Genomic DNA, 67,801 nt, shown 5'->3' on the forward strand with positions numbered 1-67,801 from the left:
GTATGTAGGCAGCAAGGTTCTAAAAACCGGATCAGATACGAAACCATTTTGGGGATCGGTTTCTGGGTTGAGCGATCTAACTGTCTAATTTGAATCGATAACCTGTTCTGATTTAAAAAAGTAAAAAAAGGCCAAAAAGCATTTTTCGAGTTGACAGGTCAACAGTTCGACCACTCATGCCAATAAATTGCTGGCCAAATCAATAGTTTTTGGCCCAAGAGAGGTTTTAGGGCGAAATGGAACCAGTTGCCTGACCCATTCCTAAATCAATCGGTTCAACCATCCGATCAGGTCCAGTTTTCAAAACCATCCTAGGCAGAATGAGTCACCATAGGAGTTACATGCATAAACTTGTTATTTACAAGTTCTCATCCTTTACGCTCCATTTCGTTGAACACAACGTGATATATATTGGTATTTTGGTATTGATTTCAGGGTCATAGATACATTGAATTGAATTAATTCTTTGAAATGGTTAAAGTGTAAATTGAACTTAAACCATGATTTATACTAACTTTTTGAGTATTGAATGTGTCAATACATTAAACCTTTGATGCTCATAAAATGAAATAAAACAGATGATTCCTTGAAAAACCTGTTTTATGGTATTTGGTTGCATGTAAATGGTTGTGAAAGGATAGTACAAATTGTAGGGAATTGGCATTCTTTTTGATCTTCAAGATTGTTTTCTAAGTCAAGCCAAAAACAAGAAAAATTAAGAATGTAATTCATTCTTCTATTGAATATCATTTTCATCAGTAGAAATCATTTCTTTCATGTTGACCTGTAAATTAAATGAACAGTGGACATTATAAAGAAAAAGGGGGCTTAATCGATTAACTCCATTAACCCGGTAACATAGATAAAAATATGGTACATTTTACAACTAGAATAAAACAATAAAAAAAAGTGCTTCAACCATTTCCTTCTTTAGGTTGATGGAAGTGGTCCCAACTATTGAAAAAGATATGATGGTGATGATGATGATATTAATAATATTTTTTTTAGCCTCACATCAAAATGACTACCATCCCAAAATTTTAGTCCATTTGTTCTCTCATGCAAATGTAAATTTTACATCCAAAGTTAATCCAAAATCAGATATGCCATATTTGGCTTGGATTCACATTTAATCTGCATCCATCTTATTGCTTAAAAAACAAAAATATAAAAATATATATATTTTTAACATATATATAATGAATGTATGTAAATTATAAAATATTAATTTTATTAGTTATAAACTCTATATAATTGTATATGATATCTATATATAAATAATTATACTAAATATATATATAAATTAATAATTTTTAGTTCAGTTCAAATATTGAATTGGATATGAGACTTTTGGAGGCCATTAACAACCCTAAATATAAGATGCCATGTAATTAACTTGCCAAATTTAGAAAATGGGGCCACCATCAAATGGGTTGGGGCAAACACTTACAAGAGAAAATGACCATGTGACCTTGCATTTTAATTAGATACTGCAAGAATGGTTCTTATAAAGAGAAAAGATGCTCCACAAAAAATTCACAAAGAATATGATTATGATGACTTTTGTATGGCCATTGTTTAGCTAGAACCCATCTGATAAAAAGATCATTGTTGAGACAAGTACGTGGTAAATTGTAGGGGTTCCACACCTATCTCTAGCTTTTTGTTTCAAATTAGTTCAAAATTTACAAGACCAATTCAACAAGAAAGTTGGGGAAAATGAGAAAGAAACACATTTACCAAGACTCTATTTGTTTATGATGCAAATCTTTACTAGATACAAATTCTATACCCTGTTCACTTTTGCATCCATTTGTTTAACTATGGTTAGCACTCTTATATGACAAAATCTGTACTTTTTGTCTCATTTGCACTTATAGCCAGTGAAAATTTGGCATGCCATGCACCACCTTGCTCCTACCTCAATTCTTTCTCATATAAAGTAGGAACCATGGCATCTTGTTTCCTACCTCACTCCCAAGCAAATAACTCTCTTCTTACGTATACCCCCAATATTCTCTTTGAGATAAGGTGAGGACCATATCTCAGTTTGTTTGTAGTGTGAATTTCATTAGAATTAGGGTAGATGGAAGGGAGTGTAAATAGGGTGAGTATAAATTTTAGTTTATTTTTTCTTCAAATTTGACTTTGTTTTATTTGTTTGTGAGAAATAAAATAGGAAGCCATGTCTAGAATTGACTCTAATCACCCCTCTATGTCTTTCTTTTCTACCATGTTTATTATATATATGGAGGATTCAAATTGAAGTACACAAATTCCCAACCAATATCGTAATGAGCATGGAATTAATTAAGATACTTGGGGTTTTGATATTATATGCATACATACATATATACATACACAAATATAAGCATGCATCATTTAATGAGTGGCCAAAGTGTAACTACCTTATTATTACGTCCCTAGTAGGGCATGATGCCAATAAAACTATTTAAAAGTTAATTAGGCTAATTCCAATTCTACCAAGTTTAATGATACTAATAAAATATCTATTATTTGGTTTTTCATCCAAAATGTTTACCCAATATTGCATTAATGGAGGATGTTTAATCTGAGTTTTTGTTCATAATGTAATCAACATGCTTTGAAAAACGATAATCCAAACTAACACACTCAACAAAGCCTATACATATAAGTATCTTGCACCAACAAGACATGCCCAAAACCCAATTAAGGACAAGTCAACCCTAACATGATAAGGTCAAGTTACTGTGGATTTACCACTAACATCGATTCCTATATCACAATACTAATATACTTTATATAGTATATTATACTAAGTATTATTCATTTTGCATTTTATTTCTTATCATAAGTTTATGTCATACATAGTGTTTTGTAGTATATGTATGGGCATCATGAAAGATTCTATATTGATTTCATATATATACATACATAAATACATACATACATATATATATATATATAAGTCATGTGTGGTCCTACATGTACGTGTCGATTGAAAATCTTATGAAAATGGTATTTTATGCATTTTAACTTAAAAAATCTAGGATAAAAATGTTAAGTGCTAAATATGTAATTTCTTCAATCATAGTGTATATGCAAGTGTTCGTATTTTAAACGGTTTCATTTCAATAATTTGGAAAGAAAATTGCTACATATATATATATACCATACTTTTGGGTCCAGTGGAACCCCTTGTGATGTGATTGAAACCCCATTTATAATGCATTCAATAGCATGGTATGGAAGGATGTAAATGTATTGTTAACAAAGTTTTCAATAAAACTCTATAAGAATGAATGAGGTTGTGTTTGGTTTCATTTTCATATCGCGGATGACCATTTCAGTCTCTTCCACAAGATGAAAGTAGTGTTCAACTGCAAGTGATGTGCACCAGTCTACATTATAATAATGAATTAAGTTATGTTTGGTTCCATTTTCATATCATCGATGATCATTTCAGTGCCTTCCACAAGATGAAAGAGTCAGTTGTAAGTGATGTGCATCAATCCACAATATAACTTGGACCAATCTTGTCTAAACCCCAAAATCTCAATCAAGGGTTTATCTCATGGATGAGACCTATTCGCATAGTGGATATCCCCAAACAATGATATGTTTCATTTCCTTGTATTAAATTTGTATGATTTTTTTTTTTTTCAAATGTTTTAGTAACTTTCATTATTTTTATTAACTTTTTATTAAATTTTAATAATTTTAATTATTCTAAGATAATATTAGATTTTTAAAATACTATATTATATTTGTTTATCCTTTACTCAAAATTTAATGAATTCTATTATTAGATAAATTCATTTTTAATATATTTTATCATCCAATATTTGTCATAAATGACTTATTTTTTATATTTAGGCCCCGTTCGCTTTTCAGTAAGTTACTTACCAGGGTAAGTGCAATTACCTAGGTAAGCTTTTCATAGCAAACACTTACCCGGATAAGTGCATTTACCCATGTTCTTTTCTTTCTTAGGTAAATAAGGTAATGACCATTTTAGTCATAAAAATTCATTATTAAAAGGGGCATTTTTGTCTCATTCAAGTCTTAGCAACTTTCTTCCTAGGTGGGAAAGTTGTTTACCCACTTAGGAGATGGGAACTTTCCCTAGTCCTCACATTAATCTGAAAAATGAACATGGGATTCTTGGTCAATGGGAACCAAAACCCCACTAACCAAACTAAGCCTAATAAGGGTATGGCATAGACCGAACAAAGCCTTTTACAATTTCATCCATTGTATCAAACTCCCTTTAAGGGGAGCATTCTATTTGTGGATTCATCCGCTAAATAGTGGTGTGGTATTGGTTAATCAACAAACTTCAACCGTGGATAATAAATTATGAGATAGTGTAGTTTAATCCACTACATAATGTGGATTGGTTCAAACTATGGTGTCAAACAAATCCTAATAAGAGATATGGCATAGACTGAACTAAGTATTTTACGGTTTCGTCCATTGTATCAAACTCCCTTTAAGGAGGGTGTTCTGTAATGTGGATCAAAAATTAGTCTGTGCAGATTAGTCCACACCACACCACTATCTACAACTATTCTAAATGGTAGATAAAATGTATGGATAAAAATAATCCATACTTAAAGGGACATTCTTTGAGGATGGATCCATACCATACTTTTTGATTCAATGCATCTCACATACAACTTGTGAGATGTTAAATATGAAAAATATATTTATTATGTATGTTAAATATTAGATGATACATTTATAAAATATGAATTTATCTAATTGTAAAAAGTGTTTTTATTAACATAAATGGTAATAAAAATAATTTTGTCTTGAAAAATTATCAAAATATCTAAAACTCTTTCCACTACTGACGTTCTTTTTGAGTACATCATTGATGGATTTGCAATTACCCATTTGTGGAATTATTTACTTCACGACTTCTACAACCATGACCTTAATGATTTCCGCATATATATTTACGAGCTTGGTGAAGATTGTGGCTACTTGGATCCAATTTCTATTGGTGTCATTGCACCCATTTGCATACTCGTTGTCCTTAGTGCAGTACTAAGGTTGTGTCCAAACTCAACTACATTCTCTTAATTATTTGTGTTATCATCATTTTTTCAGCAAAGTGCAACTTTCATTAAGGCCAATACCAAGAATTATATCCCATTTACCCCCTTTGGTACCCGTGGCATTTTTAAAGCATCAACTATTCTTTTTTGTACATATATTGGGTTCAATGTCTCATATTTTTTGTGGTTTTAATACTTTTGAAAAAGGTTTTAGCAACTTGATATATGATTTTGAAGATGAAGGTAAATTTATCATGGCATGGGAAAAAATGCTTTGTAAATATGATCTGAAAGAAAATACATGGTTGAAATGATTGTTTGATGTGAAAGAGAAATGGACATTAGTTTATTGGAGGAACCACTTTACTGCTAATATGAAAAATACTCAAAGGATTGAGAGCATGAATAGTGTCCTCAGAGGTTATTTGAGACCATCATTGAATTTATTGCAATTTTTCGATCATTTTGAAAGAGTCGTTAAATATAGACGTCAAAAAGAATTAAAGTGGATTTCAAGATGATTCAAAATAATCCCCATTTAAGCTTACTAGTGGAAATTCTACAACATACTGTTGAGGTTTATATTCCTACGATATTTAGGGAATTTGAAAGAGAGTATTTAACTTCTTTAAATTGTGTCATAAATGGTAGATTTGAAACGGAGATAAGGGTAAGGTATAGTATAAGAATACAAGGTAATAATCATATGCATGACGTGACATTTTCAACATTAAATCCATTAATTTCATATAGTTGTAGACTTTTTGAGTTTGTAGGGTTACTTTGTACACATTGGTTAAAGGTGTTATTTGATAATGGAATATTGAAACTTTCATCCCAATATATATTAAAAAGATAGACAAGACTTGCAAAGAATGAAAGTGCAATTAAACTTGATCTCAATTGTGGATATACTATGACGACTACAGAATTAAGGAGAACTTTACAATATATATCAAATCGGGCTACAGAAGATGAAGGAACTTATTTGTATGTACTAAATATCTTTCAAAAGAATCATATTGGAATGGAATTAATAATAAAAGACAAAGTTTCTAACAATGCACAATCTGTTGTTTCTAACAACATTAAAGATGTATCTCAACAAACTAATCAACTTGGGTCATGTCATATGGTTGATAATTTAAAAATTAAGACAATGTGGAAGAACAAAATATAGTAACATCTAATGATGTAATGAATATGGTAAAAAATGTTGCAAGGAACAAAGAAAAGTAAAAAAAAAAAAAACGAAAAACTCTCAAGTTCATCCACAAATACCAACTATTATAGCCATGGAAAGTCAATCCTTATCTCAGTCTCATCCACAAATCACATCTACAACAATCATTGAAGCTCAACAATCATCTTAGCATGTTTTGGTATTATATCATGCTATATTTATGCTATTTTTTCTAAGTTTATCTCATATTTTAGTTATTTATTTATTTTTCTTACAATATTGTTTAATAGGGATTACACGGTATTGATGCAAACGTGAGTCATTTTCTTGATCTTAATCATCTCTTAACCATATATCCATCACAAACTATGAATACCAACACATCTCATATGGGAATTTCAACTATAACAGGGTTGTTACATGTATGTTTTTCACCATTTTTATGAATTTCTTTATATTTCAACCAAACATTTATGATTCAGGTATCATATTTTATTGCAGGCCTCAATAGTTTCAAATATAGAAACAATCGATGGTGATATTCAGATGAATCAGAGATGAATCAGGGATCTAACATGAATGTGTCACGCCAGTTTTTTGGGCCAAATCACAATCAGTAGTGATCCTAATAGGTTATATAGGATGACTAAGCATCACTTTGGTTATTTTGAAGTTTGTCAAATCCAGTTTAAATTTTAATTATTTCCAATATAATTATGTGATTCCTACTCTAATACTTATTTTTCTCTTTCACCGTGAAAAAATCATATTTTTATCATGATATGCTTTTAATACTATTATATTGTGATGTCCAAATGTATCGATTTAGCAAGTATGTTTATTGTGAAATTATTGGCCACAAGTATCATTATCAATTACAATCGGGTCTTATTGACTCATATTTGATGTCCTGATAATCTTATGTGGTCTAGTATAGAACTAGTAAACTGGTTCTGCACATCTACACATTTATTTACCAGGTCAACACTAGGTCTACCCTAATTGGACAAACATTATCCATTGACAGCACTATATCTAAATCCATCAGACAAGAATCTGAGATAGATTCAAATTCAATTGATTTATACATCCAAATATCTGTCTTAATCTGATGATTCAATGTAAAGCTCAATACATCTACACTAAAAATATCATGAACCAAAAATTAAATATGAAACAAGAATATACATGTTGTGACTAGACAAAAACTCTTTAAGTTAAAATCCTAAAAAGATACTATGTATATTTGATTGGAACAACTCAAATTTCAACAGAAAAACTAATAGAACTAAAGGTAATTACTTAAAATTCTAGAATGAACTAATTTTAATTTACCATAATATTCATGAAATGAATCCACTGTAGATGATTCATCATGGCCTCATAGATTATAACACTAAAACAAGGATGCAAACGTATCCATCTATCTGAATTCAAATTTGAATCCAATCCAATCAAGGTCATTTGAATCTAATTAGTTTGAAAATAATATATTTACTATAAGTCATAGATTGAAGTCTCATTGAAGCTATTATGTCAAAGTCATTTAGGCCCCATTCGTTTTTTGGTAAATTACTTACCTGGGTAAAAGATTCGTTTTAATTACTTTGTTAGAGGTAACTTTAATTGGGGAGGTTTTAGTCCAATTTAAAAAGAGAGGGAAGGTTTTAGTATTTAAGAAAAACCTCAGGGAGGCTTAAGTATTTTACCTTTATTTTTATTTTAAAATTTACCTTATTTAGTTTGATTGCAATACAAATGAAATAAATCAAGACATGAACCATGTCCAATACGCCTCTACTGATACTTTGAACCATGTCCAAAAACAAAATCTTCTATAAATTGCTGAAATGCTAATAACTTAGGAGAGTGTTTTGTATTTTGCTTGGTTTGAATCAAAATGATTTCATGTCAACGCCATATAGGCATTTAATTAGATTTTCAATAGTCACTTTTCTAATTGACTGGAGATTGTATTTGGAAAAGACATTGTACATTTTTTATGAAAATTCATGTCAATGGGTGTTTAAAAGCCAAATTAATAGTTCTTACTTGTGAGGTTTGGTGCTAATGTGGTTTGATATGGATGAAAAAACACATATTTCCTACAAACATCATCTAACTATATCTATATTGTTAGAATCATGTTTTCCAATTTATAGGTCAAAGTATCAAAAAAAATTCAAAATCTGTTGTTTCCCTTGAATTCAACTACCTCTAAAAAGAAGAAATTGGTAGATTATGTATTTCATTTGACAAGTAATAATAATATGTTGGACAATTTTGTATGCCCTTAGCTTCAATCAGAATGATGTACTTTATTAATTTATTGTAAATGAATAAAAATGCATATTTGATTCATGTTCCCTTGGTATGTTTCTATGTAATACCCTTAAACTAGACATTTAATGAGACTCGTGTTAGTTTAGAATGTTCACAGTCAGTGGGTCGATCTGGGGAGACCTATCCTGATAAGGCTGACACTGTTGTGCCACCAAGTCGGTTGGGGTTGCCTGTCTCAGCTACCAGGGTGAGACCCTAGGCACATACAGTGTAGGATTAATTGAATCTTTGAACTGGACCAGATTTCCAATATTGCCCTGGACCTTGAAGATTAATGGGCAAAACTGGAAAGTTACACCCGACCCCTAGACTCGATTATGATGCTGCACTGGGTGTCGGATTGGGTTGTCTTTGATGTACCAATCAGTGAGATCCTTAGCGGGGGTCAAAACCTGGGTATGTTGGGACAATCTGAGAATTCATCTGAATGAGTGATCATAGTGACAGGATCAGCCCCTTTATCGGACAAAGGTAATGATCGGGAATGCACTCTCACTGATGGAAACCAAGACTGCCGACAGCCGATTTCAAACGTTGAGATTTGTTTTGCAAAATATATTTTATATGAGATATGAAAGTATATATATTATGGTTTCTAAAATGTTTGCAAAAGGTTTTAATTCCTGTGATCCATATAAGTAGAGAGTGCAACACTGTTCCTTGCAGCCGAGGGAGAGGTCCTCTCTTGTCGGGCAGTGTATGATCATTTTGGGCTGAGAGGTTAAGTGTAAGACCATTGAGGATAATACCTGATGGGCTAATCTTGCATCTGCCCACAGTCCCTAGGTGTTACAAGGGACCACTTAGGGTAAGTGTTAGGCCCATAGAGCCCATTTGATGGGTTTCAAGGGGTGCACTCTCCATAACAGTGTATTCGGCCAGGCCTTATAACAAAGATTTGTTCGAACCCATGTGGCTAATGTGTAGATCAATGCTTGGGTCCCACGCCATACAAAGAAGCCCAACTGGGTAGCAGTTAGGAAGGTTAAGTGAGCACATAAGCTTAATGGGCCTAAAGCCCATTTCGAACTAGACTTATTTAATAAGTTAAATATGGGCAAATTCTGAGATGGATCAGCAGATAGGATAGGGTCTTAACCCTATCCACTTAGAGAGTCCAGATCTAAATATGATTCAGATCTAGAAACCTCCTAATGAGATTAGGAGAGGGTTGATCTAATCTGCAGATAAGATAAGGGTTTATCCTTATCACCTAAAGAGAGGTATGATCCAAATATGATTTGGATCAGTATCTCCTAATTGGATTAGGAGCAGATCTTTTAGGGTTACAAAAGGAGGGGCGGCAGCCATTAGAAGAATCACATAATCAGATCCTCTTCAGAGCTGAAATTACAGAAGAAAGATTTATACAATCCCTGCAAAGATCTTTCTTGACGCCTCCTTCCTACAGCCGCCAGACCTCCAGTTTGATCTCCAGTTGTGGGAGAAATCAAGATTCGATCTTGAGATCAGTTCTTTGAGAAAGAATTGATAGGAAACTGTGCTTACGTGCCATCCTGCTGTTTCTTGTGAAGGACAGAATTCTTGGAGAAGAATATTATTGATTCTGCTCCATCCTACACTGCGCCATCTTCAGTGGGAGCAGTCTTTGGATCCTTCTTTGGGCGTGAATACCTTCATTGGGAGATACTTTTTCTCCATATCAGGTATAATCTTCTCCTACTCCTTTTGGTTCAAATCTGGTTCAGTTTATGGTTCAAGATTGATCCTTAAAAATATGATTTTTTAAATAGGGAATGGGATTCCCAGTTGAAAGGGAGAGAAAAATTTTTGAAATCCGCCCCTTTATTCCGCAAGATTTAGGCGTCCATACGATAGATCTCTCATCCCTTCATAATACTACATTGAATTTGTATCAATATCATAAATAGTCTCATTAAACAAGAAACCCAAATTTAAGTATTTTTGCAACCAGTAATAATAATATTACCTCAATTATACACTAATTCTTATATATATATAAAAGAAACCCAACCATGAATACTATGATTATAGTCTGCATGGTTTTCAATTCCTCGACAGGTGAATGTTGAGAGGACCTCAAAGCTTGCAATGATAATAGGCATCTCTAAAACCTCCAATTTGTCCATATAAATTTGTACAATTTGACTACGATTCACTGAAGAAGTATCTTCATCAGACAAATTTACAGAGACCGACCATTGGTTCCCCTACAGTGACACAAAATTATTATAGTACATCTATAACACATCTAGGATTCTTCTTAATCAATGTACACTTATAACACAAAACTATTATAATACATACAATATTGTTGGAACATAAGTAAAACATTCTATTTGGGTTGAAAAATGTCTTTGAAACCCGAATCACACATATAGTGGTTAAATCTCGAGAAACAATACTGTTAGAAAATCATTTGCATTGGCCATGGTTTGGGTCTATATTAGCCAATGTTTGGACTGTGGAAAGAATAATTACACTCCACTCGCCAGTAATAAGAAAACATATATTTGGCCCACAACCATCTCCACTCGCGAGGATAATTTTTGAGCAAAAGTTGTTTGATAATATCATTTACATATCCTTTAAAAAATAAAATATTATAATATTAGTGCTTTTAGAAGAATTAAAAGAAAATAACTTGTTGTTTTTATCCTTTATGATCGCAAACTAGAAACAATCGTATGACATTCTCAATTGGTTTTTAAGTTTGTGCATTTGAAGTCTAGTTAGGTTCAAGTCCAATCCGCATAATATGATTAGGTGATTTACTGGTCTATGAAATTTAAATTTTTATTAATATACTTATTTCTAGATTTAATGGATTTTAAAATAATGTAATTAAGATTTTTAACATTGCAAAAAGCAAATGGGATGAATTCAAATTGAGACTTAATTGATTTAGACAAATTCAAATCCAATTCAAAATGTGAATGAAACCATGACTAGTAATCGTTGGGTGGGATGGGACAGGACAAATTCGGAGATCTCTGCTCGCCATGGGATGGGGTTAGGATTTCCAGCTCCACCGGAGTATGGGGCAGGGTAGATGTGTTCAGAGTCGGAGAAGGTGTAAAACCTGATCCCACCTCATTGCCATTCTAAGGCATAATCTATGACTAGGTCAATGGTGATGATAAGGAAGAATGACGGTAGCTCAGGGTCAGAATTTTTACGCTCAAAGTATAATTGGGGTGGGTGTCAGTTTGAAATTGATGTCAATTCACGGACGGACATTTATAGATCTGTAATGGAATTCAGAAATCTGCATTGAATCTGTCAGTACTTTACCGTAATACCTTAATGCATTGCCAAATAAAATATTTAACTCTAGGATGGAAAATGCTTAAATTGTCAAAATTGTCTCCAGGTCACATTACCAAATGCCAAATCACAATTTGAAGAACTTGGTTTTTCCTATGCTATGAGTTTATAGGCCAAGTTAGTAATGAAATATCTGATGAAGGAAGATTTGGCCCGACCTCGCAATCACACCACGTGGCAAAAGACAAGTAGCTCAGCACTTAAAGCAGCATACCCAGGGTGAAAACACCAAAGGGAAGAGACCAGTAGACCGAACTCCCCTCAAGGAGACCAACTCCCTAAAGGGAGCCCGAACTCCCTAAAAGGAGCCCGAACTCCCTATAAGGGGCCCGAACTCCCTAAAAGGAGCCCGACCTCCCTACTAAGAGCTCGAACTCCCTACTAAGAGCCCGAACTCCCTACGAGGAGCCCGAACTCTCCCTTTGACCCCGAGCCACACAAAGCCGTGACCCGAACTGGCCCGTCTCATGGCAGTTCGGGACACCCCCCCTATCCGAACTCAAGACTTCGCCTCGCACACCGCTCTAAGCACTTCGCCTCCAGAGCATTGAACTGGACAAATCACACCGTACCTGACACCGAAGGAGTCCGTATCCAGGGCGGCGCACCTAACTGACTTGGGATTTGACGCTTGACGGTCGCACTTCAACGGCCACCTGCCACCGTCACCTGCCACCGCCATCTCCAGTTACAGAGACGGCTCCGACAAAAAGAGCAGTGATGATTCTGCCCCAGCAGAGGCAATGACGCCCGAACTAGCAAAAACACGGAAGTAATCATTCCTGACCTGACAGAAGTCTAGGAGTGAGGGCGCGAGGTGGTTATAAAAGGCTCTCCACACCCCCAAAGTGGAGGTAAGCAAACTTTGCGCTATCTGGTTTTATCTTGCCTTTGAAGGATTCTAACTTGAGCTTCGGAGCCTTTACACCGAGTTCCCCCCGGAGCTTCCTCATCTCCTCCGTTTCAGGTTCCCTGCTACTCAGTTCAGAGGCAAGGTCATTGACAGCTAAGACCGGCCGGATTGCGCATCATCAATTGGCGCCATCTATGGGAAAACGCTTCAAAAAGCCTCCCTCCAAACTCTCATAACCTCTTTTCTTCAAAAAATCCAACACCCATGGCTTCTTCCAGCAACGCCGGACGTGGCACGGAGACAAACACCACCGGGGACAACTTCAAGTCCCAGCAGTGTGCGTTGGACAGTTCACCATCCCCCTTTCGGTGGATGGGATTCCTAGCTTGAATGCGCCACAAGCAGTGGTGCCCGTAAACCTTCCTACCACGAGCATCCCCTTCCCCCCCCCTATTGAGACCACCTTTATTAAACCAACTGTCGTCCCCCTGGCAGCCAGCCAAAACTAGTTGGACGACCTGATGCAGTGCATTGGGGCAATGCAAGCCCAAATGCAACAGCTCCAGCAACACCAGCTTCATCAGCACCAAGTACTACACAACATCTCCTAGTATCACTATCAACAGCAGTTCCCCCAACTGCCGCTGAACCAACCACTACTTCCACCTCGGCACCCTGCTCCGAGGCCAGTTAAGGCCTCCCCGCAGGATGGACGCCCCCACCAAGGCCGAAGAGAGAGAAAAACCATCCCCGCCTCGCAGCTCATAGGCGGGTCGGGAACCTAGCCCGCAAGATCGGCACCTCGGCGCTCTAAGCCCGAGTTCCCGCTCACGAAAAACTGATTCGGCGCCCTGGCAGCAAACTATCAGCATTCTGGGCCCATCGAGCTCGGCAACACGGAGGCCAGCAGCGCCAATACCAGGCCCACTCAAAGGAGGCACCGGCAAAGTCGCCGAATTGCCACCCGTGTCTTGTCAGAGCTCAGAGGCAAAGAAGAGACGAACTCGGACGAGGTAGGAGCTGCCCCGATTCTCTCAGTTCCTTCCCCCCTCGCATCAGAACTCCTGGCGGTCCCCTTGCCCAGAGATTTCAAGCTCCCACCTTTGGACAAGTATGATGGGTCCTTCGACCCCAACGACCACGTTGACGCTTTCCAGTCCCAAATGTGCCTCGCCAAGGCCAGCGAATCGTGCGTGTGCGTGGCCTTCACCACCACCTTCAGGGGGTAGCTCGCACTTGGTACAGGAACCTGTCCCCCGGGTCGATAAAGTGTTGGGCCCAGTTCGTGCAGGTCTTCACCACACACTTTGTCACTAGCAAACGGTGCCCCAGAACAGAGGAAAGCATCTTCGGAGTAGTCCAGAGGGAAGGAGAATCCATCCGGGGCTACATCAAGCGATTCAATGAAGCGTGCTTGCAGATACCGCAGTTAGACCCCGCGGTGCAGCTCGCGGCAACCAAAAGGGGAGTAACGCACAAAGAGTTCAAATGGCACATGGTAGCTAACCAGCCCGCAACCGTGGCCGAATTCCTCAAGCTCGCGGACAAATTCATGAGGACAGAGGAAGAAATCAACCAACGAACCGAAGGCGGGAACGAGAAAACAAAGAGGGAAGGCGAGCCCTCCAACCCAGTCGATAGAAAAAACCCGGCCCGGGAGCCGAAGCTGAACCAGTCATTCCGAGCTCCCCTAGCAGTTCGGACGGATTACACGCCGTTAAACACGAGGCAGACCGAGATCTTAATGACGATCAAGGACGCCTCATACATGAAGTGGCCACCTCGCCTAAAGGGAAATCCGAACGAGAGAAATAAGAATTTGTATTGTAGTTTCCATAGAGACCACGGTCATAGTACTGAGCAGTGTAATAATCTCTGGGACAAGATAGAGGGACTCATCCGTCGCGGATACTTAAGAAATTTTGTACAGCATAACAATAATAACAATAAGGCAGGTCGGCAAGGGGAGCACGAAAAGGATGCCCCCGAATCTAGCAGCAGACCTGCCAAACCGTTGCAGCGACAGCCTCCGGAAGAGAGGCCAATTCGGGGAACCATCCATGTAATTGTGGGAGGTTCGGTGGTAGCAAGGTGTACCTCGGCAGCAGCCCGGACTTCAGTTCGCGAAGCGGCCCTCGAAGAACGAAACCCCCCAAAAAGACCAAAGACCGAAGAACCAATCTTCTTCACGGAAGATGACGCGCGAGGGGTCTACTACCCCCACGATGACGCGCTTGTCATTAAAATAAGGATCAGCGACTTCAAGGTTAGACGCGTACTCGTAGATTCGGGCAGCTCAGCGAACATCCTCTTCAAATCAGCATTTGACCAGCTACAGTTACAGAGGAGCGAGCTGAAGCCCGCGAACACTCCTCTGGTGGGTTTCAGCGGAGAGGAAGTCAGGCCCCTCGGAAAAATAACAGTACCTGTGGAAGTCGGCACATGGCCTTGTGCGGTCAGACTCAACCATGATTTCCTGGTGGTCGCGACCCCCTCCCCATACAATGCCATAATAGGGCGGCCAATCACGCATATCCTGCGGGCGGTGGTCTCCACCTACTATTTGGCCATGAAGTTCCCTACAGACTTCGGTGTGGGGGTAGCGCAGGGCGACCAACTCGAGTCCCGCAAGTGTTATGTTGCCGCCCTGAAGGGAAAAACCAAGGTGGCCGACGACCTTGAACTGGAGCGGCCTGTGGAGCAAGGCGAGGAACGAGCTTCGCCCACAGAGGAAATGGTCACAGTCCCAACTTCGGCTACGGACCCAGCTCGCACACTACAGATTGGTGCTTCCGTCGAGGAACCCCTACGAACCGAACTGGTGAGTTTTTTCCGCGGCCGACATGCCCGGTATTAGCCCCGGCCTGATAACTCACAAACTTAATACTGACCCTATAGTCAGACCCGTTAGACAGAAGAAACGCAACTTAGCCCCAGAGCGCTGGAGGGCGGTCGACGAGGAGGTCGAGAAGCTCCTCGCAGCAGACTTCATAAGGGAAGTCCATTACCCGAGCTGGGTGGCCAACCTAGTGCTGGTAAAAAAGGCGAACGGCAAGTGGCGCATGTGCGTCAACTACACCGACCTGAACCGAGCTTGCCCGAAAGATTGCTTCCCCCTCCCCAAAATTGACCGCCTAGTGGACGCGACCTCAGGACATGAGTTGCTAAGCTTCCTGGACACCTACTTGAGCTACAACCAAATCAGGATGGACCAGCCCGATGAAGAAAAAACCAGCTTCATAACCGAGTTCGGCCTGTACTACTACAAGGTCATGCCCTTCGGATTAAAAAATGCCGGGGCAACCTTCCAAAGACTTGTAAATAGGCTGTTTCGGCCCTTGATCGGCACGAAGATAGAATGTTATGTAGACGACATGGTCGTCAAGACAATTTTCACAGGAATTACTACAAGACTTAGATTCTGTCTTCCAAATCCTGCGTCAATTTAACATGAAGTTGAACCCTAACAAATGCGTCTTCGGTGTCACCTCAGGCAAATTCCTAGGGTACATTGTCAACCGGCGCAGTATTGAGGCCAACCCGGACAAAATAAAAGCCATCCTAGATATGAGACCACCCCGGAAAGTAAAAGAAGTTCAGAGGCTAAACGGCCGCATAGCCGCTCTAAGCCGCTTCATGTCCAAATCAATAGACCGCTGCCTACCCTTCTTCAAAGCAATCAAAGGCAAAGGGTTCGAATGGACCCAAGACTGCCAGCTCGCGTTTGACGAGCTAAAAAGTTACCTTGCTAGTGTGCCAACCTTAGCCCGACCCAAGGAGGGCAAAGTCTTAGAACTGTACCTCTCGGCAAGCGACGAAGTGGTCAATTCGGTACTAATAAAAGAAACAGACCGGGTCCAGCGACCCATCTATTATGTTAGTAAAATTTTGTAGGGAGCAGAGACAAGGTACCCGCAGATAGAAAAGCTAGCATACGCACTGGTGATAACAGCTCGCAAACTCTGCCCGTACTTCCAGGCTCACACCGTCATCGTCCTGACTGACAAACCTCTGAGGCAAGTTTTACTCAAACCCGAGGTTTCCGGTCGACTAACGAAATGGGCCATCGAACTCAGCGAGTACGACCTCCAGTACAAGCCAAGAACTGCTATTAAGGCCCAAGCCTTGGCAGATTTTATCGCCGAGTGCACGTTTAGCCTCGAAGCCCCCGAGCCGGTCGAGCCCGATACCCCTAGTTCGGGCAAGCTCGGAGCTCCCAAGCCAATAGAGTTTGAACCCCGTGAAGTAGCAGCCAGTGTAGCATCTCTCCTGGTTAGGCCAAACGCGAACTGGGATGAGGAGCCCTGGATCCTTCACGTAGATGTCTCATCGAACCAACAGGGCAGCGGGGCTGGAATAGTGCTACGCGGCCCGAGTGGAACAAAATTGGAATACACACTACGCTTTGAGTTTGCAGCATCCAACAACGAGGCGGAGTACGAGGCACTGATAGCCGGGCTGAACCTAGCACAGAAGGTCGGAGCAAAGCATGTAGTTATCTGTAGTGATTCCCAGCTCATGGTCAACCAAGTTACAGGCGAGTACGAAGCACGTGAGCTCACTATGATTGCATACTTGGCAAAAGTAAAGGAGGCTCTGCTCAACTTCCAGTCACACTTCATCAGGCAAATCCCGAGGTCAGAGAACACTGAGGCCGACGCCCTGTCCCGGCTAGCCAGCACGAGTCACAACGCCATGAGAACCGTGTACATAGAGGACTTACCTCGGCCCAGCATTCTCGATGGGACAGAAGAGGTCGCTCCCGTCTTTGAAGCAGAGCCGAGTTGGATCGACCCACTCGCAAGCTTCCTACAAGATGGAACCCTCCCTGCGGACCGCAATGCAGCCAAAAGGGTGCAGCGCCAGGCAGCCAAATACGTCATAATAGACGAACGGTTGTACCGACAATCCTACACGCTCCCCTACCTACGTTGCTTGCGACCTGCCAAAGCCGAGCTCGTACTCCGCGACACTCATGAAGGCTTGTGCGGCGGACACCTGGGGGGCAGAGCCCTCGCTCAAAAGGCACTTCGACAAGGATACTACTGGCCAACGATGAAGGCAGAGGCCGTCGAGCTCGTCAGAAAATGCGACAAGTGTCAGAAACATGCCAACATCCACCATCAGCCTGCTGCCGACCTCAAATACCTCACCAGTCCATGGCCCTTTGCACAATGGGGCATCGACCTTCTGGGGCCATTCCCGCCAGCAACATGTGGGAGAAAGTTCCTAGTGGTGGCAGTAGATTACTTCACAAAGTGGATAGAAGTTGAACCTCTGGCAATAGTTACAGCCCGAAACATATAGAACTTCTTTTGGAAGAACATAGTATGTCGCTTCGGGCTACCTCGGGTACTGATCTCCGACAACGGCAAACAGTTCGAGGATATCAAGTTCCAAGAATGGTGCCAAAGTATGGGAATTCGTCAGAACTTCACGTCGGTTGCACACCCGCAGGCAAATGGTCAAACAGAAGTAATGAACAGAGCCATCCTCCGCGGACTGAAAGCACGACTAGACCGAGCTAAAGGGTTGTGGGCGGACGAGCTACCAAGTGTTCTATGGGCTCACCGAACCACGAAAAAACCGCCACAGGAAAGACCCCCTTTAACCTCACCTACGGCACCGAAGCGATAATCCCGGCGGAAATCGAAGTACCTACGTTGCGACTAGAAGCATACGACGAGCAGACAAACGGAGACGAGTTACGCACCAACCTCGACCTATTGGACGAGGTAAGAGACCTCGCGCACATCCGAACTGCGGCCTACCAGCAAAAGGTAGCTCGGTACTATAACGCCAGAGTAAAGAAGAGGAGTTTCCGCGTCGACGACCTGGTTCTCCGTAAGATCATGGTACTCGAACCCGGCGTGGGAAAACTCGGACCAAATTGGAAAGGACCCTACAAAGTAAAGAATGCACTCGGGGGGGCATACGAGCTCGAAACCTTAAAGGGAAAGCAAATACCCCGAGCATGGAACATCGTCAACCTAAGGCGATACTACCTATAGACCGCCAAGCAAAGTGGATAAAATTACCACCAAAACAGGCCGCACGAGTGCGGTAGCCCGAACAGGAAACAGATCGGACGTATGATTAGTTCGGCAAATATGCTCAGTTCAGGAGAAAGAACAACCAACACTTAAGCAAAAGTCATTCCATTTCAAAAGTAAGGTAGTACATAAAAATAAAAATTTACAAGCCCGGAGCTATTTCTTCATTATCAGAAGGCACTTCAACAATACCCAAAGGCCCCGCCTCGCCCTCAGAGTCCGGCTCACCGTCAACAGCATTGGCCATCTCCTGAGTTATGCGCGAAGTGGATATGGCGCTAATATCGAGCTCGGGGTACGTATTCCGGATCATCCATCGGCTTAGTTAAAACCCCTCCTGTATGAATCCACCATCAGATCATCAAAGCCCGGCGAAGCAATGTACTCATCGACAACCTTCTTCTTGGCATCTTCGATACCTTGAGAAAAGATCTGTGTCCTCTCCCTGATGTCCTCCTAAAGGTACTCGACCTGATGCTGCAGATCTAGCCTCAAGTCCGCCACGTGCTTCACCACCACTCCCATGGCCTCGGCATCCCTCTGAGATCTCGCCTGCCTGATCCGTGAAAAACGAGCAGTCTCTTCGGCAGCACGAGCAGCCTCCTCGGCAGTGCGACGAGCCTCTTCGGCAGCTCGCGCCTGCCTCAAGCTCCTCTCCACCTGAGCCGCCAAGGCGCGAATAGAAGAATTCACCTGTCAAAAGGAACCGAGTGATCAAAAGAACCAACAAAACAAAAGCCAAAGAGCTCTAAAAAATGGAGAACACTTAGCACCATGGCATGGGTAACGGCACGACAGGCCACTTGATGCAGAGGGAGATCAGTCCACGCCGCGACCTCCTCGGGGAACATAGCCTCCTTACTCTTTTGAAGAGCATGGGTCGGCGACAACACACTCCTGAAATCCCCCGGGGCCCCCGAGCCCGAGGGCCCAGCTCGCGTATGAGCAGACCCAGAGTAAGCAGGAGCGCCGGAGTATGTAGAAGCCCCTGTGTAGGTAGTCTCAGCATAAGGGCCCCCTGTCGGCTCCTGCATTGGAGGAACCATCTCGGGCTCCCTGGGCAGGTCTTCTGGCTGATAGTCCGGCACCTCGGGCTCCGCATCCCGGGGCTTCTCGGTGTGAGTTCGTTTGGCAACCCGCTTTCTCCTCTTCATACCTTGGAACAAGTGCCCACCCCGGGTCCCTCGAGAAACCATCACACCTGCGAAAAGAAGTTCGCCATCAGTGAAAAGCAAGAAAGACAGCAAGACAGAATCGCTAAGTAAAGAACCTACCCGAACTCAGGCCGGTCGCAATGAGCTTGGCCTCCGTCAGATATTGTTGACACTTCAGCCCAAGCCGCGCCCATTGCCGGAGGCCCTTCGCCGTCTCTTTTTCTTTATAATTTCTCTCTCACTCTCTCTCTATTCAGTCGTTTCAGCAATAGTAAAAATATGGGATAAATTTCGGGCTCGGGCCCAAGTTGTAAGCCCGATGGTCAGGCCGGGCTTGAGCTCAAGCTCGGGCCTTAAAAAAATCTGTTAATACAAAGTGAAAGTCCGGCCCGACCCGGCCCATGAAAGGTCTACTACTACTTCTAGACACTATTCCCAATACCATCCCATGTCCAAAAAAACTTCCACTTCCTACCAATATCTTTGTGTAAAAGAAATAATCAAGTGATGATTAAAGTAAAAAAAAAATGTGATGATTAAAGTCAAACACGATCTACTCAAAGAAGCTAGTTTTTTTCTTTTTTTTCACAAGAATTAAATTTTGTTTAAAAAACCAGAGAAAAAGGGGAAACCACGATGAGGGATTTCTAACTTCTACAAACTTCAAATACATAGACTAACCTAAGATTGAATATCTTTTGTGATCATATATTCTGCCATTCAAAGCTTATGGCCTGGAGAACGTCCAAGCCCGATCCTGTCTTTCTGAAAAAAAAAAAAAAACATCTACAATGTTAAATATAGCAAGAGAGAAAGATATGAATATTCAAATTTTGAATACACAAATTTTATCTTAATGTCTTCACCCTATTTGACTTGTTCGACCACAACGCCCTTATCTTACTCGACCTATCATTCAGAGAATAAAAATTCTAATGGTGACAAATTGAGACATTTACAACCTAAATCTATAGAATCGGAAACGAACTCTGAGAATGAGAGAGTTCTAACCTATGCTGACTTTTACTGAATAACTTCAGTCGAAGACGGTGTTCCTCCGCAAAGTCGAACTCGGTGATGGTGTTCTAATTCTGAGTCGAAGATGAAGAGTGGAAAAGAGATGGAGGGAGAATTGGGAATTTGGGATTAGCGCATGAGTTTCATTGGAGGGAAAAGTATAAAATGTGGTGGCCTAGTGGCGGGAAAAGGGGAGTTCTGTTTTTTAAGAAAAATATCAAGATTTAATTTAGGGTAAATCTCTTAAACACCCCTTACTGTTTGGTCTAATGACATGCGGTACCCTTACTGTTTAGCTATTGTCTTGTGATACCCTTAAGTTTTTTGACAAATGTCCAACTCCTTCCCTTCCATTACTCAACCGTCAGGTCCCGTTTGCATGTGACACCATGTGATTGATACTTTTTCCATAATTCCCAAACTACCCTTTTATGGTCGAAAATACCCTTTTAGTTTTAGTTCGGGCTTGCTAGCTATGTCAACAATGAATCGATTGAACCTATCACCAACATTGGAACTAAGGCTCACCGGCGTCCAATTGCTAGTCACCGGCATTGATTGTCAGCATCGGCATCGTCAGTGCGGTGGACTTTTCGTAGAGTAGGTTATCAGTCACTGACGTCCTCTTACAGAACGGCGACCCCATGAAGGGTTTTGAAACCCATTTTAACTTGTAGCGTCGGAACCATTGTTGGTGACCCCAAAAGGGTTTTGAAACCCGCAATGTGGGGGAGGATAACGGCATTGACCCCAATGCACTGCGCCACTGCCAATGCGATGTGGGGGAGGAGAGAGGAGAACGACAGTAGGATTTTGATTTCAAATAGATGCAGTCATTGACTGTCACCCCATGACACGCCCAGCCCCTCCCCCCTCCCCCCTCCCCCGGCAATCCCAACTCCCACCCCCTTCCACCCCGTATGCCTAGTCACCCATATGTGACCTCTAATCTGTTCTAATGATTGCAGGTACAACAACTGTAAGTGGGCACCATGAACGTTGGCCAACAGTTCTACGGGTGCCACTACTATGTATGTAGGTATCAGTTAGGTAATTTTGTTGTAGTTTGCCCAACATGGTATATGTTTAATAACATGTATTTGTTATAGTTTACCCCCGATAAACGATGCAACTTTTTTCTTATGGAAAGATGAAGTAATGATGTGTCCCTATGGCATTGGACTATGCTGAGTGTTCACATCGAAAAATCCTAACAGCCAAGGAAAACGGTTCTGGGTATGCACAAAGCCTCAGGTAAGAAAAAAATTTGTTATTCCATAATTATTTTGTTCAATGACTTATGAAAATTCAATTTTTTTTGTATGATGCAGGTGGCTATAAATTTTTTTCATGGGTAACATCGGTGGATAATGTAACCATGAAAACATATGTTGGTCCAGGACCTTCTAGAATAAATGAAAGGTCATCTATGGACACATTGGATGAAGTAGTAGTTGTACAATCTGAGAAGGATAATTTGGATAGGATGTCCGAATTTTGTAATAAGTTATTAAAGCGTATCAAGAATTTGCGCATAAAAAATTCATGATGTGGCTTTCTAATTTTGTCATTAGTGTTTGAAGGTGTCTGTTTAATCAAACAATTGTGAAAGGTTCATGAACTAGTAATAGTTGTACTCTCTCTCTCTCTCTCATATATTTTATCAAACATTGAAGGTGTTTATTTAATCAAAAAATTGTGAAAGATTCATGAACTAGTAGCACCTTTTTTCATATATAGACTAATTTCATAACTGGTTCTATAACATGCAGAAAACCAGTTCAACACTATCAAACATGGCAACTTGGTGGGTTAGACATGTACAAAATGTTTGCTACAATGTATTTACCCCTGCATTGACATCAATACCAAGACTCAAACTTAGTAGTCATGGGTGGAGTAATCAAGTTCTTGCTACAACTGTGTCATTGGTGGGCCAGTCAAGTTCCTGCTACAATGTAGAGCAACAACTTTTCCTCCTTGCTCAACTGAAGGAATAGCACCCAGCCCAATCAAATACATTAAATCATGATATTCAAAGATAGACTATTAATTATGCAATCAGTTTATTCAAATTGTTCTCTCCACCCTATCAGTTATGGAATCATAACCCAGTTAGACAATCAGTTATGAAATCAGTATTCAATATATTTAAAGATAGACTATCAGTTATGAAATCAGTCTATTCAAACTGTTCTCTCCACCCTATCAGTTATGAAATCATTATATTCAAGATAGACTCTCAGTTATGTAATCAAAATATTCAAGATAGACTATCAGTTATGAAATCAATCCATTCAGTTGGGGTTTCAACTCAATCAAACACTTGCATCCATATGAAATGAGTCCATTCAGTTGGGGTTTCAATAAAATCAAACACCTACATCCAAATGAAATTAGTCCATTCAGTTGGGGTTTCAACTGAATCACACCTGCATCCATATGCAAGCTGATATGTAGAACCTGTGTTAACTGAAACAAACACTTACATCAAACCCAACTCGCATCCATATGCGTTAAATCTAAGGAATTCTAAAGAATTCCAAAAAGTAAAAACTGTGTCAATTGTATCAATACAAAAGTTCTATAATCATTAACAAGTTCATATGTTCTCTCCTACATCACTGTTCTAAAGTTCAAAATATAATCACTAACAAGTTCTATGTGTCAAAATATATCAAAGTTCAAAGTATTCCAAAGTTCAAAAAAATAACACAGCTGAAAGTTGTGTTCCTCTACCTCTCATGGTTGGGAGTATCTCAAATCTTGGCTACTCTGTTCCTCTATACACTCCAATTAGAATGAAAGTCAGTACAAACTTCAGCTGACATACTAAACTATTATGAGAAAACAAAAATGTCCCCACCTATCTTCCTAATGAAGCAATGTCTTGATGTTGCAAGTTCCCCATGTCAGCTCTACCACCTATACCTTCCCCTCCCCCATCCCCCTTGTTCTACCACCCCTATCAGACATTCCGCTTGCACTACCACCTGCTGCTCTTGATGATGAGCCAGCAACAACTTGTGTAGAAATAGCCCCTCTCCTAAGTGGCAAAGCTTTCCTTCTTGCAGATTGGGTATGATCATGATCAGCAACAAGCCCTCCACCCTATAATTCACATACCCTAGTTAGTATACAGTACACAAGTAAAATACCATTCATAATTTCATTTGTGTTGAGTCTTGAGTGATTTTTTTACCACTAGAGTCTCTCTGTTCATATTCGGAGGAAGGGCTCTATAATTCTTTCTGGTATGCCCTATTACACCACAAATGGAACACCTAACTGTCTTCCGTTCTAGTGGGGTAGGGTATAATGGGGCTACTTCATCCTCTTCTCTTGGGGGTCGACCTGCCCTCCTCCTCACTATGGGGGGTCTAACTACCCATGTCTAATGACATGGGTCAAACCCATGTCTGGACCATATGTCGGGGGAATCTTGCTAAGCCATTCAAATACATATCTGGACATGCTTTTGATTACTTCCATATAATGAACAAAGTCAAATTGGGTATATGATTTCCTAGCAGCCCATACAACATCCTTCAATGCCTTTCCCTTGAATAGCTTTTTGAAGTTGCTATATAGATATCATAGACAGAACCTATGATTTGCACCAGGCATGCAACATGATACAGCTTCAACAATGCCCAACAAACAAGAATCACATTTATTAGTTTTATTTGTAATCAAAACAAAAAAACTATGCATGAACTCAACCAAACAAATATATACATACCTTCTGCCTATCCAACATAAATGTCCACCTATGTGGGCCATCAATACATAGAGCATCTCTTAACTCAACCAAGAACCAGATCTAATTGTCTCTACTTTCAGCTTCCACCACAGAATATGCAAAAGGAAAAATTCCATTATTGCCATCAATCTCTACATCGGTGAGTATTATACCCCTATTGCACCAGTCTTGGTGTGACAACCATCCAGTCCAATTATCTTTCTATAACCATCCAAGAACTCATCCCTTGGACTTACAAAACATATGAATACTCTCTTGAAAATCCCATATATGTCTTCTTTTGAGGTAAATGGGGTATGTAGCTTCACAACAGACCCAGGGTTGTTTGCAAGTAAAATTGTACAGTACTGAGGACGTATTGCATATGAATCTGCCAAGGATCCCCTGATCCTATCAACAGTCTTAAGCTTGGCCCTATGTACTTTCCTCCAAGTCACATCTATCCCAAACATTATCCTAATTTCAAACATAAGCACACTGCTTGACATGGTAAGATCAGCCCTTAACAACCCTTCATTCTTTGTTGATAGTCATGTATTTGTTGCCTCCCTATTTGTAGTTACCCTGATACAACTTGTGTGTATCATTAAGGGTCTCAACTAGGAAGCTGCCTCCATCATGGCTAGGGGAGGCATGAATCCTCCAGCCACAGTCAACTACATCACACACTCCAATAAACCTGCACTTCTCATTTTTTCTTCTTTTAATCTCTACACCCTACACCACACAATATTGTTTTAATGCTTTCCTAAACTCTTTTGCATTGGTAAACTCCATACCAACCCGAAATCTTGGTTTGGAAAAGTCAAACTCTAGTGTATTGCCCCTCCCTTGGACTGTCATACTCACTAGTAGGCTCATAGTTAGACAAGTCAGCACCATCACCATCATGTACACCCTCATTACCATCATTATCATCTGAACCCTTATGATCCCCACCATCATCATATGAACAATCCTCACCATCATCATCTCAGTAAGCATCACCATTATCATACAAACCCTCAAATTCCCCATCATCAACACCATGATGACTATCCAACCCCTCATAACTACCATGGCTATGACCAGCAACATCATCATCATCATCATCATCAACTACATAACAGTCAATATCATCATCATCATCATCTTGCAATTGTTCCTTTCCCTTGCCACTACACCCATCATCCATACTAACACACTTGGCTTCAGTATACATAATATAAAATATTATCTTACGGAGGTCCCCATGGATGGCAAACATGTCCATCACATCATTTTCACAACCAAAAACACCTAAATGCTCCTCTAAATCCCAACCTGGTATCCTGTAGTTGATAGTCACAATGCTTCCAAGAGGTATAACAACAAATGAACAGAAGTCATTCAAGATGTTTAGATAGCATATTTCGTCACTGTCCACATTATCCACATGTCCAACTTGATCATTAGCGTATGATAACTTCCCATATGTGGACTTCCAATGGCCACCATAATTGATGATGAACATGTATCTACACCCATCTGTCACCTACATCATAGATAGGGACAAATATAGTTATAACATAAGCTACATAGAAATCTACACAATAAGCACCATAACCTACAAAATAAGCTACACCACAACCGAAAACATAAGCTATACCATAAACTACACTATGAGCTAGAACAATTCCAATCATGGACATTACACTTGAAACAATGTTTCATACATTGGTATTGACAGATTCACGTTGAAACAGTGTTTGACATTTTGTCAAGCACTTGGACCCATGTGTATGAATTAAAGCAGACACATGGGTCCCAACACACCACATATAGATGCATGTTTTTCGTACAAACTTGTTCTGCATCGCTGTACAACTTGCTAGAGTTTGCAGTGGCAGTTGTGAAAGATGACTGGTTCTTCTCCGCACGAACGATGATGTATTTTTCTCCAATGAACGATGATAAACAGTGTTCGGGCGAGAATAATACTTTAATCCTTCCCTTATTAAGAAAGGGCAAAAATGTAATTTGAAAAATGGTACAAAATGGGTTCGATATGAGTGAGAATTAATGGAAGGGTAAAAAATAAAATCATATTTTCTGTCCTAATTTAATGGCGCTGATAATTGTCAGAAAACTTAAGGGTATCACGTGTCATTAGGCCAAACAATATGGGGTGTTTAAGATATTTACCCTTTAATTTAATAAGGACAAAATAATAATTATTATTTGAATTATAAACTAAAATAATTTGGGTTTCTTGTCTTAAATCGTAAATAGCTACAAATATTCTATTTTTTATTTTATTTTGGGTCATTGACTCAACCACTTAGGTCCAAACAAACCAACTGACCTAGGGCTATCAACAAGTCGGGTCTGGTTTGAGACTAATTAGAACTGAAGCTAACCCAATGTAAAATATTGAGGACCTAAAACCAAATTGGACCCGATAAGGTCTATAATTTTTAGACCCATAATCGAATTGATCGGTTCTTGGGACAATCATGTCTAATTGGGTGAACCAGGTTATAATAAATAAATACAATTAATATATATTATACATTATGTATATATTATATGTAAATTATATTTTATTTACTATTATATATATTATATGTATATAGCTCAAGTCAGGTCTGAATCAATTCGATACTAGGTGGAATTGGTTTCAAACCAATAATAATCAGGACACTATATTAGGACCCGAAACCAACCCGTTAGTTCTGATTCCTTTAACTAGAATTAACCTAATCGGTTTGGATCCATTGAGTCAGACCTCGATTCATTGGCAGCCTTAAACTGACCCAAGCAGTTGATCCGTTCATCATTTAACCCAGTCACTTGTTAGACAGTTTTGTATGCCCTTAGCTTCAATCTGTTTTGATGTACTTTTGATATTTAATGTAAATAAATAAAGTGCATGTTTGATTCATGTTGTTTGGTTTAATTCTGTGTAAGACCCTAAAACTAGACACTTATAGAGACTCGTGTTAGTTTTAAATGTTCACAGCCATTAGATAAGTCTGGGGAGATTTATCCTGCCAAGGCTGATACTGGTGTGCCACCAAGTGTTGGGATGGCCTGTCTCGGCCACCAAGGTAAGACCCAAGGCACATGCAGTATGGGGTTACTCGAATCCTTGAACCGGACCAGATTTCCAGTATTGCTCTGGACCTTGGAGACAGATGGGCAAAACTGGAAAGTTACACCTGACCCCTAGACTCGATTATGACACTTCACTAGGTGTCGGATCGGACTGTCTTTGATATGCCAATCAGTGAGATCCTTAGTAGGGATCAAAACCTAGGTATGTTGGGACAGTCTGAGAATTCATCTGAGTGGGTGATCATAGTGACAGGATCAGCCCCTTTGTCAGACAAAGGTAATGATCGGGAATGCACTCTCTCTGATGGAAATCAAACTGCCGACAATTGATTTCAATCGTTGGAATTTTGTTTTGCAAAATTTATATATGATATATTTATATACGGTTTCAAAGTGTTTGCAAATGGTTTTAATTCCCGGAATCCATGTGAGTGGAGAGTGCGACACTGTTCTTTGCAGCCGAGGGAGAGGTCCTCTCTTGTCGGGCAGTGCTTGATCATTAAGGGCTAAGAAGTTAAGTGTAAGTCCATTTAGGATAGTACCTGATGGACTAATCTTGCACCTGCCCACAGTCCCTAGATTTTTATAAGATGGCTTGGCCCAGGGACCACTTAATGTAAGTGTTAGGCCCATAGGGTCCATGTGATGGGCTCAGGGGTTCATTGAGTTTTTCAGTGAATTCGGCTGGGCCTTGTAATAAAGGCTGGGCCGAACCCATGTGGCTGGTGTGTAGATCAATGCTTGGGTCTCACGCCATACAAAGAAGCCCAACTGGGCAGCAGATTGGAAACTAGTTAAGCACTGAACACTTAATGGGCCAAAAGCCCATTTCGAGCTAGGCTGATATGATCACCCATCTATGGGGCAAATCTGAGATTAATGTTAGCAAAAGGATTGAGCCTTTAACCTTATCCACTATGGGAGACCAAATTCAAATTAAATTTGAATCTGGTAACCTTCTGATAAGATCAGGAGTAAGCTAACTTAATCTGCAGATAGGATTAAGATAATCCCCTATCCAAATACTGATTTGGATTGGGATAACTCCTAATTTATGAGGTTTCTTAATCAAGAAGAAAAGAGGAGAAACCCTAAGAAAAAAAAAGGGATTTTCGAACCAAGGGTTCAAGTAAGAAAGCATCCTGCGAATTGAGATAGGATCTCATACACACTCCAGAGAGAAGAGAAGCAATTCAACCATCTTCATCCCAGGAGTTCTCCTCCAGCCGCTGCCATTCCTTCTTGCAAGATTTGATCTTTGCAGAAGAAAGAAATCAAGAAATCAATTCTTGTCATCAGTCTTGCAGAAAAGATTGTAAAAGATTTGGTGCTCAGAGTTTCCAGAGGATTCTTGAGAAGGATCCAGTGTGTAGGACGCACTCTGCTGGTTCCGTTCCACGTACAGCTGTGTCATCTTCAGCAGGAGCGGATCTTGGTGTCCTCTTTAGGCGTGAACACCAACTTTGGGAGATACTGTTTCTCCGGATCAGGTATAATCCTCCCTTTTCCTTTTGGTTCAGATCTGGTTCGATTATGGTTCAAGTAGGATCCTTGAATATTGTATTCTAAATTTAAGGAATATGATTCCCAATTGAGAGAATGTAGGAAATTTTTTGAAATTCGCCCACCCATTCCGCAATCTTTTTGGCGGCTATAAGATGGATCCTACCATTCTTTCATCACTATGGTCACAAGTTGCAAACTCAATGCATATTTTTACAAACTTTTGGAGGCCATAACTTTGTGCTCAGATATTTGATTAAGGTGATCTTTTTATATTTTGGGTAATTTTTTAATATTTGTGCATCTTAGGCGCCTTGCCCCGGTATTTTCACAAAAAAGAAAAACCTTTTTGACCTCAAAACACAATTTTTATCATTTTTACAAATAAAAAATTTTAAAAATATAGTTAAATATAAATATATCACATCTAAAAAATGACTATACATTTTTATTAATAAAATACATGTGTATATATATATATATGCTAATGTGGCATGATTTGACCCATCCAATCCGAATGGTTGAAATGGTGACCTTTGACCTGGAGGCAAAAATAGTCCAACCTCCCTCTGGGTCAGTTTTTAAAACATTGATAAAGACTAGTCCATAGGCTAACCATACTGGCCTCTCAGTCATAGAGGGTCAAATAAGTCAAACCATGACACACTAGCATGTTTTATATATTATATAAATAAAATAATATAAAATTATATATAACTATTATTTTGTTTAATTTATATTTTTATTTAAAAATTTCTACAAATTAGGATTTGAGTTTTAGTGTGTAATCGGTGACCCAATGGCCATGATTGGTTATTTGGTGTGTGATCTAATTAAGTTTGTTATTATAGTTGAATTTCTTAAATAGAAATAAAAGATTAAAACCTAGAAAACATTGAGTTTTCTTCGCCTTTTGCACTTCTTTATATTTTAACATCTCAATCATTATATTTAAATATTTAATATAATTTTTACATGTTTTCTTACATATATTATGTTATCTAATAAAATTTCTTTATATTATTATCTTAATTATGATGTCACATTTTGACCATATTTTGATTAATTAATTACTTGGTTGTCAAACAATTGAATCAAGTTTGATATAATTGATTAAATCATGTTTAGGTTAATCCAAGTTCATACTAAACCCGATCCATTGGCATCCCTACTCAAAATTTATGCTGCCCTAGTGAAAATATAAAATATGTTTGAAATCATCTTTTTTGTTGTGACTATCCTAGAATTGATTTAATTTCATTAAAATGAATTTTTGTTCTTCATTCTATTTGATGTAGTAAACATGTTTGTAGCTACAACCTTCAATGGTTGTAGCTAAAGATTCAATGATATTAGCGAATAGCAACGTTTGAAAGCAATAATTACAACAAGTGGTTCATTGTAGTTGCCAATTCAATGATATAGTAACAGTTGGATATTCAATTAGCAAATAGTAGTAGCTTTGTTCCCAATTCATTGTTATAGCAACAATCACAGAGAAAGCTGCCAATTCATTTGATTTAGCAACAACAATGATCAATTGTTGTTAAATTTTATCTTTTGGTTAGCAACTATAATGAAGTGCCTATTGCCAAAGGTCAATTTTCTTGTAGTGGCCTCTATAATATTCAAAAATTACAATAATGCCACATACAATTATTTACGATTATGACATTCTATCAATGGCATTCGAAAATTATAGTAATGCCCCATACAATTATTTACGATTATGACATTCTATCAATAAAATGCCATTCCTCTTCTTTCTCAACTCTCTCTCTTATTCTCTATCTCAACTTTTATTTATTTATTAATTTATTATTATTATTATTATCATCATCATCTAAGCATTTATTTATTTAATAAAATTAAATAAATTATTTATTTTAATAAAATAAATTGGTAGAATAAAAGAGATGTGACATTAAGAGATAGATTTCAATAAACATTTATTTATTTATTTTACTAAATAGAAATAATTTACTAACAAATTATTCTCTCCCCTTGAGCCCATTATTTAGTGTTGTCAATGAGTCAGGTTGGGTTCCAGATAGCCTATACCAATTCCATCCTAATAAACTTTTATTTATTTATTTAAGAAAAACTAGGGATGAAGGGTTGGGTCTATCTTGATGGAGCTAAGTTGACTTAACATAATTATAATGATTAGTTCCATGATTTTGTCTTAATTAATTATTGGATTGATTTAATTCTTACTTGTCTAGAATTGATTTAGGTCTTGAACCAAACATTTTATGAAATATATAATTTTTTATCTTTCTTGTATTTTTTATCATGTTTCATGGTTGAAATAGTAAATTTGATAAATAATAAATAAGATAATATTAGTTAAAAATGTCTAACTTATTAACATAAAAATAAATTAGTATTATTTTGACTATTGTTTTCAATATAATTAGGTATATGATTTGATCCCAATTAAATAATTGTTTTAATATTGGTTCTACCTAGTTGTTTATTATTCATAATAATGTAGTTATAGTTAATTTATTTTAAAAAATATAACCTAATTTATTATTGTATCTCCAAATAGGCATAAAAAAATTGCGTCTCCAAATGGCATTTTTAAATTTTGCCCCTACGAAGCAAGGGCTTCCCTGCTAGTATATGTTTATAAGCAGTAAGTTTTAATTTTTGTTTATTAAATAAAATAATAATTAATCATCTAACAATTATAAACATTTTACACTTCATGTTTCAAATTGCAATCTTATGAAATTATTCATATGAAGAAACATCCTTATAATGGATATTAGATTTATGGTCATTTATTAGTTGGAAGGAAAAGAAATAACTTATTTAGGCCATGTTTGGTTCAATTCTCATTCTTTCTCATTCCTACCTAAGATGAAATTCTAAAATGGACAAGAATGGGTAATTATAGGTAGATTGAGAAAATTAAAAAAATATTGCTATGAACCAAATACTTTTTTCCTAAAAATGAATTATTTTCAGACTGACAAGTGTCTTATGTTGCTCATTTTCATTATTCAAAAAAAAAATTGTGTTGGTATTCATAAACCTTTAGCCTAGCTAGGTCTCCAACAGTTAAATTTATATCTATCAAAAGAAACCTCTACCATTTTCATATGAATATTGAATACAACCAAAAAATCTGCAAGGATCTATTAGAATAATTAAAAAAGGACTTTAATATTTTGAATCATAAATTGTTCAACTAAAAGAAAATTTAGAAAATTAAAAAATTGAATGAAAATCTTTTTTGAAGCTAAGAACCCTCAAGAATATTTGCCACAAAGTGAAAGTTTAAGAAGGTCTTTATCGCAAATGGAAATTCAGGGGGTAATTGTTCATTGACCAACAGTACCGGGGATAGGTCATTAATTCTTAATAAGTTTAAGTTATTTGGATGGCTGAAATTAATTGACAATAAGGAATTAAGTTATAGATCCCATGTGGGGATTTATTAACCACCCCAAAAAAAATTCCCATGGGGAGATGACTTTTCGTTGGCAGTGGACCCACGGTCAATCAAAATCGGCCCAGAACCTTTGTACGTGTGAATTGGGATCTGCTCCCCATTCAGCGCACCTCAAAGCGATCTCATAGGCACATCCCCTATAATGGGAACCATGGTTTTTAAAATTGATTCGGAGATCGAATCGGTCAGGGGTTTGATTATTGGGTTGAATGGTTCAATTGTTTAAATCGAATAGTCGGCCTGTTCTGACAAAAAAATGTTAAAAATGAAAATTGGGCAAAACCCTTCAAACAATTCAAATGATTGACTGCTTGGGTCAGCGGTTTGCTGACCAAAATCAACGATTTTTATGAAAAATCTGGTTTTGGGGAAAATCATAACTAGTCACCTGACCAGTTTCCGGTTCTTCCGGTTCAGTTTTGGAAACCATGTTGGAAACATTTCTCATGAATAATATAACAAATAGGGGTGGATTCGAGCGGAGTGGAGCCAAACCGAATATCTGGCTATTCGAGCTCAATTTGGTCATAAATTATCAGATTTGAACTCGATTCGAACTAGAGACTTGAGCTCAAGCTCGGTTCAAGTCAAAAGCTTAGAAGTTCGAGCTCGATTGCCTCTGATTGTAGGTCTCTCTAGCAGCTAATGTTTCACTTAATTGCTGAGGTGCCAAACTAAGGTCTCTCTCAGTAGCCGATGTATCGAGTCGAAGTCTCCTTCAATAGATGAGTTGAGGTGACACCCTATATACATATACTTGATTAGGTTCACGAGCCTCACGAACCGAGCTATATTAAGCTCGAGCTCGACTCTATTAGCAAACAAACATATATTAGGCTTGAATTTGACTCGAAACTTTGTTTAGACTGAACTCGTGGCCACCCCGGTGATAAATACGGGAGATGTCGTTGTGAGGTGCGCTATTGAAGAGCATACTCTCTGTACGTGTGTCGTTGGTGGAATGAACCTGCTTAGCATGGACGCTATTTTCTGGGTCTGGTTTAAAACCCGATCCGCTTCCGTCCCCGCCAATGCCATCAAAAGATGGGCAGTTGGGAACGGAAACGGATAAAACATTCTGTCAAAGGCTCAACATATTTCAACTTTTCAAGGGCTTGGCGCCCCGAAGGGAGAGAGGAGGGTCTACCACTGACTCTGAGATTATGGGTCCGGGCCCTGAAATTGGACGGTTGAGATCCGTTTGATATGAGGCTACATTATGACATAGGCCTACGGTAGTTCCCTAACCCAATAAGTATGTGATCAGCGGTGCTTCCAATTGTTTCCTTTTTCGACTGCTCAGCGACCCGCGAAGCGATCAAGAAACGACCGGAGAAGCTTTTTCCAGTTTTGGAGGAACCACGAACGAATTCCGATTTGTAGGGAAGAAAAATGAAGATCACGTCTCTTCTGGTTATGAAATGCAGCTCTGAAGAATCAGATCCGGTTATCCTCGCCAACGCCTCTGATGTCAGCCAGTTCGGGTACTTTCAGAGGTCGTCAGTCAAAGAATTCATCGTCTTTGTCGGTCGCACCGTCGCCAAACGTACCCCGCCGGGCCAACGCCAATCTGTTCAGCACGAAGGTCTCCTCTTATCTTATCGGTCATTTCCGTTTTAGTTTTCTTTTTTTAGATTTTAATCTCAGTTTTTGTCTAATTGCATCTTCTATGGAGAAAAAGGTTTCTTGAAGGCGGAAAATTGAATGTATTGATTTCTTTTGCCTTGCTTATATTTGCGAAAGCATAATTGAGCTTTTTTAAATATTGTTATTATTCTGTTCATGAATGCTTTTCTATGCCAAGAAAACCGAGTTGGTTATTGCAAAATCGAAATCTAGCGTTAGGTTTTTTGACCTGTACGCTGGATGATTGATATTTGTTGCGCTTTTTTTGGCGCAATTTGTATTTTCTAGTAGGGAAGATTTGGAGGGTGGAAACTGTTCTGAGAAATTATATTCTTTCTATTTGTTTGTGTTTTTAGAATACAAGGTGCATGCATACAACAGGAATGGTCTCTGTGCAGTGGGTTTTATGGATGACCACTATCCCGTGCGCAGTGCGTTCTCTCTTCTTAACAAGGTAAACCCATACTCCTCTTCCATTGCTAATAAAACCTTGACATTTTCTGTGAGAAAAATTTGTCTTTTTGAACAAATCCTTCATTTTTCTCTTTTATGTCAATATAACCATTTGTGAGTCTTTCTTCTAGCCATTCATTCATGTGTGCTGTATTGGTTTTCTGATCTTCAAAGTGCCTGCTAATTTAGCTTGTAAACTTATTGATATATAACCTGGGGTCTTGAATGCTTGGTTCTGTTAACCATAGGCATTCCTATAGCTTTAATTTTTCTTTGTTTTTAAAAACTTCTGCAATTCCTTATGCCAAAATTATGCATGCTTGAGATTGCGTAGAATGGAGTTTAAGAAAGAGTGCATGCTAAATGATAATTTCTCTGAAATTTTCTTGCTCACATGGAATGGGATAATGTGGCTCTGTTCTTCTTTTGTATCATCATTTGTGGCATATAGATCTTGCTCTCAGATAAATAATTCTTCTGTGCATAGGTGCATTGTGATCGAATGTCAGATAATTAGCCATAGTGTTACTATTAATATGTAGTTTATCGCATAAAGAGAAAACTTATTTAAGGTAGAAAGCATTTTACAATGAGAGATGTTGAAAGGTTGAACCTGCTGGATGCTAGTCTAGTGGGTAGATTTGTTCTCTCTTGTGGGAGCAAACAAAAAGAGTATTATTATTATTATTAATTTTTTGATTGGAAAAAGGTATTATTATTGGTTAATGTTTTTCAAATGCTACCTCTAATGGAGTGTATCAGCCTATTTCTTTGGCATCGAACTCTCAGTTCATTGTTCCCATTCTGCCCTCTATTACAATTTACACCGACTATGCAACAACAGTTTCAACTTGAAATTGCTCTTGATGTTCCTACTTCAAAGACTGCTACTCAGGAAAATGTTGATGGGAAAGGGCAACTAGGTATAGGGAAAAAGCTTATTGTAGATCAAGAGCTAAATTTGGATGTTTAACAAGAAGATGCCAATGATGTTCACAATGTGTTCGAAGAAAAGATTCAGCATGTTCAGATGGTAATTTTTGAAGATAAGAATCCAAGTTTTGGTGTTGCTGATTTTTTTATCCTTTTTGTTCCCAATATCTAATTTGTGACTTAGAACAAATATTGATACTCTGCCACTTCAAAACCCAAGGACAAGTTTTTTTGAACCAGGGTAGAATCAGAATGGTGCAAATGAAAAAGCAAGCAAAGAATTCATGGGGAAACAAACCAATTTTCCAATTCCTACATCAGCTTCAGAATTTTTGGGCTATAGGATATTAGTATTGTTTCATTTTTTTATTTATTTTCTAGATGTTGGTATCTTCAGAACATGGTTCTGTTTTTTTTTAGTTTTTTATTTTGAAATTATTATTTATGGTAACTCTTGGACTTGCTAGTTATAGTAATTCTTGTAATTGCTATTTTTAGTAAACTCACGGATTACTATTTTTAGTAATTTCTGGTGTCTTTAAATTTAGTTAGTCAAAATAGGATTTGGAAAGTGTTATCAGAGTTATTTTAGTAATTAGAGCCCTCATTTGAGTGTTACGGGTCATCTATTGATTTGTCTTGACTCTAAAACAATTAGAAGTTGTTTTGGGTCTGTTTCCTATCCAAATTGGAGTCTGTAAAGGGCCATCTGAGCTCATGTATTGAGCCTATAAAAAGAGTCATTGTAATTGTAAAAAGAGGAGGGTTGATTTGAAGAAATGAAGATTGGTTCAGTGAATTCTGGTTGTTGCTAGAAGAGTTTTCTTTTTTTCCCTTCTCTTTCATCTATTTCTTCTTCAAAATGACCTATCTCATTGCTGTTTACCCTGATAGCAGGCATTCTACTTTTCCGTTCATATTCTTCATCTCTAATCACCCACAATCCTCATTCACTCCATAGATCCTAAATTAATAGGACCCCTACCCTGTCCTATATCACTCCCTAAGACCCTAGATTGTTGTGATCGACATTGGGTAATGGTTTTATGGGACATAAGTTCAACTTTCATTTTTATTTTGCTATAATTTAATTTAAATATATTTTTTTACCATTAGCTCGTAATCTGTTGTTCGGTTCAAATGATCGAGTTGATGGTTTACTGACCAATTAAACATTTTCCTTAAAATAAGGGGTTGCAGGGTAAATAGAACTAAGCTTTTGCCTGGCTTCCAGGTTGAATGGTCTGACCATCTGGGTCCATAATGGTCTAAATCTGAAACATTGGCTGGGAGTGTTAGCAAGGAGGGTTTTTCCAGGCAATGGAATCATTTTCTGTTGGTCAGAATAACACGGTAGTGACTCACAATTTGTGGATGATACAATCATTTTCTGTGAGGGTGGTGATCATGATCCTATGAAAGCAAAGCACTTAATGGAGGTGATAAAGTTGTTTGAATATATCTCCAAGTTGAAGATTAATTTTGAGAAGAGCTGTGTGGTGGGGATAAACTTGAGGTAGAAGGAACTGAATGCAGTAGTATAGTCTCTAGGTTGTGTTATTGAGTGCTGGCCTTTGAAGTATCTTGGTTTGCCTTTAGGAGATTATCCAAGAGAAACTAGATTCTGGAACCCAGCAGTGGAGAGGTGTACCAAGAGATTGGCAGCTTGGAAGAGAAATTATATTTCTTTAGGAGGTAGAATTACTTCGATAAAGTTCACTCTATAAAATTTGCCAGTCTACTACTTGTCGGTTTTTAGGATACCTAGGAAGGAAGTTCAAAAATTAGAAAAGTTGATGAGAGACTTCCTTTGGGAGCCCAGGGAAGGTAGAAAGGATCACTTGGTAAGATGGGAGGTAGTGTGTCAGAGCAAAAAGTAGGGAGGTCTAGGTATAGTAAATCTAGGAAAGAAAAGTTCTTCCTTGATAGGTAAGTGGTTGTGGAGGTGGCCTCTGGAGGGTGGGGGCTGGAAGTTGTGGCAAGAAGTGATAGGTAGTATACATGGTGGTGCAAGCAATGGTTCTCTGGGGTCTCTTCGAGGGCTACTCTGGCATCTCCTTGGAAATCCATTTGTGGAGTGCTTCCTCAGTTCCTTAGCCTAATCAGGTATGATGTTTGCTTTGGAGACAAGGTTCTGTTTTGGGAGGACCTTTGGATCGGTAACTCAACCCTTAAAGACATTTCTGCTTCTCTTCATTCCCTTTATTTGCTTAATAAAGAACCTGCACATCGTTTTGTGTCCTACTCTTAGTTGATCGGGTTAAGTCGGGAGTTGGGACCAAGAAGAAACCTGAGTGACAGTAAGCTTGTTTTGGAAACCTCGCTCTTGCAAGTCCTTGACTCAGTTTTCCTGGTTCTTTCTAAGCTTGATAGTCGTATTTGGGTTCCGCACCCTAGGGGCTTGTTTTCTTGTGCCTCTTTCTTCTCTTATTTGTGTTCAGTCCCGAACCTCTCCCCATGCCCTTTTAAAGAATTCTGGTCTAAACCTGTTCCTCCCAAAGTTGGGGCTTTGTGTTGGGAAGTCTTTCAAGGAAAAATAAACATGTTAGACACCTTGCAAAAATGAAGACTTTCCTTGTGTCTTTCCCCCAACTGGTGTATCCTATGTAAAGCAAGTGGTGAAAGCTGTTACCACCTCCTAATTTCTTGCCCTTTTGTTGTAGTCATTTGGGAAAAAGTCTTTGATCTTTTTGGTCATAGGTGGATTGTGCCTCTGCAGATTGGAAATCTCTTTGACTCCACAATCTTCAGCTGGCCAAAGAAGAGAGGTAAAGTCATGTGGAGATGTCTTAGGGCTGCTTTGATATAGACGGTGTGGGAAGAGAGAAATAGCAGTCTTTTGTGATAAAGGAGTCAGGAGGCAGTGTGGGAGTGTATTTTAAATAGAGCTATACATTGGGTTAAAGCCTCAAACCTGCTCTCAGATTTCTCTGTTGATGACTTGTGGAGAAACTGGGGAGCTGTAGGTAGAAGTTCTTTTGCAAGGAACAAACCAGTGGTAGCTTGGGAACCACCTGATGAAGGCTTTATCAAACTAAACTTTGATGGCAGCAGTTTAGGGAACCCAGGTCTAGCTGGTATAGGAGGAGTTTTCAGGAATAATGAAGGACATATTGTTGCTGTTTTCTCAGGCTGGTTAGAGATATGACAGTTTGTGTTCAATGGGAAAGGTGGTCAGCAAATGCGATGGCAGATTACTTTGCGAAGTTGGGGGTGCATAAGTCTGAACTCTTTTTGGCTCAGTTGTAATTTAGGTTGTTGTAGGTTGGGATTGCACCTTGCGTCCCTATTGGGATGGATTGTATTGTAAATCTCGATGTAATCCCTTCTTTTTTTAAATAAAACTCTAATAAAAAAATCATCACCAGCTGAAGACGGGAGAACCAAGAGAGGATAGGGGTGCTTAGGTGCATTTGTTCATTTATCTTGGTGCTATTGGAAGATTACATTATCTGACAAAAAGATGGGTCGATGGGCAATCCAGCTTGGGGTGTTGTTATGAAATTTCTGTTGATAGATTGGGGAAGGACTTAGGTCATAGGAAAGATAGGTCACTTATTTTTGATTGTGGGTAACTGTGTATTAGGGTGTTGTTAGTAAGTGGAGTGAAGTGGATTGCATGATTTCTCTCGGTGATGCCTTATCAGTTGAGTTTGTATACACCTGGATTTTTCCCTTTAATAAATTTATTTTATATTAACTATAAAAAGGAGCTATGCTTGGGAGACCACCCCTTCTTTTTGGTCCGGTCCCTTCATGGCTGTGCTCCCTTTAGGAATCTGGGCAACCTTTTAGGGTTTCCCTTACTCTGAATATAGGCATGGGTGGTTTATCCCAATAGAATTGTTCTCTTCAAATGGTTCCCCATATTTCAGTCAGAGTTACTCGTAGATTTTGGTGCTATTGCTTGTTGGCTTAAGTATTTATTCGGCAGTGGTACCATAGCACCAATGTGGTATTTTAACTGGCATTAATGATGATTTGTAAATCTATGCAATACTAAAGGAGAGTGATTATTGTTCGAAAAAAAAGGAGAGTGATACCAGTGACTTCATCAATTGGCTAAATATGAGGAATCTAGGGGAAATTGTTCTATGGAAGCATTTCTTTTTCTTGTTTAAATGAGTGGGTGATTACAAGTTAATACAAGAATGAGAATGTGGGATTGAGTCTGAGAGTGGTTACTTACCATAATTTCCAAATGTTAGGTTGTATCTAGTCGACCTGTCCCAAAACCCCTGATAGCTAGGACCAGCAATGCATTATGAACTTACATGTTGCCAAATGAAAAAGAAGGCAATGACTTCCTGTGTGTATCTTTTAATGGTTAAAGATTGAAAACCACACACATTCAGTGTTGTCAATGTGGCACAAAGTGATATGTCTAAATTTGATAAAATGGTACAATCTCAGATATTAGTTAATAAAGACTGGAAGTATGCAATACTTCAGATAGGTGGGACCACATGGAAGCCTCTGCTTTGCAAATATAAAAAGGAAAGTCAATGTGGCACAAAGTGATATGTCTAAATTTGATAAAATGGTACAATCCCAGATATTAGTTAATAAAGACTGGAAGTATGCAATACTTCAGATAGGTGGGACCACATGGAAGCCTCTGCTTTGCAAATATAAAAAGGAAAGTTGGATGGTCTGAGATCAAAAACAACATTGGCCATCTAATGTGGTCCTATAGTTTATGGCAGCTGTCTACCATAATACTACCAATTGGAGGAAGGCCTAAAAGAATCCTTCACTATGTCTCTTTTATTTTATTTCTTGTTTCAATTTTATATGTTGTATCCAATCATGTTTGATGATGCATGATGAAAGAAAACTTTAAAATAAGTTTGTGATCAACTTGGCAAACTGGCTATTAGTTGACTTAGTTGATAGGTCTTCCTCGGTGGTTGCATCATGGTTATTCATTGACTAGTTAGTGATGCAGTCAATATGGTTCTCAACTGGCTAGTTGATTGACTAGTTGACACTTTGATAACACCATGTGCAGTATGTACATGTCCAACTCTTTATAGATCAGTAGAAAGTCAAGCATAGAAGCCCCAATGGCTATTTATAGACCACTCAGAATAGAAAGTCAAGCATAAGAAGCAGCATCTATTTCCTGAAGTGATAAAAATCGAAACTCTAGCAATATTCCATAGTGGAGACTCTAGAAAATCAATTAGCTCTCTATTTTGCTCATTTTGCAGATTACCGATTCCAATGGCTATTTCTCCTCTGAATGATACTTAGCTGCACTCTTTCCATAAGCTGCAAATAGTAAAAAGAGAGCAGGTCCTTTAATATGTCCTCCCTCTTACCATAACATGTCAAACTTGCCAAGAGGATGCAACTTGAATAAGTTTCTTGTAGGGGGATTATATGGTGTTTTAACAGGACTATAAAGTGAGACCACAATATGGGGAGCAATCTAAACCCAGTCCATATGCTTATACAGAATTATCACTAATTTAAAGAAGCAAAATAAAGGAAAAGAAAGATGCTTATATAGATTGGCCTGGAGGAAAGACTATTTTTCTTGTAGTCTTAATATTGGTGGATTAATGATATTGTGTTTCTGAATGTTATTGTTGGACTTAATATGAGAAACAAAAGAGAGGAGTCATTTATCAAAAAAAAAAAAAAAAACAAAAGAGTGGGGTCCTTTGAATTTTGTGAGACATGAACAATGCAAATTCTATATTGGGAACTTCCCTAATAACTGGATGCATGTACAAAGGTGCCATATCATGTCAGATACTTCAATAGTGTAAATATCATATCTGGTACTGCATCCAGCCATTCGATTTTCATATCCATAGGAACTTCCAAGGTTAAATTTATTGTAGATGTCATTTGAGATGCACTCCTTGGTTTTGCTCATGTTTGAGGAGTTTGATAAAGGATTCAGTGGAAGAGGTATGAGCAGGAATGGTATCTTTTCTAGATTGGTAAATTTATTTGGGGTTGTTTGCTTACTTTTGCATACTAAAATCATAGAGAAGTTTTCTATACATGTTCATCTGTGTTATCTATTATGTTTTGTGAGTTCAACTTCAGCAGTCTTTTGCAACTACTAGTCTGCTAGATCTTGAGCTGTTAAAGTTTTGCACAAAGAAGCCAAGGCAGAAATAACCATATACTTTGCTCATTTGCTCTCATGAAGTTTGGTTTTCATTGGAGATGCTTGACTCTGATATTGGCTGGCAACCTTTTGAGCTGTTCATTTTGATGATTGGTGTTTACAACTTTACATTGCAAGGAGAAAATTAAATTTTCCTTCATTGTGCAAAAGAAGGGTCTCTTAGCACTTCAATTTTCTAATTATCTTCATTCTGTTTTTCCTTTTGATAAACCAATTATCTGCATTCTCAATGGTGCTTCTATGACTCTGGCTACACAGCATATTAACATTTCTAGCCATTGGTCACTTTGATTTTCCTGATGGCCAAGCCTTGCAATGTTTAGGTCTCTTCAGAGGAGTGGAAAATTATTGTTCTTAATAAGAGAAGAGATGCTAAACTTCATCATTAGTTGCCATATTGATGGCACTGAAGTGAACAATTAAGAAGAAAAAGAAAACAAATTGTGGCTGGCCTATTTCTGTCATGGTTTGAGACTGAGACATGGAAATATTTCTTTAGGCTCAGTTTGGGAAGACTACAAATACAAATATGTACTGTGCAAAACAAGGTTTACAAATACAATAAACAAGGTTTTGCACTGTAAATATTTGTATTTGTACTCCTCCCAAACTGAGCCTTAGCAACTGGGACCACCTACCATTTTGATTTCAAAGCTGACTTCCTACACTCTCAACCAATGCCTTCTATTTCACAATATATCTAGTTCTTCAAGTTTTAAACCTTGTCTTCAACTTGTTTTGGAAGATCTGGTTGCTCATTTCCTTCTAAACATGGTGATGGAAGACATACAGAAGGATGTGATAGAAGTAACTTGCCATACAACCAAGATCTCCTGTGTTTGAGGGTGGGATCCTACATATCCAAAAAGAAATTATTCTATAATATGCGGTCCTGCAATGAATGAGTAGGTGATAACTATTTTCTTTACATCCCTTAACATAAGGCAACCATTTTTATTCTTCTGCCACCATGCAATAGGTGATATATAATAGATCACTGTATCAACCTTCAAAAGAAGAAGCCCCCGTTGAATGGAGCTAGAGAGGCCCAAAAGCTTTGAAGCAATGGAAGCCTGTTTCCAGCTCTAATATCAAGTTTCTAACTGTAAATTGCCCCTGAGATTCCACTTGAACATTTACATCCTCTCAAATGCATGTAATGCATGTAGTTTTGATTTTTCTTTCTGTCTTTTGTCTTGTTTTCATTGGGATAAATATGAAGGCTTAATCTCATGAATTGGCTGGGTGGGTTCTATTCTAGTTTAGTAGGATTTTACCTATGCTTCTTATCACTTCATTGTATTGAGGAGATCATTTTTGCATAACTTAAGAGGTGATTAATTGTAGCCTACTGACTTACTATGATTCTGTCAATTTTTCATGATACCTTGTGCTTAAAGAGTTGGTACATGTAAAGTGTATATTCTTCCTAAGGTGCTGATATGAGATGGTGCATAAAATTTAATATCTGCTTCTTTGCTTGGAAGGGTAAATAAAGAATTAAACTAAAATTAATGGTACCCAGGTAGTGGATGAATACCAGAAGAACTTTGGAGAATCTTGGAGGACTGTACAGTCAGATTCCACCCAACCATGGCCCTATTTGAATGAAGCTCTAACCAAATTTCAGGTACCCGTCTGCATCCTGATTCATAATTTAATTAGAAGATAGAATGCCATTGTCCATTTCCTCTTTTAACATTCTACCCTGTTGTGGGTGAAGCTTGTGTACCATATGATTTTGAAGTTTTTCACTGAAAATAACCTGGATGTGTTTTATTATTTTCTTCAGGACCCTGCAGAAGCTGATAAATTGCTGAAAATCCAGAGGGAGTTGGATGAAACTAAGATCATTCTTGTGAGTTTTTAATTATGGATTTGATGGTAAACAATATGCCAAATCTGTTTCATCATTTTATTACCAAGTATGCCTTATAAGCTTTTTTTCACATATTGATATGCATACAACTATTTTCATATATTTTTTATTATTTGTTTGAGAACAGTTTGCTTGAATTTTTTAAAATACGAACTAGAAGATAATCCCCATCAGTATCTTGGGGCTTTCCAATCTTGTCAGATTGACCATCTGACCTAGTTCTACCCACTACTATAGGTTGTATTTAGTACCAATATTGTCAGATCAAGATTGGATTGGATAGTGATCTCTGTTAGGAATGCAACCCAAAGGTTTTCTGGGTTCTGGAAACCATAGTTTTTGTATTTCTGAATAGTTGGATAAATTGCTTTTGACCCAGGTGGTTTGGTAAAATCTGGTCATTTTTAGTAAACTGTCTGAACCTTAACAAATCAAATGTGGATTTTTTTAGTAACAAAAACACAACATGAAGTTTTGAATCTATGTTAACCCTTTGAAAGCCAAGACAATATACCATCAAGCTACAAATCTATTGGTGTGCTAAATAAATTATTTAGTTAATTTTTACATCTAAAACAGATATTTTTTATCAGTACATCTAATCTACATGTTTTCCCTTACAAAATTTTAACAAAATTAGAAAGGACAGAGTTAGAAATGAAGTCATACAAAAGAACCTAAGAGTATCTCCAATAAGTGATAAAATGAGAGAAAGTAGATTGAAATGGTTTGGTCACATGCATAGATGACCATCTACAACACCTGTTAGAAAAAGTGATTTGCTGCAAGTTGAATGGGCTGGAAAAGCTAGAGGCAGGCTGGAAAAAGACTTGGGTGGAAGTAATAAGAAATGATTTAAGCACCCATATTGGATATGACACTGAACAGAACAGTATGGTGAAATAGAATTCATGTAGCCAACCCAATATAGTTGGGACTTGGGACAAGGCTTAGATGATGATGATGATGATCAACTCAGTTATCATCACCATATGACATGAATGCAACAATCCCTAACTCAGAAAGTGTGGGCCTGGCCTAAAACTTCTCTGAGCAACTGCTTGTTGTTTATAAAATGAAATTTGGGGTGAAGAGGGAGGAGACTGGGTGGAGCTTAAAGCTTCGGGGCTGTCAGGGGGAGCTGTAATTATATGGAATCCAGGGGTCTTCAAAAAGGTTGGGGAGGACACTGGAGTGTTCTCAGTCTCAGTGTGCTTACAAGAAGTAAATGGTGATTGGAGAGGGTGTTTAGCAAACGTTTATGGGCTAAATGAGGAGGGGGAGAGGGAGGAGTTTTGGGAGGAATTATGAGGGTTGAGACAGAAGTTGGTTGGGCATTGATGTGTGGGTGAGGATTTCAATGTACTAAGAAGAAGAAATGAAATGAAGGGGGGAAGGGATAGAAGAGTTTCTGTAGGCATGAGGAGGTTTGAAGATTTTATAACTAGTAATGAGTTGATAGATCCACCAATGGTAGGTGGGAAGTTTACCTTGTCGAATGGCCAAATTCCAGCCATCCTCGGAAGGCTGGACAGATTCTTATTTTCAGGAGATTGGGCAGAGTATGTAGGGGAAGTGGTCCAAGAACCAATGCCAATACAGTTATCAGACCATAAAGCAATCCTTCTGTGAAAGTTTGCTGCTGTTATAGGCCTTGAATCTTTCAGATTCAAGAATGTATGGCTACTCCAACCAAACTTCATGGAATGGGTAGAAAGTAAGTGGAAGGACCAGCAGATTTAAAAATGATGAAAAAATTGCAAGCCATTAAGCAAGAGTTGAGGGGGAGAAGGAAAGAAGCATTTGGAGGGGAAGAGGGTAGAGAAAAAGAGATTTAGGAGAAGCTGGCCAAGTTAGAAAGGGTAAGAAAGGAAGGCGAATTCAAGAGAGAGACACAAATCGAGATGGCGGTGTTGGAATCCGAGCTAGAGGACCTGATGTTGAGGGAGGAAGTCTGGTGGAGACAAGAATACCTCTTTTTCCATGCTTTTGCAAATGGGAGAAGGAGAAATCTGATCATGATGATCCAAGTGGAGGAGGAGGTGATAGACACATGGGGGGGATTCTAGATAAAGTGGTTTCTTATTACAAGCAGCTGTACACGGGGAGAGATTGGAGTTGGGTGTCTCTGGGAGAATTGGAACCAAATAGGTTAAGTAACAGTGAAGTAGTTTGGCTAGAAAGGGATCTTGAAGTTGGAGAGGTAAAGGAGGTTTTGAAAAAAGTCAATGGTGACGAAGCACTAGGACGCAATGGTTTTAACTTTAATTTCATTAAAAGCAGCTGGCATTTCTTACAAGAGGACTTTATGCAGATGTTCAAGGAGTTTTTGGAATTCAAAACTCTAGATAGGAGGGAAAATGCTATTTTCATCTCACTAATATAGAAGAAAAAGTGGGGCAGTGAACATAAAAGACTTCAGACCAATTAATCTGATAAGCACAGCCCTTACAAGCTTTTGGCAAAAGTGTTGGCGGGAAGGCCGAGGAGAGTGATTCAGGAGGTGATAGGGGAGACACAGATGGCATTTGTAGAAGGAACTCAAGGAAGACAAATCCTGGATGGGGTGTTGGTGGCTAGTGAATGTATAGATTCAAGGTTAAGAAGTGGAAGACTAGGTTTGGTTTGTAAAAAGGTTGATGGTGTTTGGGGAGGTTTGGAGGGGCTGGGTATATGGGTCCATTTCATCAGCCTCCTTCTCTTTGTTAATCAATGGAGTATCATCAGAATTTTTCCAAGCATTTAGAGGGCTGAGGCAAGGCGACCCTCTTTCCCCTCTATTGTTTGTCTTAGTCATGGAAGCACTAAACCTGATCATGAAGAAAAGGTGTGCAGAGGGGGTGAATAGAACGCTTCAAAGTTGGAAATGAAGGCCCATGTATCTCTCACCTACAATATGCTGATGATACACTAATTTTCCTAGATGCTTCAGTAAATCAAGTTCTGAACCTAAGAGCTATTTTGGCCAACTTCGAGATGCTAGCTAGTCTAAAGGTGAATTTAGAAAAGAGTTCACTGATAGGAGTTGGGGACATAAGTGTCGAGGAAGTGAGACAGTTAGCAGAGGTGCTGGAATGTAAGGTAGGGGAGCTACCTTCACATATCTTGGGCTACTGGTGGGATCAAAGACAACACCAATTAACATATGGAGGCTTAATAGAAAGGGTGGAGAGGAGGCTAGATAGATGGAAAGCCAAGTATCTGTCGTTGGGTGGAAGAATCACACTCATGAAGAGTGCTCTGTCTAGTCCACCATCATACTATCTTTCCTTTTTAAAAGTTCCCAAAGAAGTGGCTTCTGCAGTTGAGAAAATTCAGAGGGACTTCCTATAGGAGGGGGGGGGGACAAAAAGTTTCACCTGGTCAAGTAGGAGAAGGTATGTTAGATCGGGGGGGGGGGGGGGGGAGGATTACGACTGAGAAGGGTAAGACTAATTAACAAATCACTTTTAGTGAAATGGTTATGGGGATTTGGGCAAGAGGGAGAGAGGGAGGCATTATGGAGGAGGGTGGTGGCTGGAAAATCTGGTGTGGTGAGGTTTGGGTGGGAATCAAGAGAGGTAAGAAGTTCCTATGGAGTGTGTGTTAAGGAATTATGAGGTTCAATCAAGATTTCAGAAGTTAAGTTTAAAGTGGGGGAAGGTCTTAGGGTAAGGTTTTGGGAAGATGAGTGGCTGGGGGTGGGAAAACTTTGTGAGGTGTGTCCTAGGCTCTACAATCTGACAGACCAACAGATGTCTATTGAGCAGTGCTATGAGTGGAGGGCAGAGATAGTGATTTGGAATCTGAAGTTCAGAAGACCTTTATTGGACCAAGAAGTGGAAGAGTGTAGTCTTTTATTGGAAAAAGTTGAAAGAGGCAAATATTTCCAGAGCTACAGCAGATGGGCTGTGGTGGAAAGACTGTAGAGAAGGATGATTCTCAGTTAAATCCTTTTACAAGGCTTTACTGAGAGATGGTAGAGATTCAGACAAGACAAAAGGAATATGGGGCAACCCAGTGCCCCCAAGGGTAGAATGTTTTGCTTGGCTGGTGGCACATGACAGCATTGTAACTTGTGATCACTTGAAATCCAGAGGCTTTCAGCTAGCAAATTGCTGCTATATGTGTAGTCAGGAAGAAGAAACTGTCCATTTATTCTTCTCATGTAATGTATCAAGCTTTATGTGGAAAATTTTCTTATATCTGTTTGGAGAGATTGCTTATCAACCCTTGGCCCCAGCAGAGCTATTTTCCAAGTGGCCGAAAATCAGAGGAAGCTAGAAACCCAAAATCCTGTGGAGCTGTATTCCATTTGCAGTTTGCTGAACCATCTGGAAAGAGAGAAATAGAAGGGTATTTGAAGATAAGGCAAAGAATATTGAAAATTTGATAGCAGGAGTGGGCAACACGATATCAGCTTGGGTCCTCAGTCCTCCATAGTTCAACCAAGTGAATATGGCTGATCTGTTAGAGAATTTTTGGAGCACTTTGGAACAGAATCCTTAAAATTTTGGTTTGTCAACTAGACAACTAGCATTTTGAGATGTGCTTTTTCCAGTTTAATGAAATTTCCTTTTTATCCTTGAAAAAAAAATCATGTGCTGTGAATATGGGAATCACCCTCTAAGCATTGTAGATATTTGCAAACAATAGAAGATTGCATGTGTACTTTGCACGAACTATAATTAATATTGAAAGGCAACTTGTTTTTTGTTAAATAACAGAACCAATTTATTAAGAAAAGAAAGAAGAAACAGGTACAGAAGTGGGGGGAGGCAAATTCTCTTAGATCTCCCCAAAAGGGAATAAAATTACAACAAAGCCCAAACATTTCATTCCTTCCCTCCCCTTGTTTGGCAGGTGCATCTGTAAAGGAGTTAACAGACCTTTTGACCCACTGCAGTCTCACTTCCATACCCCGAGTCATCCACTTAACAATCCTTCTTACATTAATGTAACTCCACATGTCATCATCCACTGTAAAGGAGTCGGCACACCTTTTGATCCACTGCAGTCTCATTTCCATAACCTGAATCATCCACGTGACAATTATTCTTTCATTTAGTATTTGTGTGACACCCAGAGATGTACACACCAACCACTCTCTTTCTAAAACCTCTCCACGAGTTCTCCCTCTTTATCTCTCTTCTTTTTCTTCTCCTCTTCTCTCTTCCTTTCTTTATTTTCCGTTCAAAATCTAAGAGATATTTGTAGTCTTGTACGACTACTTGGTATCAAAGCCAGATCTAGGGCTTCTCATGTGAGTTTGATCCGCCGACTACATGCAAATTTCGTAGGGCTGGAAGAATAGAAAGATCAGTTCTTCAGCTGATTCTTGGAGGTTATCTACAGCAGCAGTCCGAAAATTGGATCGATCCTTGATAAGCAGGAAGAATCAGAGAAAGATAAGAGGATAAAGATCAGCTCTTTGATCAAGACTGGAGGCGGCTATCAGAATTTCAGAGGAATTTTGGTTCGAGATCAACCTTTCAAGACTAGAATAGACGATCAGAATTTCAGAAGTTCTTTGATAAAAAAACAGAGTGTTTCCGAATTCCCTGGTGAGATTTCTATCTTTCTTAAGATTGACAGCAAGAATAACTTGATCTAAGAGGTATGGTTAGAAAATTTTTTCCTTTCTATATTTCTTTTGGGGTTTAAGAGAAAACCCTTGAGATTCAGGACTGTTATTATTCAGGGAGGTAATCAGATTTGTCTCCCTCGATTTAAAGTTATTCTTTACTCTTTGGAAGACCCAGTAGTGCTGTTTCAGCAGGACTGCTATAGCTGAATCTGTTTTTTTTTTTTTTTTGTTATTAGTCTCAAGACCAAGTAGGTCGACTGTTACAGTAATTAGAGAGGTTTCTTTTACTGAATCAGAATTCTTCATCTAGTCCCACTACTAGTTACAGACCCAGTAGGCTGATTGGTACAATAATTAGGAAGTGCCCTTTAGTTAACTTCTAAGAATGGACTTTAAGAGCTAAGGAGAGGGTGTTTTTGGAACTGGTTTAGGTGGCATGACTGAAAATAACTTCCAGATTATAACTGCAAAGTTTGATGGTTCAAACTACTTAGAGTGGGCCCAATCAGTCATGATGGCCATTGGGGGAAGAGGAAAGCTGAACTATTTGTTGGGAGATGTGAAGGAACCAACTAAGGAGGACCCCACTTATGCTAAGTGGATTCAGGAAAATTATTTGGTGATGACATGATGTGCAACTCCATGCAGCCAAACATCAGTCAAAATTACTTATGGGCAAAAATAACTAAAGAAATATGGGATGTTGTGAAAGAAACCTACTCTCAGCCCCTTAATGTTGCTAGGGCTTATGAACTGAAATGTGAGGTTAAAAATCTCAGACAAGGAGAGAAATAGGTCTCTGTTTATTTTTCAACCCTAAAATCTCTGTGGCATGAGATTGACCACCTTGAGACAATTGAATGGGAGATTTAGAAAGATGCACAGACTTATAGAAAGCAAGTTGAAACTAATAGAGTATTTGAGTTCCTAGCTGGCCTAAATTTTGAGTATGATATTGTAAGACAACAGCTATTGACAAGAGAAAATGTGACTTTGTCTCAAGCCTATTCCCTAGTGCATAGTGAAGAAATTAGGAGAAAGGTTTTGTTACAACAACAACCTTTCAAATCTGCCCTGGTAGTAGTTAAACCCAAGCCCGGGGGAGAAAAGGAAAGGGATATGAAGAAAGAGGCTAAAAAGGACCTAGTTTGTGAACATTGCAAGAAACCTAAACACACTAAAGACACTTGTTGGAAGTTGCATCCACATCTAGTTCCAACAAAACTCAGAAACAAAAAGGGGAATGCCAATATGGTTGTCAACACTTGATAGTGCAGCCTCAATGGCCTCAAGAGGCACTCCTCTAGACACCCTAGCTATTGTCCGAGCTGCTCTAACACAATTGGAAAGTGAAGTCAGTAACTCAGTATCATCTCCTCAGCCATCATTAGCTCCTTCAACCTCATCCATTGCTCAATTAGGTAATCGGGCCCCAGCTTATCATGCTTCAGCTCTAGGTAATACAGAACATTCTTGGATAATAGATTTAGGAGTATCTGACCATATGACTGGCTTATCATGCTTCAACTCCAGCTTATCATACTTTTGGTAAAGACAAAGTATCCATTGTTGATGGATCCCTTGTTCCTATTTCTGGCAAAGGAGACATCAAGTTGTCTAATGCAATTTCCCTATCCTCCGTCCTGCATGTTCCTAAGCTTAATACTAACTTGCTCTCAGTTAGTAGCATTACAAAAAATCAGAATTATTCAGTAACCTTTTTTCTTGATCGATGTGTTTTTAAGGATTTGGAAACAAAGGTGATTGGGATTGGCAGTGAGACAAACAGAATCTACCTACTTGGAGGAAGTGCTCATAAGAAATCCTTTGTTTCTCAGTCTGTTGATCAGGTGATGCTTTGGCATAATAGGATGGGCCATTTATCCTTTCAGGCTTTCAAAAGTTTGTTTCCTAGTATATTTGAATTTGTTCAGATGACAAGTTTGAAATGTGAAAGTTGTGAACTTGCAAGCAGGACTACCTATTCATTAAGTAATAACAGAAGCAATATTCCTTTTGAAATTGTGCATATTGATGTTTGGGGACCTTATTATACCACTGTCATGGGGGGGGGGGGGTACAGATATTTCCTATTATTTGTTGATGATTATACTCAGTTTTCTTGGGTTTACCTTATCCGTTCTTGAGATGAGGTTCCAGCATTAACTCGGATCCTTCATCAAATGATTTTAACCCAATTTGGAGTCAAAATTAAAATTTTTAGATCCGATAATGTAAAAGAATATTTTTCAAACCCATTAGCCTCCTACATGCTTGATCATGGGATTATCCATTAGAGTACCTGCCCACATACACCACAGCAGAATGGGGTTGTTGAAAGAAAGAATAGACACATATTGGAGGTAGCCAGAGGCATTATTTTTACCTCAAATGTGCCTATACGTTTTTGGGGGGATGCCATTCTTATAGCAGTTTATTTTATCAATCGGATTCCCTTAAGGGTTCTTGACATGAAAACTTCATTCACCCTTTTATACCCTGATAAAGAATTGTTTACCATTCCCCTCAAAACCTTTGGGTGCACTTGCTTCGTTCAAATCCTTGGCCCTCATCGTTCCAAAATTGATCCTAAGGCCTCCAAATGCATTTTCCTTAGATATGCTCAAACTCAAAAGGGATATTGTTGTTATGAACCCACTTCTAGAAATAGATTTGTCTCAATGGATGTCACCTTCTTTGAGGATAAACCCTATTATCCAAGGGTTTCTCCTCAGGGGGAGAATAGTGAAGCTAGGAGTAGCTCATTAGAAGTTCCTTTACCAATCCCGTTAAGTGAAGAAGGATGTAACGGGGAAGGATGTCAAAGGTGCAAGGATGTGAGAGTCTATCACAGACATTGGAGATGGGTTGATTTCGGACATCAACAATGCAAGCCAGTCCCAGTCCCAGTCCCCTCTGCAGATCTAGATCCAGGTACCACAATAGCCCCAGTTCCTCCTGTAGATTCAAATCCAGGTACCACAGTAGCCCCGTTCCTCTTACAGATCCAAATCCAGGTACCACATATGAGAAACATCCAACTATGGAGCCTTCACCTTCATTTGGCGACCTTGATCTCCCCTTAGCAGTCCAAAAAGGCAAACGCCGTTGCACCATAGCTTACTACATTTCTTAGTTTTTATCCTATGATCATTTGTCTCCCTCCTATGAGTCTTTTTTGCATCCATTGTTGATATTCCCATTCCTAGAACAATACAGGAAGCATTGAAGATACTAAAATGGAAGGATGCAATAAAAGTAGAAATGGATGCCCTCATCAGAAACAATACCTAGGAGATAGTTGATCAGCCCAAAGGAAAGAAACCAGTTGGATGTATGGGTATTCACTGTGAAACATAATGCTGATGGTTCTATTGAAAGGTATAAAGCCCGATTAGTTGCAAAAGGATTCACTCAGAGTCCTATTATCTCTTGCAGCCAATTACTCTTGGCCATTGTATCAGATGGATGTCAAAAATGCCTTTCTCAATGGAGATTTGCAGGAAGAAGTTTACATGTTGCATCCAGGATAGTATAGCACGGAGACAGGAAAGGTTTGTCGATTGAACAAAGCTTTATATGGACTAAAACAGTCCCCAGAGCTTGGTTTGACAGATTCAGACGAGCCCTTGATAGGTTCGGATATGTGGAGACCCAGTTAAACCACACCTTGTTTATTAAGAAAATGGATTCTTCCGTAACCTTGCTTGCTATGTATGTGGATGATATTGTAGTAACGGGGACTGATAACTAGTGAAACTGAGTCTCTTAAGCAACTCCTCCATCAAGAATTTGAGGTAAAAGACCTGGGGGAATTACGATACTTCTTGGGCATTGAGGTAGCTAGATCCAAGCATGGGATTTTTGTCTCTCAACGAAAGTATGTCCTTGATTTGCTAGAAGAAACAGGATAGTTGGGAGTTAAGCCTGCAAACACACCTATTGAGCAGAATTACAGGATTAGTGTAGAAGGTGGAGAGCCTATTGAAGATAAAGCTTTGTTCTAGCGGTTAGTTGGAAAACTTCTCTATCTTTGCTTCACACGACCTGACATTAGTTATGCAGTCAGTGTAGTTAGTCAGTATATGCACTCTCCTAGAACTACTCACCTCCTTGCGGTTGAAAGGATATTAGCATATTTGAAGAGGTTTCCAAGCAGAGGCTTTTTGTTCAAGAAAAATGGCCACATGAAGATAGAAGTCTACACAGATGCTGATTGGGCTGGGTGTGTTGATGATCGAAGATCTACCTCTGGATATTGTGCCTTTCTAGGAGGTAATTTGGTCTCCTGGAAGAGTAAGAAACAAAGTGTTGTTTCTCGTTCCAGTGCTAAAGCTGAATATAGATCCATGGCAAATGGTGTGGCTGAGATTCTATGGTTGAGATCATTACTTGAGGAATTAGGTATTGTTTATGAGAAACCCCTAATGTTGTACTGTAATAATCAAGCTGCAATTAATATAGCACATAATCCAGTAAAGCACGACAGAACTAAGCATATTGAAGTGGATCGACATTTTATCAGAGAAAGGGTTACATCTCAAGAAGTATGCCTTCCCTACATTGCCTCTGACATGCAGCTTGCAGACCTTCTCACCAAGGTTGTCTCAAGAAAGAAATTAGAAGAAGATCTATGCAAGTTGAGAATGACAAATATCTACTCCCAACTTCAGGGGGAGTGTAGGAAACTGTGGGCCCCACATTAGTATATGTGTGACACCTTGGATGTACTTAGATTTAATCAGCTTTCCTAGTAGGATTAGTTTCTTTTTATTCTATCTTATCTAGGATTAGTTTTGATTTTAATCTTATCTTATCTTGCCATGTAAGCATTGAGTTATTTTACAATTAGGAAATTATGTATATAAATTAAGGAGTGGGGCGACTGTTTCAGCAACACCAACGACTCTCTTCTTTCTAAAACCTCTCCATGAGTTCTCCCTCTTCATCTCTCTTCTTTTTCTTCTCCTCTTCTCTTTTCCTTTCTTTATTTTCTGTTCAAAACCTAAGAGATATTTGTAGTCTTGTACGACTACTAATGTAACTCCACATGCCATCATCCTCCTTTTCTAGCCTACCTACCTATTACCAATTTTGATCTCCTTCAATGACCAATCTATTAATGTTTAGCTACTTAGCCCTTTTTGCACCTTTTAAAACAGCCATAATTTTAGCTTCAGTGAGTTCCCATTCCCCAATTTGGCCTGAAAATATAGCAATAACCTGACCTTCCTCATTCCTAAAAAGTCCTCCAATACTTTTACTAGGGGCTGAGGATGCCGCAAAGGATGGGGAACATTTTTACTAGGGGCTGAGGATGCCACTTCCTTCCAGTTATATAGCAAATCCGTTGTAGGAATATCTTCAAATAAAGCCATCGGTTTCACCCAGCAAAGGAAGCCATATGTTTCCTTTCCTCTCATATTGTCCAACAAATCACAGCTCTTGTGCATCTCCATAACACTCTTCCCCACTTCTTTGTCCAGCTATGATCAAAAGAGTCAAAAAAGGCTTTGCACAATTGGTGGAGTTCACCTACAACCAAACAAAGAGAGAAATCAATCCCAAATAGAAGAAACAAAGGGGTAGGAGATTAGTAAGTGATAGCAAGACTCAACATCAGCTTTACAAAGAATGCACCAAAAGGCTTTTTTATTTGAAGTATATCACAGGTGTTAATCCTTCCCAATAGAAAGCCTTAGTCCTTGGAGGAATCGGTTTACCCCAAATTCGGAAAGGGTTGCCCAAGACTATCAGAAGGTTGAGCTAAGGCTTTGAAAAAACAAGCATAGAGAAGGGAATTGGTTTTTTAGTGGCGAACTCCCCACGCAAACATGTTCCCAGAGCTTGGCTAGACTTCCAGAGCAAAGATTATACCTGGAAAAGGGAGGGAATGAATGTGGAATGGAATGTATAGACTTCCAAGGAGAAGCACTAGTAGCTTGAGCCAATATTTCCACATCCCAGCTCTCAGCTGGAATGCTTAAAATCACTTTAGCCCATAGTTTATCCCTCTCCACTGTCTCCACAACCATTTCCCTTACAGAGCCATATTCCTAAGCCACCAAAACTCCTACTTTTACCACAACTTCCAACTAACCCTATGAACCTTTCTTCCCTCCCCTAATTCCCACAAAAGAATCTCTAATTAGTTTCTTCAAGCTTCTGCAAACCCCTGTTGGAATTTACACCGATAAAAGGTGAACAGGCAGGTTGGCCAAAGTTGACTTGATTAATGTAATTCTGCCACCCAAAGATAAATAATTCCTCTTGCAATAAGCTAATCTCCTTGTAAATCTGTCACTACAGGGTTACAATAACTTTCATTTCTCGGGCTATCTCCCAAGGGAAGGCCCAAGTAATTCATTGGCCATTGGGAAACTTCACATCCCAAAATAGTTACACAAGTTGACCCTTTCATCCATGTTGACCCCCACTATACAACTCTTATTAAATTAATTTTTAAACTTGACATTTGCTCAAAGAGTTGAACCACCAACTTCAGATTTCTCACCCATCTGGGGTCATCTCCCTCACAGGATAAGATTGTATCATCAGCAAACTAAGATGGTTAATAGACACTCCATCCCTTCCCACTCTCCATCCTCTTGTCAGCTCTCTCGAATCTGCTGTATGGATTTATCTCCCCAAGACATCAGCACTAAAGTAAAGGGGAGAGAGGGTCTTCTTGTGTAATTCCTCTGATAGCTGGAAAATAATCCACTACGACCCCGTTCACTAAAATTGAGTAGTGGGAAGTTCTAATACATCCTCAAACCCATTTGCACCACTTATCTCCAAACCCATAGTTTCTCATCATTTCCATTAAGAATGTCCCATCAACCAAGTCATAGGCCTTCTCTAGATCAAGCTTACATGCTAGATCCTTTTTTTCCAGTTATTTTGCTCTTCCACATTCTCATTAGCGATTAAAATATGATCAATTGCCTATTCTTAATATATGCCCCTTGATTTGGGGAGATAATAGAAGGAAGCATAGATCTAATACTCTGAGCAAGCACTTTTGCAATAATTTTATACAAGTTGTTATCGAAGTTGATGGGTCTAAACTTTCTTGGGTGATTTGCATCCAATTATTTTGGGACCAAAGCAATGAAAGTGGAATTCACTCCTGGAATTATTGTCCCTCTCCCAAAAAATTCATTAAAAATCCTTGGTACATCATCTTTTAGAATGTCCCAATTCCCAACATCAATAAAAAGCCATTGTAAACCCATTTGGACCTGGTGCTTTGGCTCTATCCATTGAAAACACTGCTTCCTTTATTTCCTCCAGGTCAAATCTTCTCTCTAGCCAATATTTTAAAACAAAATTGATAAGATATATTTTGTTTGGATTTTCTTTTGATGCAACAGTTAATATATGATTCTTCTGCTGGTATGTCTTTCCTCATACTTTATTGATCTTATCTTTTTTCTGTTGATACAGCATAAAACCATTGACAGTGTGCTTGAACGAGGTGAAAGGCTGGACAGTTTAGTTGAGAAGAGTTCAGATCTGAGTGCAGCATCACAGGTACCACTTAGATTGCATTTATCTAGTTATGTGTTCCACCACCATACATTTGTTAATACATTTATGTTTATGTATATATACACATTGAATTCTATTCCTGCCCACATTTACATATATTTGTGTTTTTAGTCACATGATTTCTTTCTTTTTCCTTTAATTCAGAAGCAGGGAAATGTTTAAACTTTAAAAATGGAAACTTCCTTGTTTTTTTGGTTGCCTGCTAGTATACTCATTTCAACACCAGTAATACTGGAGTCATGGTTTCAATAATGGCGTATCAATGCGTACGGTATACCCAATTTAAAGTTGTTCTGCCACTATTATTGACTTACTGGTCTATCATGTGTTCTCTCTTTGAAACAAAGGATGATAAAGGGCATTAGCTAAGTGAAGGTGTTGTGTCCACAATAGTGTTGTTCAAAACTGTGATCCATGATTCCCCAGAAATGAGTTGATACTCATTTCCACACCAGTAACATTGAAATCATGGTTTCAATAAGGGCATATCAATCAGTACGCCCAATTTAAAGTTGTGCTGCTACTATTATCAACGTACTGGTCTATCATGTGTTTTTCTATTTCGTAAAAAGAAGGATAAAATGTATTAGCTAAATGAAGGTGTTTTATCCACAATAGTGTTGTTCAAAATGGTGATCCTTGTCTGTTTCTGTTGCACTTGACTACAAATCACTATAAATTTAAACTGATGTTTCTTCAGTCATAATGTCATGTTCTAGACTACAATAATCAATCTTCATCTTAAGCCCATATATATATATATATATAAATTTATTTTGAGTAGTATAAGCCACTCATTAATTTCTAATGAGTATGAATTAGTCCTAAAAGGATATCTGGTCTGGTAAGTGCATAGCAGGGACAACCATTTTAATGCTTCACTTAAAAAACCACCCCGGTAAGAAGTTGTTACCATACAAAAGGCCCCCTCAATTTCCAACCTGGGCAGTGTACTTGCTGTAGGATTCAGTCCTATTAGGATTCATCTTATTTGGACATTTCTGGCTTTCAAGATTTCCTTGATGTCATTGAGGTAATATATGGTAATCCCCAATCCAACCACCCACAATTTTACACCATCTGACAATTAGTGTATTCTCGTGTCAATTAGTGTAGTTCACAACTGAACTCATGGATTATGCTTGCCTTCCTGATGTGGGATGAATAAATGGAAGATTATACAAGATCCTCCACTTGACGTTAATTAATTACTTAATACTCAGCATTGCAAAGAACAAATCCAAAAACTAGGAAAATCTTCAGGAGCTAAATTATGAATTGCTCTGGAGTTTAGATTGTCTATTTATAGAAAACTATTCTTATGAATTCCTTTCCTAGACAGCTATGAGTGCTTTCTTGAATGTATAAGGTTCTTGTTATCCAAATTGGCCAATCTCTAAGTACCCCCCTCCCACCCCCTGATCTGGGAAAAAAGAAAACAGATGAAGAAGAAATGTAAGATTAAGAGACAAAAGAATATTAAACATCATCAAATTTGAATTCTCTTCCATAACTCTTCCTTTGGCAATCTATCAATCTATCGTGTTACCAATCAATTCCATTGAGTGCATTGATTATAGATACTGTGGATGATAAATCAATGCTTTAATCATTGATGCTTGTCTGTGTCTCAAATCAATCGTCTTACATAACCACTTAAGGATGTCTTATATTTTTAATTGCAAAGCTTGCGTGGTTAAGGTGGTCAATTGGGGTGGAGATGCCTGTTAACAATGTTTATAAACTTGTATAAGCGAGCATTTTTTTGGCAGTAACTGATCAATGTTTTTAATTAATATAGTAAAGAATTGTATAGCAAATATATTGCATTTTGCATATTGCCATGCACATATTGTAGATCTAGTAGTGTGTATAAGACTTCCATGCTAACCTAAATATTCTGGGTGTTAAATGTTGGAACAGATGTTTTACAAGCAAGCAAAGAAGACCAACCAATGCTGTACTGTGTTATAGGTTTATAATAACATAACTGAACGAGCAAAAGTAATTCAGTTGCTGGAGAATATTTCTTCTTCAGAGTGTTCACAACCTGGTTCCTGCTCAGAAGACGATGACAACAAAATGAAAATTGTAATCTATTTTATATCATATGCACAAGTATTTGGCCATCAGAATTTCTTGGACCTGTATTTTGTCTTTTTGTCTTCTGTTTTCCTTTCTAGTGAAGGAAAAGCAACATGTTCATGACGGATTCTTGTTTCTATAGTGTAAAGACATTACTTGTTTATATATAAGCAAAGATCTGTCTAAGCTTTGGTTGAAGATGAACCCGTCTTATTATCGGTTTGCAAAATCTAGGTTTATGCGCATATCCCTCGAAACTTTTAGGGCCTGATCAGGGAGGTCAATGCATCATGTGGTTAGAAAATTGAGGTGCCACAGCTTAGATACGGTAGTAATTCAAACAGCCAATGTACAATAGGACGACCATGGTGGTTCTCTTACTGAGACCGGTTGTCGTCATTGTCAACATCATTATATGGGATCAGCTATGCGAATTCACGTTTTCACATTTCTGTTTTTTAGGTATTGGTGCCACGCACCACTAATAACTGCCCATCTCCAAACGGTAGTTGCGGAAATCGATTTTGTGTCAATGCTGGAGCGAAGCAGTTAATATACCACCGAGCTATCCCTCGAGTCGGCTTTCACAATTCTGTTTTGTTCACTGCCATTTTAACAACAGTTACGGGCGCTTAAATAATTTCTTATTACTTGAACTCGTGTCCTTTTTTGTCCGTCTCATCCCTTGTAGTCTCTTTTAACTTTCAACAGAATGACAGATTACTTCTTCCTATAGATTTTAGATGGTTTTTTATGTATATAACAAACCAATTTACTCTAATTTCTCTTATTTTATCACTTATTAGAGCAATTCCTAGATTCTTTCAAATTTCATATCAGGGACAAGTATTTAATCCAGATCTATATATGGGTTGTTAACACATTTAAAAAGTTATGTGCCATTTTCTTTCTCTTGTTGAATATTTGTTTTAATTTATTTCTTACTTTTTTTCTTCCCAATAACCTTGAGAGGGGCTACTGAAGTTGTTAGAACTTGCATCGGCTTAGATAATTTTGTTTCATTTTCACCATTTTTCTCTTCCCTTTGGAAATCGCCTAAGCGATGTTCTCCAAAGGTAGCCAAGCTAAGTTCCATGTCATGGGCACGGGTAGCCAATTCTTCAAATGTTTGGAGTTTTACTCCCTTGAGGATGTAATGTGAACCCCAATGCATGCCTTGAATACAAGTATCAATAGCTGAAGCTTCTGAGAGCTTGTCTCAACAATTAAGGTAGAGATTTCTCTACCTGTCAATGTAGTCAACAACTGATTCATCCTTCTTTTGTTTTATGGTAGTGAGTTTATACATACTTACAGTATGTCGAGTACTATAGAAGCGATCCAAGAACTCTCTTTCTAATTGATCCAGAAGGGAGGTCAGCGTACCAGTCAAAAGTATTTCCTTGTAGAGATCGTACAAATTGCTTTACCATCATATCACCATAGGTCTCGGCATTGTTGCACGTCACAACAAAGTGCACAATATGTTGCCTAGGGTTACCTTTCTCGTTAAATGGTTGAAACTTTGGGGGTTGGTACCCTAACGACATAGGCATATGATCAATGCACTCAGTGTATGGCTTAGTATACATCGAGGATGACTGTAGAACACCCCATACTGAGCACGTATTGTGTTAGCTATCATGTTTTAGAGTTGTTGTACTGAGAGGGAGGCAACCAAAGCATGTTGGGCGTCCCGTATGTTAGTATGTTACGAAAACTCCTCTCGGGGAGGGTCTGCTTGTAGGCAACCGAAGAATGTTGGATGTCGTCGTTTGCATTTGTTCCATTCAGTTCATTAGAGAAGCAATTTGTAGGTCTTTCTTTTCTACCATCTTTATTAACTTAGTGATGGCTGCAACCATCTCAACAAGTTGTTCTTCCACCGTAGTAGCTCCCACCATCATGACAGGTGCTATCGAAGTGTAAGAGTAAGTCTGCATGTAATCAGACCCTCCAGTCCTAGGAGAGTTGGGATGGGAGTTGGACCTTGACCTGGTGCTCGATTTTGCGTCCGACATCGGCATTCCTCCACTTGGATACTCAAGCAGATTTATTGTGATGAACTCTTTTGTCGGGGCTACCCCCTTCATATTAACGTCCCTTGTTGTTGGCATCCTTGAAGGTCCCTTTTTGGTATTTTGGACTTTTGAAGGGACCCCTTGGGTTCCACAGAAGGTGAGAGGTGCAACCAGTTGGGAATCTCCAGACCTTGTCATAAGACGGGTGGCTAGCCTCTTGTAGTTGGAGGCTACAAATGCACTTGATCCGGATGAGCTTGAGCTATATGTGGTGTTTTTCTTGTTCTTAACAACACTTAAAACGGTTTTCTTTGGAGCCATGCATCCAAACCGTTTGTCAAAAATAAACTTGATGTGTTGACTTGAGAGATTAGAGGAAAGAGAGGTCCCACCGAGTGTGCTAGAAATTTTTTGACACAAATTTTGCAATAAATTTGGAGCACAAAAAATTAATGTGGACAAATTCAAAGAAATTTATTTATTTTTTTGCAGAAATTTAAATTGGATACAAACTCTCTTTTTCTTTGAAAAATACTCTTTGATTCTCTTGTCACGAACATGATTGAACTTGCATTTGTAGCTTGTCACAGACACGACTCGTAAAGCTTGACGACTTTAATGATACGATGTCCCTTGTAATGATTTGACGAAGATCTTCTTGACTACAATTTAATAGAAGATTTCTTATTTACAGTAATTTGATGGGAGATTTCCTTGAGTACAGCAACTCAAAGGACCAAATTCTTTGATTCGTGTGACACGGGACTGCAGTAGTTTTGAAGCTTCAATAGTTAAGAAGCCAAATTTCTGGTTGGGAATTGTTGGAGAGAGCCGAAGAGGAGAGAATGATTCCATTATACATAAACCATGTCAATGATTCCATATCATTAATAGCTCCACTATTACAAGTTCCTTGACTAAAAACATTCAAAGTAGTTGATGCCCTTGTTGAAATTATCAGAATATGTCCTTATATATGCATACTTGATTTTAGTTGTTCATTGTTCATAATTATAAATGGGATGATTGTTTGATTATTTTATTATTTTATTGTTTATTGTTTATAATTATAGAATCTTGACATGAGTACCCAAGTTGAAGATTGCACTCAACCATATAACAAAGATGATGGTTTTATAAGTGACGGGTGCCAAGCTGCACGTAAATTGGAGTATACTCTTTGAAACACTGGATGATGCATATTACTTTTACAATAAAGATGCTAGAAGTAAAGGATTTAGTATTAGAAAGAGCACGGGCCATAAAACAAAAAGTGGGTTAGTAAAAGATAAGTTATTCTGTTGTTCTGCCAAGGGTTTTCATCAAGAAGATAAATAATCAATTAATGCAAAACACCGTGACAATACAAGAAGGCACACATGTTTGTTGTATTGCAAGAAAATGGTCAATATGGAAGAACCAGATTTGTAAATGAACACAATCATGAGGTTGTAACACCAAGTAAGATATTCATGTTAAGGTCATATAGAAGGATGTTAATGGTCCGAAGTTCTCAGATAGTTCTAACAGAGAAGTCAGGGATAGACCCAAAAGAAACGATGGAATATATGGTCAATCAAATTAGAGGAGTAGGGAATTTGGGATTCACTCATGTTGATTACTGTAATTATTTACATACAAAGAGAGAGAAAGATTTGGAAATGGGAGGAGGTGGAGCTATTTTAAAATTTTTTAACAAGTTGCAATTGGAGAATTCATCATCCTTTCACTCGATACAACTTGATGTTGCAGATCAAATAACAAATGTCTTTTGGACAGATTCAAGTATGGTTGCTGACTACCATTATTTTAGGGATGTTGTTTGTTTTGACACATCATTCAGAACAAATCAGGATCAACGACCATTTGGACCATTTGTTGGTGTTAATCATCATAGACAAACTGTGATTTTTTCAGTTGTATTTCTTTATGATGAGACTACAAAATCTTTTGAGTGGGTATTCGAATATTTTCTCAATGTAATAAGTTGAAAATGCCAAAAAAAATGTAGACAGATCAATGTGCAACAATGGCAAAAGCAATACATTGTCTTTTTAGAAGTTAACCACCGTCTTTGTATTTGGCATATTTATCAGAATGCATGCAAATTTTTGTCTCATATTTTTTGTAGTTTTAAGACTTTTAAAAAATGTTTTAGTAACTTGATATATGACTTTGAAGATGAAGGTGAATTTCTCACAGCACGAGAAGAGATGCTTTGTAAATATGATCTGAAAGAAAATACATGGTTGAAAGGATTGTTCGAATTTTTACTTGCCTTTCATCAGCTTTTCTTGTCCATATACATTATACTACCATGCATCATCATCATTAAGCTATAGCTTTTCCCATTTCAACTATTTCTTTAATCCCCTCTTCGCGTTCTTTCCTTAAGTTTAATTACAACAAGGGTGGGTGGGTGCAACCGTGCAAGTGTTCCAGATTGGGCATTTGTCAAAGGCCTTGACCATCCCCTTTTCTCTTAAGGTTACCATCAGGCTAGATGCAATTTGGGTGGACCTGAATTTAGCATTAAATCTTCAAATTGGGTATCCAAGTTGCACCCCACCTACATTTACATCATATGGTTTGGGAGGTCCGAAGTCCACGCGGATGGATTAATTTCTTTGGTGGGCCCTACATGGACAACCTATAACCTATGTTTGGAAAAAAATTGGTGGGCTCGGCTCACCAAGGCAGTACGAGGCTTGAGCTCGGTTCGAGCTAGAACCTTGAGCTCGAGCTCGGCTCGAGTCAAAAGCTCGTAAGCTCGACTTGAGAAAATTGTTTTACAAAAATAAAAAATATTTTTTTGATATTTAAAAAATTAGGAATTATAATAGTTAGTTATTATTATGTATAAAAATATATATTATTTTCTATAATCTGTATGTAGCTATTCGAGCTCGACTTGCTAGCCTCACGAGCAGAGCTTTATTAGGCTCGAGCTCGGCTCGATTAATAAATGATCCTTTAAATTGGGTTCAAGCTTGGCTCAATTAATAAACGTATCATGTAAATTGGGTTCGAGCTTGGCTCGAAGCTCGGTTGAAACCGAGCCAAGCCAAGCTCAAATAGATCATGAAGGGCTCGACTTGTGGCCACCCCTAGGCAGAGCCCAAATTGATTGTCAGTTAATTATTTGAAAGGTTGTGGGCTTCAACCACTTCCAATACCTTATCCCAAGGTTTTTAAAACCGGACCAAACAGGGAACCATTTTGGGGACTATTCCCGAGTCGAACTGTCTGACTGTCTGATTCGAACGGATGGTTCGTCCTAACTTAGAAAATGAAAAAATAGAAATAGCCAAAACCGTTGTTCGGATTAACAGTTTGATGGTTTGACCATCCGAGTAAGCGGGTCGTTGACCAAATCAATGGTTTTTGGCCAAAAAGCGATTTTGGGGTGAAATGAAATCGATTACCTGGCTGGATCCTAGTTTTTCTGGTCCGGTTGAATTTTGAAAACCATGCCTTACCCAAAACACTTCAAAACAACTAAACCAACTTAGTTGAATCTTCAGCTCAGCCCTCCCAAATAGGTCCTTGGGAGTCAATTAATAACAACTGAAGTTGCTGAACTGAGGACTCATCTCTTTTGTCTTTTAGTGTATAAAGTAATTCAATAACAAAAAAAAGAAATCAAGAGTACAGCCTCCTTAAAAAGTTATTTATTAGAAGACAAAAACAATCAGCTTTTCATTTCAGCCAATTCAGCTGTTATTCCCAAGTGAATTTTGTAGATGGCATGTTACATTGAACTCCAACCACCAACTTTGCTTGGACATGATTGGCCATCACTGTCTGGTCCTAGCCGATATAATTGAAACCAAAATAACCCCAGCTCATGAACAAAACCCCATTAGACCCACATGCCAACAGTCTTATGGATCACGATGTAAGCTACTGACCGTACTTTGTTATGTGATCTCTTACTTGGTACATGATATCAAATACCAAAATCCTTTTCCTCTCCTAGCAAGCTAAAGGTGTAGCTCTTAACTTTGACAACGACGGCCTAGCAAACTTCACTGTGAAGATTCTTTGTTCACTATTATCACCCCATATTCTCATTATCCAGACTCTAAGGCTGTCGTGTGTTTGGTATGCTTTGCTAGAACTAATTTTGATAAATCTCATTCTTCAAATAGTGATTATGTGAAGTATACTTAGCCCCCCATTTGGGAGGGCTAATAATTAGGGAGAATGACGGTTCAACCCAGGGTTATAATTTGTAGGCCCAAAGCATAGTTGAGGTAGGTGTTAGTTCGGAATTGATGCCAATTCACGGGTGGGCATTAGTGTATAGAGTAGGGGTTTTTGAGATTTTGAATGTTTATAGTTCTTTAGTGAAAATTGGAAATCTGCATTGAATCGGTTCGTACTTCTTTGTAATAATTATAAAATAAGTACTTATTAATAAGTGCTTATTCTACCAAGCGCTTAAGTGTGAGTTCGGATCTACTCCTCACATAGCGTGTGTTGTGAGGTTAGTGTAAGGTGTGCTCTGTGAGGAGTAGATCCAATGTCCTTAAGTGTTTGGTGAATGATGTGAATAAAAATTACCATATTTTTATTCCTAAATATTCATTCTTTTACACTTAATTAACGCTTAATTGGACTCATTACTCTTGTATTTCGATTCAGGGCAAGCAATAAGGTGATAGGAGAGAAACAAGGCTAATCGGATGATTTTGCACAGTTTCGGCACCATTCAGTAATCTGGGCATAACTCTCCCATCCGGACTCTGATTAAGAAGATTCAAGATGCATTGGAAAGATAATAGACTACTCCACAACTTTCATGTTTTGGGTTTTGAAAGATTCGGTCTGCATTGAGTTCAAAATCGGGCCCGAAGTCGAAGATAATTCATAATAAAGCCCAATTCACAACTGAAGCCCAATTCGCATAAAAGCCTTGTTGCATGCCAATTTATTAAAGAAGCCCAATTCGAACTCGAGAATAAAGAGTCTTTTCAGATTTAAACTTCAATTGTAATTCTAAAAAGATAAAAGATTGAGATTACTAGATAGGATTAGATCTAATTAGGACCGTCTATTTTTAAGAAAGAACTCCTAAGAGGAGTTGGACACAACCCCTCCTCCTAAATATAAAGGGGGGGGGGACTAGCTTTAGGCATCAAGCATTCAAGTTCTCTCTGAAGGAATTAAGAAAACAATCAAGAAAACTTCAAAAAGGAGATCAGCAAGGCAAGAAGGCTTCAAGAAGGAGGTGGCGGCAAGGAGAAGACAAGATCTCTGCTTCAAGGGCGACATTATGAGTTCTTTCATACCCCTTGTTTGTTTTATTTCCTTTATTATGAATTAATTTATTTGTAGCTAGGGCTGTGGGAAGCCTAATCACGACAATGAATTGATTTTTATTTTGATTTATCCAATATTGTTATTTTCATATTGTCTATGAGTTATTATGCATAATGCGGTTAAGAGCTTGACCACCTCTTAATTGATTTGGTTTATGTGAATGAATCAAGAGAGGAATTCACATAATTGACTGAATAATTCATAGTGTGAATTGAATGGTATATAGAGATATACATACATGATTCATCTGATGATATAAGTTTTTCATAGAACTTAATGCATTTCTATCACGAGAACTCTAGTCGAGAGATCGAATGATTACTTGATAGATGTAGATTTGATATATCCTGAGAGGGAATATTAAAAAAATTTGGAAAAAACTTCAGCTTATGAAAATAATAAATAATCTTGGTTAATCTAATAAATTGATATCCATTGGAATGGTTAGGTGGACCAACAGTCCTAACGCTTCTAATTAGATTGTTACACGTTTTGTTATTAACTGCTCTTATTTTTTATCTTATTCGTAATTGTCGGTAGTTCTAAGATTTGAAATTCGATTCTCCAAATAATTAAGGAAGGCTATAGTTCTAATACTTATATTGTTAAATATTTCCAAATAATCCGGTTCTCCAAATATTTTCTTCTATAGGTTGATGGAAGTGGTCCCAACTATTGAAAAAGATATGATGGTGATGATGATGATATTAATAATACTTTCCTTAGCCTCACATCAAAATGACTACCATTCCAAATTTTTAGTCCATTTGTTCTCTCTCATGCAAATGTAAATTTTACATCCAAAGTTAATCCAAAATCAGATATGCCATATTTGGCTTGGATTCGCATTTAATCTACATCCATCTTATTGTGCTTAAAAGACAAAAAAAATAAAAAAATATATTATTTTTAACATATATATAATGAATGTATGTAAATTATAAAATATTAATTTTATTAGTTATCAACTTTATATAATTGTATATGATATCTATATATAAATAATTATACTAAATATATAAATTAATAATTTTTAATTCAGCTCAAATATTGAATTGGGTATGAGACCTTTGGAGGCCATTGACAACCCTAAATATAAGAGGCCATGTAAATAACTTGCCAAATTTAGAAAATGGGGCCACCATCTGATGGGTTGGGGGAAACACTTACAAGAGAAAATGACCATGTGACCTTGCATTTTAATTAGATAATGCAAGAATGGTTCTTATAAAAAGATCATTGATGGGACAAGTATGTTGTAAATTGTAGGGGTTCCACACCTATCTCTAGCTTTTTGTTTCTAGTTAGTTCAAAATTAAAAATACCAATTCAACAAGAAAGTTAAGGAAAATGAGAAAGAAACACATTTACCAAGACTCTATTTGTTTATGATGCAAATCTTTACTAGATACAAATTCTACACCTTGCTCACTTTTGCATCCATTTGTTT

At 38.4% G+C, this 67,801-nt stretch overlaps 1 protein-coding gene and 1 long non-coding RNA gene across 3 annotated transcripts; one reads left to right on the top strand and one right to left on the bottom strand.

The window, feature by feature from the left end:
• Positions 1–18,891: 18,891 nt before the first annotated feature.
• Positions 18,892–21,092, bottom strand: LOC104601396 (uncharacterized). Of its 2 annotated transcripts, XR_016083157.1 has the most exons (5): positions 20,952–21,092; positions 20,807–20,849; positions 20,061–20,705; positions 19,560–19,987; positions 18,892–19,479 (listed from the first exon to the last, which is right to left on the bottom strand). It is a non-coding gene; the product is annotated as an uncharacterized LOC104601396 (long non-coding RNA). The 2 variants fall into 2 exon arrangements; XR_016083158.1 differs by lacking the exon at positions 20,807–20,849.
• Positions 21,093–34,014: 12,922 nt separating this feature from the next.
• On the top strand, positions 34,015–59,203 carry LOC104591130 (VAMP-like protein YKT61). Its single transcript, XM_088898901.1, has 6 exons — positions 34,015–34,346; positions 34,744–34,841; positions 43,447–43,551; positions 43,714–43,779; positions 56,816–56,902; positions 58,844–59,203. Exons 1-6 carry the CDS (start codon positions 34,154–34,156, stop codon positions 58,892–58,894), a joined length of 600 nt encoding a protein of 199 aa, XP_088755027.1. The 5' UTR covers positions 34,015–34,153; the 3' UTR covers positions 58,895–59,203.
• Positions 59,204–67,801: the final 8,598 nt, after the last annotated feature.

This window comes from Nelumbo nucifera, chromosome 2, assembly GCF_055504915.1.
Source record: "Nelumbo nucifera cultivar China Antique chromosome 2, China Antique-T2T, whole genome shotgun sequence".
NCBI classification, from domain to species: domain Eukaryota; kingdom Viridiplantae; phylum Streptophyta; class Magnoliopsida; order Proteales; family Nelumbonaceae; genus Nelumbo; species Nelumbo nucifera.

Bases quoted from the DNA above. Each gene is read 5' to 3' on its own strand.
- LOC104591130 (XM_088898901.1), top strand. From the start codon at position 34,154: ATGAAGATCACGTCTCTTCTGGTTATGAAATGCAGCTCTGAAGAATCA. The intron at 43,552-43,713 runs GTACCCGTCTGC...TATTTTCTTCAG, and splicing joins AAGCTCTAACCAAATTTCAG to GACCCTGCAGAAGCTGATAA. The intron at 56,903-58,843 runs GTACCACTTAGA...ATGTTGGAACAG, and splicing joins ATCTGAGTGCAGCATCACAG to ATGTTTTACAAGCAAGCAAA.